Source organism: Giraffa tippelskirchi, chromosome 1 (assembly GCF_054371585.1).
Source record: "Giraffa tippelskirchi isolate mGirTip1 chromosome 1, T2T-mGirTip1v1.2.pri, whole genome shotgun sequence".
Lineage (NCBI taxonomy): Eukaryota > Metazoa > Chordata > Mammalia > Artiodactyla > Giraffidae > Giraffa > Giraffa tippelskirchi.
The window spans coordinates 84,784,123-84,856,211 of NC_137275.1; the positions used below are offsets into that span (position 1 = coordinate 84,784,123).

Sequence of the window (72,089 nt, forward strand, 5' to 3'; positions counted from 1 at the left end):
CTTGGAAGGATGTGATGTATATCTTGGGACAAACACTGACTCCCAACTCAAAAAGTCGAGTTTTGGGGAAAGCAGTTGCTTATGGAGATGAATGGCTTGGTAATGAATCAGTAGAGAAGAGGGAGGACGAGATAGCTGCCCTCCCCACTGGGAATCAGGCAGTCCCAACTATACTACCAAACTGGGACTGTAACTCAGCTAAAGGAAGATGGGATCAGAGTCATTTTGTCAGATGTATTCTTGAAGGACTCAGGCAAGCACGTGCTAAGACTTTAAAATATGCCAAATTGGCAAACATAGAACAGGAGGAGAAGGAAGCTCCTGATAAATTCCTAGACAGACTGAGAGAAGCCCTTCGCAGATTCACTGAGATTGATCCTGAAAGTAAAGGAGGAAGAGGGATCTTAAAAGATAGATTTCTCACTCAATCGGCTCCAGATATCCACCGTAAGCTATTGAAACAGGCGTATGGACCAAATCAGTCTTTAGATAATCTGTTGCAGCTGGCTCAGTCTATTATGGTAGGGAACATGAGGAAAAGAAAGGCAGAAAAAGACAAAGGAATGGGCAGAAGCCCTCATAATGGCTGTAAGAATCGTTCTTAAACAGCCTGAGAAAAATGCCCAGAGGGACCCAGGTGAAAAGGGATGGGCTTGCTATTACTGTGGAAAGGGGGGGCACCTCAAGCAGGATTGCTCTCAGGCCTCTAGGCCGCCCCCGGCTCCATGTCTGGTCTGAAAGGGACCACACTGGAGGAAAGACTGCCCCAAGAGGTGTAGGTTTCAGGGGTCAGACTCTCAAGACAATCAGGACTGAAGGTTCCTGGGAGTCCCCATACAAGCTCCCGTCCTAATTACACCTGAGGAACTGTAGGTATTAATGACTGTGGGGGGCCAATCCATCGATTTCCTTTTAGACACTGGGGCAACTTACTCTATGCTTACTGAAGCCCCTGGCCCACTTTCTTCCCGATCCGCTTCCGTAATGGGACTGTCTGGATGATCCAAGAGGTATTATTTCAGTTGTTCTGTAAGTTGTAACTGGGACTCTGTGCTATTTTCACACTAGTTTCTGATCGTGCCAGAGTTTCCCTCACCCCTTTTGGGGAGGGATATACTGAGAAAGGTCGATGCCTCTGTTTTCATGAATATGGAGACCTCCTTTTCTTTCCCTTTAATTGAACAAAATGTAAATCCTAGAGCCCAGACTCTGTCTTCAAGTCGGTTCTGCCTAGTGGCTCAGAACCTACTTGACAAACCAGTATGTTATACTCAGACATTGTTCCCCTAATCTACGTAAACGAAACTATTTGTATGGTAATCTGCCTTTCTACAAGATTGAAGTCAATCATTTTATGGCCCAGGATGACTCATCTGGTGCCAAGATTATCCCAAAATACATCTTGTGGGTGAGGGGCCTGGTGCCATTCTCTGAGTTTTAAGACATTCCTTTCTTTCATTAACAGACCACTAGTAACTATACAACATCCAGCTAAAAACTAGCAGGCGGGTATTCTTTCTGCCCCCTTCTGCTGTCTAGTCAGAAGCTTTCTCTATCTCTTTTATACTTTAATAAAACTTTATTACACAAAGGTCTGAGCAATCAAGCCTTGTCTCTGGCCCTGGATTGAATTCTTCTCCTCTGGAAGACAAGAATCCCAGCGTGTTTAGTGGTTCAGCAACAGCCTTTCACTAACAAGGATTTTTGTTTGTATAATTCATTTGGAACTTAGCACATACACTTTTTTTTGTTGTCTGCTTTGTGGGTGGAGACTACTCTCTGGATTAAATTTGAGTCAAGAAATTCAGAAATCAAAACTGTAGAGAAAACTTTTCTTTTTCTTCTTCCCTTTTTCTTCCTCCTCTTCCTCTTCAATGTAGGAGAACTGGGTTTGAATCTTTATCCAGGGCAGTTTAATGATGGTTATTTTTAGGGATTAAATTTGCTTAGATATTTTTAATCTTGAACAGCAGTATTGAGTTAAGTTGATTTCTATTCAATTCAATCATTATCAATCTTTCTTTCATGTCAATCTCTATTTCATCTTGTAGAGCTGCTATCTGTCAAAACATTTCTATAGGGGGACTGGCGTTTGTTCCAGCACTCTCCTCCTCTTCACAGCACAACAGTCAGATACCAATCTGTCAGCAAAGATGCTCACCTTCCCCAGTATTTCTTTCATTTTTTAAAATATTAGTTGATTAATTAAGCTGCATCAGGTATTAGTTGTGGCACCGGGGATATTTACTGTGTCATGCGAGATCTTTCGTTGCAGCGTGCACTCTCTAGTTGTGGTACTTGGGCTTCATAGTTGTTCTGGAGCATGTGTGATCTTATACCAGGGATTGAACCCATGTCCCCTGCATTGCAAGTTGCATTCTTAACCACTGAACCACCAGGGAGGCCCCACCATCCCTGGCATTTCTCCTCCACTCAATACCGATCAGCATTGACTGAGCACCTCCTCATTCCAGACACTCAGGTGGGTTCAGTAGAGTGACAATGATGGATAAGAGTTGGCCTCTACCTATGCCAGGAGTCAGTATGGGCAGTGGTTATAACACAGATATAGATTTGGGCATATCCTATCCTTACTATCTATGTGAACTCAGAAGTATTAACTATCTTTATCCATTTTTAATCTACAAAAAGAGGGGTGAACAAATGAGGTAATCCTTTTAAAAGGACTTATCAGGGAGACTGACAGATAGGACAACACTCAATAAACATTAGCTACAGTGCTTATACATAAAAACAAGCTTATAATCTATGGGAGGAAAGACAGACAGACGATCAAGTTTTGTATGTATCAGGCTGTCTGGGAAGTGCTGTATCATGGGTATAAACTAGTGCTTTGGAAGCAGAGAAGGAGGTGGCATTTTGAGTGGAGGGCTCAGGAAGCTTGGTAGAGGAGCCGATGTTTGAGGCAGACTTTAAATAATCTTGGAGAACAGAGAAGAATGTTCACTGGCTCATTTCTATTGCCCTTTGTTCAGTGTAAGCAGTATGTGTATGGTTTCCAGGGACTAGGACTTTGATTTTTCTTCTGTCCACGTTTGGAGGCCTCATACAATCCATCATACAGTCAGCTATTTAATTCGAGGTAGTCTGTCAGTGTGGATAAATCAACAAAAAGAACATATTTCCCTAGAATTGCTGAGGGAACTTCCGTGGTGCCTCAGACAGTAAAGAATTGCCTGCAATACAGGAGACCTGGGTTCAACCCCTGGGTTAGGAAGATCCCCTGGAAGAGGGCATGGCAACCCACTCCAGTATTCTTGCCTGGAGAATCCACATGGATAGAGGAGTCTGGCGGGCTATGGTCCATGGGGTCGCAAAGATTCTGACAAGACTGAGCAACTGAACACAGCACAGTTTGTCAATGTAGATAAATCAACAAAAATAACACATTTCCCTAGAATCACTAAGGGAATAATTTCATGACTAGTTCTTCGCCATGTCAATAAGCTTTAATTATGTACTTGCTGAGAAAAGACTGAGGACTGAGGAACGTTCATCCACCAGAGAGGCATGGGTGGTCATACAATTTCAAGTTGCATCCAGTTTGGAAGGGTCTGAAGGAAAGAAGAAAGTCCAGATCTTGTGTTTGGCATACAAGATCCTTCCTAATCTGATGCTAGCTTTCTCATCCACCTTACCCCTTCCTACTCTCCAATATCTCACCTATGTTCTTTATAAAGCTTTTATTATTGTACCCCAAACAGAAACCCATTCCTCATTTAACCCTTGCCCATCATTTTCCTTATTATTTTTTCTGTCCTCTTGGTCCATTTCAAGTGAAAGTCACTCAGTCATGTCTGACTCTTTGTGACCCCATGGACTATATCCCTTCAGACTCTTCTGTCCGTGGGGATTCTCCAGGCAAGGATACTGGAATGGGTTGCCATGCCCTCCTCCAGGGGATCTTCCCAACCCAGGGATCGAATCCAGGTCTCCTACATTGCAGGTGGTTTCTTTACCAACTGAGCCACCATGGAAACCATTCAAATCCTACCCAAATCTTGAGACTGAGGTCAAAGGGGCCTTCTACGAAAATATGTTAGCTCCGTTTCATAGCCATCTTATCAGCACCAGCAGTACGCTTGTGTCATATTGGACACATTTTTTGTTTTGAACTTTTAATTTTGTATTGGGGTATAGCTGATTAACACAGGTTCGATCCCTGGTTCAGGAAGATCCCCTAGAGAAGGAAATAGCAACTCATGCCTATATTCTTGCCTGGAGAATCCCATGGACAGTGGAGCCAGGCAGGCTACAATCCACACGGTCACAAAGAGTTGGTCAAAGAGATTGAAATGACTTAGCATGCATAGTCAATTAACAATATTGTGATAATTTTAGGTGAACATCTAAGGGACTCAGCCATACATATGCATGTATCCATTCTCCCCCAAACCCTGTTCCTATCTAGGATGCCACATAAGAGCAGAGCTCCTGTGCTATACAGGGGACTCTTTTTTTTTTTTTTTCTGTTGCTTTCCATATTTGATATAGAGATCAATTACTCATTCTACTGGAAATTTCTGATCTGGGGCCTTCTTAAATTTCATTTAAGTTCTCAATAACATTTAGTAGCATGTATGCAATAGGTGTTCAATAAATACTTATAGAGCTCTTGTGCTTATTTACCTTAGAGCAAGCTTGTGCTAACCATGAGGTATCCAAGGAAGTCACTACTACCTGGCCTTAGACATTTCCCAGTGTGAACTTTGTAGGTTAGCAATACTATTAAATGCTTACATGACTGAAAAGGCCTACATTCTGCTCTTTAATGCTAAACCCTCTGTCTGGGAAGGCCAGTTTTTCTTCTGTCAAACTCTTCTGCCCCTTTTTGGATTGGGTAATTTTTTTTTTTTTAGTTGTATGAGCTCTTTGTATTTTGGAATAAGCCCTTCTTGGCTGTATCATTTGCAAATATTTTCTCCTAGTCAGTGGGCTTTTTATTTTGTTATGGTTTCCTTTGCTGTCCAAAAGACTATAAGTTTGATTAGGTCCCATTTGTTTATTTTTGGTTTTTGTCTTGGGAGGCTAAAGAAAGAAAACATTGACATGATTTGTGTCAGAAAATGTTTCACCTACATTATATTTTAGGAGTTTGTGGGGTCTGGGGGCGGTCCTAAGATGGCAGAGGGATAGGACGGGGAGACCACTTTCTCTGCCACAAATTCATCAAAAGAACGTTTGAACGCTGAGCAAATTCCACAAAACAACTTCTGAATGCCGGCAGAGGACATCAGGCACCCAGAAAGGCAGCCCATTGTCTTCGAAAGGAAGTAAGAAAAAATATAAAAAATAAAAAGAAAGACAAAAGAGGTAGGGACAGAGATCCATCCGGGAAGGGAGTCTTAAAAAAGAGAGAAGTTTCCAAACACCAGGAAACACACTCACCTGCGAGTCTGTGGCGAGCCTTGGAACCTCAGAGGGCAACACAGCCAGGAGTTAAAATAAATAAATAATTAAAACCCACAGATTATGTGCCTAACAGCAACTCCCAGCGGAGAAGCAGTGCAGACACTCACATCCGCCACTAGCAAGTGGGGACTGGACAGGAAGCCACGGGCTGCATTGCTTAGGGTAAGGATTGGGCATGAATGGCCCAAGGGCAATCTGAGGGAACTAACTAGAGATACCAACCCAGTCTGTGGGATAGCTATCCTGCAAAAAGTCCTAACCTAAGACACCACCACGCCCGCTCACAGAACAAAGGACTGAGCAGAGCTAGTTGGCTGTGGACCGGCCCATCCCCTGCCAGAGACAGGCAGGCGAGGGGAGCCAGAGCTAGAAGGGGGCAATCACGGCCCCAGAGAGGCATCATCTACCAAACTGCAAGAAGGCTTCGTTGCTAACCAAGACTCCCTGGGATTCTGGACGGTCGACATCTGCCGGCAGGGTTGCAGCCAGAGATCAGCTCCTCAGAAGAGACACACGGCACACATGAGAAGGTACGCTGGTTGTACACCCAGCAAACCGAATGCCTGACTCCAGGGAACATTAATCGATAGGAGCTCATCACACGCCTCCATACCTACACTGAAACCAAGCACCACCCGAGGGCCAACAAGTTCCAGAGAAAGACATACCATGCAAATTCTCCAGCAATACAGGGACATAGACCTGAGCTTCAATATACAGGCTGCCCAAAATCACACCAAACCCATTGACATCTCAAAACTCATTACTGGACACTTCATTGCACTCCAGAGAGAAGAAATCCAGCTCCACCACCAGAACACTGACACAAGTTTCCCTAACCAGGAAACCTTGACAGGCCACCTGTTCAACCCCACCCACAGCGAGGAACCTCCACAATAAAGAGGAAACACAAACTGCCAGAATACGGAAAAGCCACCCCAAACACAGCAATATAAGCAAGATGTAAAGGCAGAGAAATACCCAGCACGTAAAACAACAGGATAAATGCCCACCAAACCAAACAAAAGAGGAAGAGATAGGGAATCTACCTGATAAGGAATTCCAAATAATGATAGTGAAAATGATCAAAAATCTTGAAAATAAAATGGAGTTACAGATAAATAGCCTGAAGACAAGGATCGAGAAGATGCAAGAAATGTTTAACAAGGACCTAGAAGAAATAAAAGAGTCAATATATCATGAATAATGCAATAAATGAGATCAAAAACACTCTGGAGGGAACCCACAGTAGAATAACGGAGGCACAAGATAGGATAAGTGAGGTGGAAGATATAATGATAGAAACAAATGAAACAGGGAGGAAAAAAGAATTAAAATAAATGAGGACAACCTCAGAGACCTCTGGGACAATGTTAAATGTCCCAACATTCGAATCATAGGAGTCCCAGAAAAAGAAGACTAAAAGAAAGACCATGAGAAAATACTTGAGGAGATAATAATTGAAAACGTCCCTAAAATGGGGAAGGAAATAATCATCCAAGTCCAAGAGACTCAGAGAGTCCCAAACAGGATAAAGCCAAGGCGAAACACCCCAAGACACATATCAATCAAGTGAACAAAGATCAAACACAAAGAACAAATATTAAAAGCAGCAAGGGAAAAACAAAGAACACACAAGTGGATTCCCATAAGGATAACAGCTGATCTTTCAATAGAAATTCTTCAGGCCAGAAGGGAATGGCAAGACATACTTAAAGTGATGAAAGAAAAAACCCTACAGCCCAGATTACTGTACCCAGCAAGGATCTCATTCAAATATGAAGGAGAAATCAAAAGCTTTACAGACAAGCAAAAGCTGAGAGAATTCAGCACCACCAAACCAGCTCTCCAACAAATGCTAAAGGATCTTCTCTAGACAGGAAACACAGAAAGGGTGTATAAACTCAAACCCAAAACAATAAAGTAAATGGCAAAGGGATCATACTTATCAATAGTTACCTTAAATGTAAATGGGTTCAATGCCCCAATCAAAAGACAAAGACTAGCTGAATGGATAAAAAAAACAAGACCCCTATGTATGTTGTCTACAAGAGACCCACCTCGGAACAAGCAGTTTGTGGGGACTTGTCTTATATCTAGATGGCCTTTAAGCCATTTTGAGTTTATTTTTGTGTATGGTGTGAAGATGTGCATGCAGCTTTCCAGCTTTGCCGACACCACTTGCTGAAGAGACTGTCTTTCCCCATTGTATATTCTTGCCTCCTTTCTCAAAGATTAATTGTGTGTGGATTTATTTCTGGGCTCTCTGTTCTGTATGTCTATTTTTGTACCAATACCATGCTATTTTGATTACTGTAGCCTTATAGTATTGTCTGAAGTCTGGAAGGGTTATGCCTCCTGCTTTGCTCTTTTTCCTCAGAATTGCTTTGGTAATTCTGGCTCTTTTTATGAGTCCAAATAAATTTTAGTATTATTTGTTCTATTTCTGTGAAAAATGTCATGGGTAGTTTAATAGAGATCACATTTAATTTGTAGACTGCTTTGGGAAGTATGGTCATTTTAACAACATTAATTCTTCCATTCCAAGAGCATAGGATAGTTTTCCACTTCTTTGAATCATCTTTAATTTCCTTTGTTGATGTTTTGTAGTTCTCAGCATATAATTCTTTCATCTCCCTTGGTGAGGTTTATTCCTAAATATTTTATTTTTGGGGGTGCAATTTTAAAAGACTGCTTACATTCCTTTCTGATATTTCATTGTTAGCATAAAGAAATACAACTGATTTCTGTATGTTGATTGTGTATCCTGCTACCTTGCTGAGTTTGTCAGTTTTAGTAGTTTTTGTGTGCAGTCTTTAGGGATTTCTATATATATTATTATGTCATTTGCTGATGATAACAATTTTACCTCTTCTTTACTAATTCAAATACCTTTTAGATCTTTTTCTTGTCTGATTGCTGTGGCTAGGACTTCCAATACTATGTTGAAGAGAAGTGGTGAAAGTAAGCATCCTTGTCTTGTTCCAGATTTTAGCAGGAAGGCTTTCAGCTTTTCACTGTTGAGTATTGTATTGGCTGTGGGTTTGTCATAAATAAATTTTATTATGTTGAGATATGTTCCATCTACCCACTTTCATAATGGTTTTTATCATGAATGGATGTTTAGTTTCATCAAATGCTTTTTTCTGTATCTATTGAGATGACCATGTGGTTTTTGTCCTTTTTTTGTTTATGTAGTGTATCACATTGATTTATTGCATATGTTGAGCCATTTTTGTGACCCTGGGATGAATTCAACTTGGTCATGGTGTATGACCTTACTTATGTGTTATTGGATTTGGTTGCTAATATTTTGTTGAGAATTTTTGCAACTATATTCATCAAAGATATTGGCCTGTAGTTTTCTTTTTGGTAGTTTCTTTGTCTAGTTTTAGTATCAGAGTGATGGTGGCTTTGTAGAATGTCTTTGGGAATATTCCTTCCTCTTTAATCTTTTGGAAGAGTTTGAGAAGGATTGGTATAAATTCCTCTTTGACATTTGGTAGAATTTCCCAGGGACGTTATCAGGTCCTGGACTTTAGTTTGTAGGGAGTTTTAAAATTACAATCTTATTTCACGTCTACTGATTAGGCTGTTCAAATTACCTATTTCTTCTTTATTTAGTTTTGGTGGGCTGTTTGTTTCTAGGAGGTTATCCATTTCTTTGAGATTGCCAAATTTGTTAACATATAATTGTTATAATTGTTCATAATAGTCTCTTATGATTTTTTTGTATTTCTAGGTTATCTATTATTATTTCTCCTCTTTGTTTCTTATTTTGTTTAATTGGGCCTTCTCTTTCTTAATCTTGGTGAGCCTGGCCAGAGGTTTGTCAATTTTTTTTACTCTTTCAAAGAACCAGTTCTTGGTTTTATTGATTATTTCTATTTTTAAAAATCTCTATTTTATTTATTTATTACCTCTCTGACCTTTCGTATCTCCTTCTTTCTGCTGACTTTAGTTTTTGTTTGTTCTTTTTTTCTAATTCCTTTAGGTACTGGGTTAGGTTGTTTATTTGAGACTCTTCTTGTTTGTTTTAAAGACACCTGAATCAATATGAATGTCTTTCTAAGAACTGCTTTTGCTGCATTCTGTAGATTTTCTGTGATGGTGTTTTCACTGTCATTTGCCTCAAGGTATACTTTAATTTCTTCTTTGAGTTCATCTTTGACCCATTGATTTTTTTTTTTTTTTAGTCTCCATGTAATTGTTTTTCTCATTTCTTTTTCTGTGTTTGATTTTCTATGGCATGTAGTTTCATGCGATTGTGGTCAGAAAAGATGCTTGCAATAATTTCTATACTCTTAAATTTGTCAAGGTCTGTTTCGTGCCCTAGTATGTGCTTAATACTAGAGAATGTTCCATATGCACTTGAAAAGAATCTATATCTGGCAAGAGCTGGTACTTTGAGGAGATAAGCAAAATTGACAAACCTTTAGCTAGACTTAACAAGAAAACAAGAGAGGGCTGAAATAAATAAAATAATAAATAAAAGGGGAGAAGTTACAGCCAATACGATAGAATGCAAAGGATAATGAGAGACTACTAGGAATACTCATATATCAACCAAATTATCAACCTAGGAGAAATGGGTAAATTTTGGGAAACATACTATCTCCCAGAACTAAATCAGGAAGAAATAGAAAATCTGATTACTAGTAAAGAGGTTGAATCAATAATCACAAGCCTCCTGGAGTCTGGGGAGAATGGATACATGTATATGTATGGTTGAGCACCTTTGCTGTCTACCTGAAACTATCACAGCATTGTTGATTGGCTATACTACAATATAAAATAAAAAGTTAAAAAAAACTGATGAGGAGGGAACACTTTCAAGCTCATTTTATGAGACCAACATTACCCTGATACCAAAACCAGATAAAGACACTACAAGGAGAAAAAAGAATACAGGCCAATATCCCTGATGAAAAAAATACAAAAATTCTCAACAGAATATTAGCAAACTGAATTGAATTGTACATTAAAAAAATCATATACTGTGAAAAAAGAAATAATCACAAACCTCCTTATGAGAAAAATCCAGGACCAGACAACTACATTGATGAATTCTACCAAACATTCAAGCATTAATGCCAATCCTTCTCAAGCTATCCCTAAAAATAGAAGGGAACATTTCCAAGATAATTTTATAAAGCCAGCATCACTCTGATGCCAAAGTCAGGCAAGGATACCACAAGAAAAGGGAATTACAGGCCAATATCCCTGGTAAACATAGATGCAAAAATCCTCAGCAAAATATTTGTAAAGTGAATTCAACAATATATAAAAGGATCTCTGGAGGAGGAAATGGCAACCCACTCCAGTACTCTTGCCTGGAAAATCCCATGGACGGAGGAGCCCGGTAGGATACAGTCCATGGGGTCTCAAAGAGTCGGACATGACTGAGAGACTTCACTTCACTTCATAAAAGGATCATATACCACAATCAAATAAAATTTATTCCAGAGGTGCAAGGATGGTTCAACATTCAAAAATCAATCAATGCAACATACTACATTAACAAAATGAAAGATAAAAATTATATAAACATCTTAATAGATGCAGAAAAAGCATTTGATAAAATTCAACATCTATTTATGATAAAAAAAACTTTCAACAGAATGGGTATAGAGGGAACGTACCTCAATAAAGGCCACAAATGACAAACCCAGTGACACAATACTCAGCAGTGAAAATCTGAAAACATTTCCTTGGAGATCAGAAACAGGACAAAGATGCCCACACCTGCCACTTTTATTCAACATAGTATTGGAATACCTAGCCAGAGCAATTAGGCAAGAAAAAGAAAATTCTTCTAAATTATAAAGGGAGAAGTAAAACTGTCACTATTTGCAAATGAAATGATAGTCTATAGAGAAAACCCTAATGACTCCATCATAAAACTGTTAAAATAAATACAGTAAAGTTGCAGGATATAAAATCAATATACCTAAATCTGTTACATTTACATACTGTTACAGTGAACTAACAGAAAGAAAAATAAAACAGTATCCTTTACCTGAAACCATAAAACTAAAAGAAAACATAGGCAGTAATCTCCTTGACATTGAACTTGGTGATGATTTGTATGTGTGTGTTTGACACCAAAAGCAAAAGTAATAAAATTAAAAATAAACAAGTGGGACTACATCAAACTAAAAACCCTCCACAACAAAGAGACTAATAATAAGATGAAAAAACAACTTGCTGTATGGAAGGAAATATTTGCAAATCTATCTAATGAGGCTTTAGTATCCAACTAAAGATATAAAGAACTCATACAACTCAATAGCAGAAAACCAAACAACTGGGTTAAAAATGTTCAGAGAACCTAAAGAAACATTTTTCCAAAGAAGATATTCAAATGCGCAACAGACACATGAAAAGGTGCTTGATATTACTAATCATTAGGTAAATGCAAATCAAAACCACAGTAAGATATCACCTCATACTTGTTAGAATGACTATTGTCAAAAAGACAAGAAATAAAAGAGCAAGTTTGAAATCCAGCTTTCAAAAAACTAAGATCATCACATCTGGTCCTTTCATTTCATGGCAGATAGATGGGGAAAAAATGGAAACAGTGACAGACTTTATTTTCTTGGGCTCCAAAATCATGGTGGAGAGTGACTGCAGTCATAAAATTAAAAGATTCTTGCTCATTGGAAGAAAAGCTATGACATATCTAGACAGTGTGTTAAAAAGTAGAGACATCACTTTGCTGATAAAATTCTATATAGTCAAAGCTATGGTTTTTCCAGTAGTCATGTACAGATATGAGAGTTGGACCATAAAGAAGGCTGAGCTCCAAAGAACTGATGCTTTTGAATTGTGGTACTGGAGAAGACTCTAGGGAGTCCTTGGACAGCAAGGAGATTAAACCAATCAACCCTAAAGGAAATTAACCCTGAAGAGTCATTGGAAGGACTGATACTGAAGCTGAAGCTCTAATACTTTTGACACCTGATGCAAAGAGCCGACTCATTGGAAAAGACCTTGAAGCTGGGAAAAATTGAGGGCTGGAAGAGAAGAGGAAAACAGAGGATGGCATCACCAACTCAATGGACATGAGTTTGAGCAAGCTCTTGGAGATGGTGAAGGACAGGGAAGACTGGCATGCTGCAGTCCTTGGGATTGGAAAGAGTCAGACACAATTGAGTGACTGAACAACAACAGCAAAAACAAGTATTGGCAAGGATATGGAGAAAAAGGAGTGCTTGTACAATGTTGGTGGGAATGTAGAAACTGATGTAGCCACTATGAAAATAGTATGGAGGTTCTTCAAAAATTTAAAATAGAGCTATCATATGATCCAGTAATTCTACTTCTAGGTATTTAGCTGAAGAAAACAAAAGCACTAACTGGAAAAGATACATCCACCTACATGTTCATTGCAGTACTATTTATATTATTAATAGGCAAGCATAGAAAAAACCTAAGTGTCCAGATGAATGGATAATATATGTATATATAGTGGAATTTTATTCAGCTATAAAGAAACTATAAAGAAGAATGAATACTTGCCACTTGTGACAACATGGATGGACCACAAGGACGTTAACCTAGGTGAAATAAGTCAGACAGGGAAAGGCAGATACTAAATAGTCTCCTTATTGCCAAATTCAGACTTCAATTGAAGAAAGTGGGGAAAACCACTAGACCACTCAGGTATGACCTAAATCAAATCCTTTATGATTATACACTGGAAGTGACAAATAGATTCAAGGGATTAGATCTGATAGAGTGCCTGAGAACTATGGATGGAGGTTCGTGACATTGTATAGGAGGAAGTGATCAAGACTATCCACAAGAAAAAGAAATACAAAAAGGAAAAATGGTTGTCTGAGGAAACCTTACAAATAGCTGAGAAAAGAAGAGAAGCTAAAGGCAAAGGAGAAGAGGAAAGATATACCCATTGGAATGCAGAGTTGCAAAGAGGAGCAAGGAGAGATAAGAAAGCCTTCCTCGGTGATCAATGCAAAGAAATAGAGGAAAAAAAAATAGAATGGGAAGACTAGAGATCCCTTCAAGAAAATTAGAGATACCAAGGGAACATTTCATGCAAAGATGAGCACAACAAAGGACAGAATGGTATGGACCTAACAGAAGCAGAAGATATTAAGAAGAGGTGGCAAGAACACACAGAAGAACTATACAAAAAAACCTTCATGACCCAGATAACCATAATGGTGTGATCATTCACCTAGAGCCAGACATCCTGGAATGTGAAGTCAAGTGGTCCTTAGGAAGCATCACTACAAGCAAGGCTAGTGGAGGTTATGGAATCCAGTTGAGCTATTTCAAATCCTGAAAGATGATGCTGTGAAAGTGCTGCACTCAATATACCAGCAAATTTGGAAAACTCAGCAGTGGCCAAAGGCCTGAAAAAGGTCAGTTTTCATTTCAATCCCAAAGAAGGGCAATGCCAAAGAATGTTTAAACTACCACACAATTTGCACTCATCACACATACTAGCAAAGTAATGCTCAAAATTCTCCAAGTCAGGCTTCAACAGTCTGTGAACCATGAACTTCCAGATGTTCAAGCTGGATTTAGAAAAGGCAGAAGGACCAGAGATCAAATTGCTAACATCTGCTGGATCATTGAAAAAGCAAGAGGTTTCCAGAAAAAACATCTACTTCTGCTTTATTGATCATGCTAAAGCCTTTGACTGTGTAGATCACAACAAACTGGAAAATTCTGAAAGAGATGGAAATACCAGACCACCTTACCTGCCTCTTGAGAAATCTGTATGTATGCAGGTCAAGAAGCAGTAGTTAGAACCGGACATGGAACAACAGACTGGTTCCAAATGGGGAAAGGAGTACGTCAAGGCTGTATATTGTCTTCCTGCTTGTTTAACTTATATGCAGAGTACATCACACAAAATGCTGTGCTGGATGAAGCACAAGCCGGAATCAAGATTGCTGGGAGAAATATCGATAACCTCAGATATGCAGATGACACCACCCTTATGGCAGAAAGTGAAGAGAAACTGAAGAGCCTCCTGGTGAAAGTAAAAGAGGAGAGTGAAAAAGTTGGCTTAAAACTCAACACTCAGAAAAGGAAGATCATGGCATCCAGTCTTATCACTTCATGGCAAATAGATGGGGAAACAATGGAAACAGTGATGGACTTTGTTTTGGGGGGCTCCAATATCGCTGCAGATGGTGACTGCAGCCATGAAATTAAAAGATGTTTGCTCCTTGGAAGAAAAGCCATGACCAATCTCAACAGCATATTGAAAAGCAGAGACATTACTTTGCCTCTAAAGGTCCATCTAGTCAAAGCTATGGTTTTTCCAGTAGTCATGTATGGATGTGAGAGTTGGACCATAAAGAAAGCTGCTCCCTGAAGAATTGATGCTTTTGAATAGTGGTGTTGGAGAAAACTCTTGAGAGTCTCTTGGACTGCAAGGAGATCCAACCAGTCAATCCTAAAGGATTCAGTCCTGAATATTCATTGGAAGGACTGATGCTAAAGCTGAAACTCAATACTTTGGTCACCTGATGCAAAAAGTTGACTCACTGGAAAAGATCCTGATGCTGGAAAGGATTGAAGGCAGGAGAAGGGGACAACATAGGATGAGATGATTGGATGGTATCACCAACTTGATGGACATGAGTTTGAGCAAGCTCCGGGAGACAGTGAAGAACAGGGAAGCCTGGGTGTGCTGCAGTCCATGAGGTCATAGAGAGTTGGACACGACTGAGCAACTGAACTGACTGAAATAGTCTCACTTGTATATGGAAATTGGAAAAACTAAACACAAATATATAAAGAAGAGAATGTTTACCATGGGTGGAGGTTGGGGGTGGGTGAAATAGGTGTAAAGGGTAAAAACTACAAGCTTTCATTTAAAAATATCCTAAGGATGTAATATACAGCATGGAGAATATAGCTGATAATATTGTAATGCATTTTTGAAAGTTGCTAGGAGAATAAACCATAAAGGTACTCATCACAAGTAAAAAATCGATGACAAAAGAAATATTTAGTCCTCAAGCTATTTCCCAATCTCTCTCTCACCCATTCTGAAATTTGGAATTAGCTAGGAAACACTCATTATTTAAATTTAGAATGTACTAAATTTCTCTTTGCTTCAAAGTTGTAGTTATAACCCTTTAAGGCAATTAGACATCTCCCAAACACTGTAAATTATTGGTTTATTGGTGAATAGTAGTCTTTATATATCATTTTTAGGTAAGAATTGTCTGATGATTTCCAACTTGTTCATAATAAATCTACTAAGTTTTTTGCTGACATGGCAAATACTTCAAAGAGCAAGACTGGACGATGAAACCTCTCTAATTTCTTTGTTGTGAGTTATTTATTACCTTGTGAGTTATTCAGCAACCTCTGGGTTCTTTTGATGACTGTGATAGGATTATACAGATGATCTTCTGGACCTTGGATCCAAAGTGGATGAAATGAGCAGAACAAGGACACATGTATGACCATTAATTTCACCAAAATGGTGTTTGGCCTTGAGTAAGTATAGTGCTCTCATTCTAGTTTTATTCTTGCCACATGAGTTGGTTTCTCTTCCTATGCAGTGCCCCATTTCCTGAACATTGCTGGCTATTTAACAGATAAATATAGTTTTATATACTTCAATAAAATTGTCAATTTAACATTTTGGGGGGACTACTTAGTAGAGGTTATTTGTTCAATAATCATTTGCTAATGGAATTAAGTAGTCAGGTGTCTAAGAATATAATTATTAAATACATACTTGCTCTTACTCTACTTTAACTTCTGAGTAATTTTTGAATGCTTCTGTCAAAATTACTTTCTAATTCTAGAGTAACTTCTGTGATTTGTAAAGTAGCAGAGGATTAATTTAATTATCTTATCATATTATATAATTTAATTATATTGTTTCTTTTTATTTACTGTTTTTGGAGGAGCTAAGTCACTGTATCATTGCTATTAAACCATCAACATGAAATTACTTCTCTACAAATTTTGAAAGTTTTCTTCATTTTGACTAAGCTTTTTGTGGTTGGCTGAAAGTGAGTGCAAGCTATATATATTCATAGTTAACACTTTTTAAAGGAAACCAGCAAATGTGGAAATTCTTGATTCTAGAGTCAAAATTATCGCTGAAGGCCAGCAGGACACACTGACCATGTGTACCATTACAGCATATCACCCACTCTGTGGTTCCATTTTCTACTTTGATTTCAACGTCTCCTTCCCTGCCAATGTCAATGTGAATAAAGAGGAAGTTTTGGGTGCAGAAGGCGCCCCCAACCTCCCTCTCATACACCTCATGGAGCATTGTGCCCCTCTGTGAGAACACTGATATGCTCACCAGCCCCACTCTCCACTTGCTCTCCACAGCCTGGGAGGAAGGAACTGGATGCAGACCTCTATGCAACCAGTAGGATTTTATGCCCATTATGTGACATGAGCATTTAGAACCATCTCTTTGTCTTCAGTATCTCACATTATCAGCACCAATATAAAAGCACTGGAGCACCCATCAAAATGAGAACATAGTGTTCATGATGTTAGGACATTCTGAAAACTTAGGGACATTCTGAAAGCTCCCCTAACCCTAAATAGCTCCTTCAGTATATTTGAGAAGACAATTAAACTGTCCCCTACATTTACATGGCAGTTCATTGTTGACAAAGTCTTTTCACTAGCATCATTACATCTAATTTTCATGAAGCTGTAATCGGTTCATAATTTCTTAAAACAAAGGATAAAATGGGCTTAGAGAGGTTGAGTAATTTACTGAAGGTCACAAACAAGGGGTAGATTACTTGCTCTAAGTCTAGAGTCCTTTCTACAATATTGAAACAAGTCACATTTTTTCAAGATAGCTAAAATTCTTTACATGATTAAGCTTTCATTACACATTTAGAGATGAAGCTCAAAATGTAAATCTTCCCTAGAGAAAGTATTAACAAGTGGGTACCATAGGCTTTCACATGTTCAAAACAATTAAATATTTCAGGGTTGCAGACTTAAGTCATGGTAGTTAATAGAAAAGTTCTCGTTTGAAAATATTTTTGCAAAAATGTACATCTATATGTGTATGTACATAGAAAATCTATTGCTTTGGATGTTTGTGACATTTCTTAGTTACCCATTTTACATGCTGTGTCCGCAGCTGCTTTATGCCCATCCCTAGACTTCAGGCTGCCATATTACTTTTTAACTACCTTATGGCTCATTTTCAGTTAACTACAGTTACAATTATAATAATTAAGATCTTTTAACCAATAAACTACTTTCTTGAGTAAAAATTAGACTTTTTGGAATATGATTCTAAGAATATTTCAGTTTTCAGATTTAGTATTCAAACCTCACATTTATCACATGTACTATGAAACTGTAGTATAAAAACACTTCCCTTCACCTTAAACATGTGTGATATTTACCTAAAAAAATTTCCTGCATTTAGAATTTCTGGACCTTCTCCACTTATAAATCAGAGTGTATTCTTTTGCAAACTATAGTTTTTACTGTAGGGTTTTGCTATATTTCCTAAAGAGGAAAATATAGACAGTGGAAGTACAGGTAGAAGATTTTGAATACATACCCCATCATGTTTATGTTGAGGGCAAGTATAATGAGGTCCTTCTCAAAGACTAAGGCTAAAAGACTAAGGGTGGCAAAGACACAAAAAGCACAAGAAGTAAAAAAAAATACTATTCCTCAGTCTGAAAGATGACATGATTCAACATGAGTAGAATGATTAAGAAGGAGACTTTATTAGACTCACTTACACATACAATTGTTTATCTAGTTCTCACTTAAATTTTAAAAATTTGCTTGAAAAATGATTTCATATTAATTTTCATTTCTTTTGGAAAACTCCCATGTGCAATTTATTGGTAGTACCTCTGAAGAACAGAATTATTGATGATGTTTGGCTAATATTTCAGATGATAGAGGAGGCAGAAGACTGCTACTAGTGAAGGTGTGTGTATGGTCTCAAAATGTCAGGATGGTACGGACACTGCAACAGAAAATAAGAGACAGAAATTGTTTTAGTGGTTAGATAATATACACTCTTCCATGTGAGAGTACAAAGAGCATTCAATTTGTCTCTTTGAAAAGCTATCTTTGTTTCCTGCTATTCCATTCCCATCCCTAATGCACTGAAGTCAAATAAAAGGTCAGCTCATCTTGTCCTGTTGTCTTTCTCCAACCTGAACCTCAATTATAACATTCTGAGTATGACTGTCATTTAGGCTTCATTATGTATTAGATTTTCAAAATATCATTTTTGAGAGTCTGCATTCCTTATATAGTAACAAACACAAAACAACAATTGATAATTACATGTAATAAGTTCATGCTATCTGTCACTCTGTAGATGCTCATCATGTATTTTATCATTTAAACCTCTACTTAAACAACACTATGTGGCAGTTCTAATATTATTTCCATTTTAGAGATGATAGATACAGAGATTTGGAGAGATCTGTACCTTACTTTAAAACATACATCTAGTGTGGGCTCCTTGGATTTAAATCCAAATAGAAACTTGCACAAATTACAAGATGATAGATAATGTGCCTAAAAGTGCTGATAATGTAATAAAGTTAAGACCGTGTTGAAATTTTAACAGAGCTTAGATAAAGAAATGCTTAAGAAGACTTAAAAGTAGAAAAAAAGTTGATTTGTGTTTGGAGAGACTTTATTCTTGGGAAGATCAGAAATGTAACATTTTACTGGAACTAATATCCTTTCTAAAAACCATCTTCTGATGGATAAATACTTTAGGAAAAGGTGATCTTTGTATCTTAAAAAATTTTAATATATATGTATATATATGTGTGTGTGTATATATATATATATGAAAAATGTATATAGATAATTTAGAAACTAAAGGACAATATAAAGAAGAAAGTAAAAATAACCTGTAATCCCACAACTTAGAAATAATCAATGTTAATATTTTCTTGAATTTTGATTATTTTTTTTCTAAACATATGTAAGTTTTTACTGCTCTGATTGAAAACTTGGAACTATATTGTATATATAAGTTCTGTATTCTCTACTCTATAACCTAAAATTACATCAGGAGAATTTCCCAACTTAATGAAATCATTTCCTTTTAAATGGCTTAATTAATTGCTAGTAATGTTTGGAATTTATTTAATTGTTTCTTTAATGTTGAACTTTTAGGATGTTTCCAATTTTTGCTATTATAAATAATAAACATGCTTAAACATATGTACATTTGCATATCTCATAATTTCTGTAGAATAGATTCTCAGAAATGTAATTGTTGGGACATAGGATCTAAGGTTTTTTTTTTGAGGTTTCTTATACATATGACCAAACTGCTTTCTAGAAAGGATGTGATCTGGTACTGTTTGGATGCTAGTTTCTTTCCTTCTTCAATATTTATCAGACTAAGTGTCTAGTATATGTTATGTGTATGGCTGCTTAAGAAATAGTGTTTAAAACCAAAAAACCTCATGAGAAGAAATGTGAAGTCACAGAGAAAGCAGAGACTATGGAACAAGAAGGTGGGAGTTAGGTAAAGCTGCCTGTTACTAACTGTGTCTCATTTGTAAATGCAAGTGATGAAATTCTCCTTTTTAGGTGTTTGTAAAAAGATTAATATTAGAGGTAGAAAATGGAACTGACTTGATTTTGTAAGTTTTGAAGAAAATGTAGATTTAAACATTTAAAATAGCATTTTGTACCCTTCCTCTTTGCTGTAATTTTTATGTGTGAAAAATCCTTTGTAAATGGAAAAAGAGAGTAAAAATAATAGCATTTTTGGAAAAAAGTAATATATGCATAGAAAATGATGCCTATATAGCTCCACTGACTTCCATAATGAGTTTTTGGGATGTCTGGAATGTAATTTAAATTTGTAGCTATTAATACTAATAGTCAACTATTTAAAGTGGCCAGGCAGGGACTGGGATAACTCCATGTTATATGACTATGTGTCTCTGATTCTTTTTCCTTGCAAAGCAGAGAATTCTCTTGTGAAGATGGCAGAGGGTCTGATCATTCAGATTTGCTGTGACCAACATAATTTGGCTTGAACAGAACAGGAAATGCAAAGCATTTTAGTTTCTTGCGATATGATCTTATGTGTTCTACATGCAGAGACTAAACTGGGAATGGAAAAGCCAGGCACTCCATCCTTGCCTTTCTCTCATCCTTCTACCTTTTTTTTTCTCTGTTAGTCAAACCCCACCAAAACTTAAAATCTACCTCTTTCCGGAGCGAAGCAGGTCAAATCCTTCATTTATTTTTTCAAGTGGTAAAACATGGGTAATTAATTGATCCAGTGAAAACTTCTTAGCCATGAAATCAGTCACAAGTTTGGGGACAGATTCTTTACTTTTGAAGCCTGAAAAGAAAGTGACATCAATGTTAGATTCATCCAGATATAAGAAGAGGATTAGAGACAAGACTTTCTACATAAAATTTAAATGAAAGTTTATAAAATGTCCACAGACTACTGTTGCTGAGGTTAATAAGAGAGTGTGTTTCAATATCCTTTTGAAGTGATTTGACTTTTTAAAATATCTCCCTGCCCAACAAACCAGAGCCCTTGGTTGTTAGTTCTCTTATAGAGAAATTATAGTATAGATGGTTATTCTCAAAGTCAAGAAGAAAATTTATCAGTTGTCTACATCTGGGCAGTGAGTGCAGACATAAATTGTTGCTATGGATTTCCTGGATCCTCCTAGGTATCTCAGCACATTACGCAGTCACCAGTATCAAAAGAGATGATGCCAAAGATCCTAGTCAGTTTATGGGATACCATTAAAGTGTATCTTGGGACTTTTTGGGTGCATTAGTTCCACATCTAGTTGATTTGGAGCCTATAGATACAAAGGAATCTTAGTGTATTTTTAAACTACATTGCATTTTTTTTTTAATATATTTATTTATTTTAGTTGGGGGCTAATTACTTTACAATATTGTAGTGGTTTTTGCCATACATTGACATGAATCAGCCATGGGTTTACATGTGTTCCCCATCCCCTCCCTCTGGGTCATCCCATTGCCCCAGCCCTGAGCATTTGTCTCATACATTGCATTTTAAAGCCTGGCCTTGTCACTTGCAAAAGGGAAGAATTCCTGATGTTAGTAAGAATTTGGCCCTCAAGCCTAACTACATACCACCAAAAATAGCTCCTTTCCAGGTACGTCCAGTCAACAGCAACATGGGGTTCATAGAGATATTTTGGGCATTAGGAGGTACTCCTACAATGACGCTTACGCCATATGCTTCTTGACAGCACAACAAGGCAGACATCTGGAATAAAATTAATATGTAGCATCATTAAAGTGGATTCTCTGGTAGTCCCCATTTGTGATACACAGTATCATGTGCTATGGATCTAGCTAAATTGTGAGTGTGTGCCTGGAAGAGATTGGCTTTTTCTTCACTTCCCATTATTTCCTAAAGCCACTACATATGGCTTTAGAAAATGCCCAGAAAATATTTTTGAATGAAACAGAAGATGAATGAAACTGTATGTTTTATGTACTTAAGTCTTCTTTAGAAAATAATAAAGATGCAAATATCATTACACATATATAATCTGATTCTTCAAATAAAGGTAATGTTTATCATCATGTGTCCCCAGAGCAACCTGAAATGGTTAACTCATTTTTCATTTAATTATTAAGTAGATCTCTTGCACTCAGTACTTTGAACCAGGTATTTTGATGGTGAACCAGATACATGGTCAGTTACATCATCAAAATTTCTGTCTTCTCCTCTTGATGGTCTCCCTTTTTAATGGATCCATATTTCTACTGCCCATTTCTAATGGGAACTTTTTTCCTAATTTGTGTACATTTACCCTAAAGACCATCCCCAAGAAAAAAATGCAAAAAGGCAAAATGGCTGTCTGAGGAGGCCTTACAAATAGCTGTGAAAAGAAGGGAAGTGAAAAGCAAAGGAGAAAAGGAAAGATATAAGCATCTGAATGCAGAGTTCCAGAGCAAGGAGAGATAAGAAAGCCTTCCTCGGTGATCAATGCAAATAAATAGAGGAAAACAATAGAATGGAAAAGACTAGAGATCTCTTCAAGAAAATTAGAGATACCAAGGTAAAATTTCATGCAAAGATGGGCTCAATAAAGAGAAGAAATAGTATGGACCTAACAGAAGCAGAAGATATTAAGAAGAGGTGGCAAGAATACACAGAAGAACTGTACAAAGAAAATCTTCATGACCCAGATAATCACGATGGTGTGATCACTCACCTAGAGCCAGACATCCTGGAATGTGAAGTCAAGTGGGTCTTAGGAAGCATCACTATGAACAAAGCTAGTGGAGGTGATGGAATTTCAGTTGAGCTGTTTCAAATCCTAAAAGATGATGCTGTGAAAGTGCTGCACTAAAGATGTCAGCAAATTTGGAAAACTCAGGAGTGGCCAAAGGACTGCAAAAGGTCAGTTTTCATTCCAATCCCAAAGAAAGGCAATAACAAAGAATGCTCAAACTACCGCACAATTGCTCTCATCTCATTTGCTAGTAAAGTAATGCTCAAAATTCTCCAAGCCAGGCTTCAGCAATACATGAACCATGAACTTCCAGATGTTCAAGCTGGTTTTAGAAAAGGCAGAGGAACCAGAGATCAAATTGCCAACATCCGCTGGATCATCAAAAAAGCAAGAGAGTTCCAGAAAAACATCTATTTCTGCTTTATTGATTATGACAAAGCCTTTGGCAGTGTGGATCACAACAAACTGGAAAATTCTTTAAGAGATGGGAATATCAGACCACCTGACCTGCCTCTTGTGAAACCTGTATGCAGGTCAGGAAGCAATGTTTGAATTGGACATGGAACAACAGACTGGTTCCAGATAGGAAAAGGAGTACGTCAAGGCTGTATATTGTCACCCTGCTTATTTAACTTATATAAAGAGTACATCATGAGAAATGCTGGGCTGGAAGAAGCCCAGGCTGGAATCAAGATCGCCGGGAGAAATATCATTAACCTCAGATATGCAGATGACATCACCCTTATGGCAGAAAGTGAAGAAGAACTAAAGAGCCTCTTGATGAAAGTGAAAGAGGAGAGTGAAAAAGTTGGCTTAAAGCTCAACATTCAGAAAACTAAGATCATGGCATCCGGTCCCATCACTTCATGGGAAATAGATGGGGAAACAGTGGAAACAGTGTCAGACTTTACTTTTTGGGGCTCCAAAATCACTGCAGATGCTGACTGCAGCCATGAAATTAAAAGACACTTACTCCTTGGAAAGAAAGTTATGACCAACTAGACAGCATATTAAAAAGCAGAGACATTATTTTGTCAATAAAGGTCCATATAGTCAAGGCTATGGTTTTTTCAGTGGTCATGTATGGATGTGAGAGTTGGACATAAAAAAAGTTGAGCACTGAAGAATTGATGCTTTTGAACTGTGGTATTTGGAGAAGACTCTTGCGAGTCCCTTGGACTGCAAGGAGATCCAATCAGTCCATCCTAAAGGAGATCAGTCCTGAGTGTTCATTGGAAGGACTGATGTTGAAGCTGAAACTCCAATACTTTGGCCACCTGATGTGAAGAGTTGAGTCATTTGAAAAGACCCTGGTGCTGGGAAAGATTGAGGGCAGGAGGAGAAGGGCATGACAGAGGATGAGATGGTTGGCTGGCATCACCGACTCAATGGATATGAGTTTGGGTAAACTCCAGGAGTTGATTTTGGACAGGGAGGCCTGATGTGCTGCGGTTCATGGGGTTGCAAAGAGTTGGACACGACTGAGCGACTGAACTGAACTGAACCCTCATTTTGTTGAAGTATGATTGACACAAATCGTTTATTTTTAGGTTGTACATCATGATTTTTTAGGGTGTATAGTGTGATGATTTAATACACATATGCCATGTGAAATGATTACCACAATTAAGTGAACACTGTCATCACCTCACACAGTTACTAGTGTTTTTTTGCAGTGAGATCATTTAAGATCTACCCTCTTAGCAAATTGGAGGTATACAAAACAGTATTGTTAACTATATTAACTAGAGTTAATAATATTATAGTAACCATGTTGTACATGGCTGTCTCCAGAACTTGCTCAGAACCAAGAGTTTGTTCTCTCTGACATCTACTCATTATTCCTCCCCTACTTCCTCCAGCCCCTGGCAACCACTGTTCTACTCAATGGTTCTAAGAATTTGATTTTTTTAGATTCCACGTATAAGAGAGATCATACAATAATTGTCTTTCTGTGTCTGGCTTATTTCACTTTGCATAATATCCTCCAGATTTTTCCAAGTTTTTGCAAATGTCAATATTTCTTTTCTATGGCTGAATAATATTCATTCATATATATACAATTCACATATGTATATTATATATATATATATATATATATATATATACACACACACACACACACACACACATACCTCACTTTCTTTATCTATTCATCCATATGGACATTTAGGTTGTTTCTATATCTTGGCTATTATGAATAATGCTGCAATGAACATGGGGATGCACATGTCTAAGATAGTGAGTTTATTTTCTTTAGATATATTCCCAGAAGTGGGATTGCTGGATCATATGATAAAAAATCTATCTTAAATCTTTTGAGGAGCATTTATACTGCTTTTCATAGTGGCTGTTTTACATTCTCACCAACAGTGCACAGAATTCCCTTTTTTCCACACCCTCTTCAACACTTGCTATTGCTTTTTTTTTGATAATAATTATTTGAACAGGTATGAGGTAATAATCTCTTTGTGATTTTGATTTGCTTTGCCTTCTGATTAATGATGTCGGGTTCAGTTCAGTTCAGTTGCTCAGTCGTTTCTGACTCTTTGCAATCCCATGGACTGCAGCATGCCAGGCTTCCCTGTCCATCACCAACTCCCAGAGCCTACTCAAACTCATGTCCATCGAGTTGATGATACCATCCAACCATCTCATCCTCTGTCATCCCCTTCTCCTCCCACCTTCAACCTTTCCCAGCATCAGGGTCTTTTCCAATGAGTCAGTTCTTTGCATCAGGTGGCCAAAGTATTGGAGTTTCAGCTTCAGCATCAATCCTTCCAATGAATACTCAGGACTGATTTCCTTTAGGATGGACTGGTTGGATCTCCTTGCAGTCCAAGAGACTCTCAAGAGTCTTCTCCACCACCACAGTTCAAAAGCATCAATTCTTCAGCACTCAGCTTTCTTTATAGTCCAACTCTCACATCCATACATGACTACTGGAAAAACCATAGCTTTAATTAGGTGGACCTTTGTTGGCAAAATAATGTCTCTGCTTTTTAATATTCTGTCTAGGTTGGTCATAGCTTTTCTTCCAAGGAGCAAGCTGTTGGCCAAAACAGCCATATAGCTGTTTGTCAAAATGGGCATGTTTTAAATGTGCTTGACCTTCTGTGAGCTTTTATTTATTAATTTTTTTTACTCTGAAACTTGAAAGCCTTTTCCCTCCAGTCAGCTTTTTAGACATGTATGTAGTAAGAAAGTTGCTTAGGAAAACACTACCGCCCTGCCCCCGGTCCCCCAGAAATATATAGTAATTGATCCTTTGATTTTGGAGTATGACACTTGGAAGATCAGAGAACTTCAGGACATGTGGTTATCAGATACTTAAAATAATCCAATTCCACAGGAGAAAATGGAGGAAAAACCATATTAAAAATGGCATAAGGAGCAAGTGACAGCCTTGGGAAGTGACAGCCTTGGACCATCAGTCATCTGTGGAATAATTGTTCCTGGTCAAGGCTGCAAAGAGCTTTACTCTTAAGATGCTGCTTCCTATTACTAACACTGCTGGGACTTACTGGAGAACCTAAAGAGAGAGATTGTTTGTGTTGGTCTCTGGGGGGTTTTTCATTAGGATTCTAGAGAATTCTGGTTAGGGGGAATGTAGCTAGAGATGTGTTCTCTGTTGCAATTGATGATATCTGTAATTATTTGAAAGTAATATCATGTATGGGGTTTCCCTGATGGTCACACAGTAAAGAAAGCCTGCAATGCAGAAGACCTGGGTTCGATCCTTGGGTTGGGAAGATCCCCTGGAGAAGGGAAATATCATGTATATTTTAAAGATGATATAAGTTTCGCACAATTGGAAATGGTACTTCCTTTTGACAACACCAGATAACATTTATTAAGAGCTTACCACTGACAGGTGGCACTTGCTAAATATGTTACATGTGTCATCTCATGTAATCCACAAACAACACTGTAAGATACATATCACTTAAAATCTTTCGGTGGGAAAACCTGTTGACCTTTTAAATTACTCAGTCGGCACACAGATTTGGATGCTTTTTATGTACCAGGCACTGTGCTGTCCGTTGTGGTAAAACGGGACATATTTTCTGTTAATAAAATGATAAGGAGTCTAAAGTTGCTCATTGGTTTTTTTTCTTTTTTTGGAAAAGTATGGTTTTTGAAAAAAAAGAATTCATTAAAACATAGAAATATTGTTAAATCATTTTTTTGTCAAGAATGTGTTGAAAAATCAAACTTGCCAACTTGAGAACAGAATTTATATTCTTTATATTTACTTGACTTTGAATTTTTGAAACTAAAAATTAAATTTATGATGGCTCAGTATAAACCCTCTTCCCTCTCTAAAAAAGACATTATACTTGTGACAGGTGTTTTTTTGGCTGATGGAATGAGATTCCTCATCATAATAAATTAAGCAACCTAGGTAACAAATAGGAGATGGAAAATCGCCATAGTTTTTAAAATATTCTTTATATATAATGTTTATATTCCGCCACATTAAAGAAGACTCTAGAATGCAGAAGCTGATGTCTTGAGACATTTCAAAGTACATACCATGGTGTCAAGCCGACCGATGACTTCAAATGAAAAATCCACACCTCCGCCACTCACTTCTTTCAGCACCTCCTCGATGGGTTTCTCATAGTCCCGAGGGTTGATGCACTCAGTGGCACCCACCTGTTTGGCCCTTGCAAATTTGTCTTTGTTGATGTCCACTGCAATGATCCTGGCTGCTCCAGCTGCTTTGCAGCCCATGATAACAGACAGGCCAACTCCTCCAAGGCCAAACACAGCACAGGTGGAGCCCTGGGTGACCTGTGTTTTCAGAAAATGTGAAAATGGATTAAGTAATGATTGTTAAGGGCTTTCCAGGTGCCTCAGTGGTAAAGAATCCACCTGCCAATGCAGGAGATGAGGGCATGTTCCCTGGGTCAGGAAGATCTCCTGGAGAAGGAAATGGCAATCCACTCCACTATTCTTGCTTGGGAAATTCCATGGACAGAGGAGCCTGGTGGGCTACAGTCCGTGGGGTAACAAAGAGTCAGACATGACTTAGCAACTAAACAACAACAACGATTGTTAGAAAGAGCCTAAATTGTATAAAGTGCCATGCTTTGCTTCTTGTCAGAAGTTACTCAAACTATGTCCAACCTTTTGTCAAAACCTCTTTTGATGTTAGCTGCCTCACACTTGAAATGAGGGGTTTGAATTAGATTAGTGTTTCTCTAATTTTCCTGGACATTAGACTACCTAGGGAGCTTTAAAAAAATCTCAATGCCCAGGTCACAGCTCATAAGCAACTAAATCAGACTCTGTGCCGGTAGGTGGAAAAAGATATGCAACCCACTCCAGTATTCTTGCCTGGAAAATCCCATGGACAGAGGAGCCTGGTGAGCTTCAGTCCATGGGATCACAGAGGGTAGGACACGACTTAGTGACTAAACAACAACAACAACTCTGCAGGTAAGACCAAGTCTCCAAGTGAATCCAGTGGGAAACCCAGGCTGGGAGCCAATGGACTGGATGACCATTGAGCTCTAGATGTTAGTGACTCCCCTCTTGAAGAAAATCTAGTGGCTCAAATCCATTGATAGCCAGCTTCAGTCCATCACACATACACAAACACAATTCTAGGGAAATTAAATAATAAATAGAAGAGAGGAGACTAAAAAATAATCCAATTGAACCCTCAATAATTAACACCTTGGTTCGATAACTTTCAGTAGTCATGACCAGTATAATGAGAGCAGAAATAAGCTGTGAAGCATAGAAGAGTTATCCCCAGCTTAAGCAAACTTAACAACAAGGGAAATTTAACAGGTAATTTTAAGATCATACAGCTTGAGACCAATGTGCTCTTAATGGGTCTTTATCCCTGCTTTAAAAAATACACAAATGAAGAATAATGCAATGAAAAGCTGGTTTATATTTTAATAATGGATGAAATTCATTATCACAAGTGCCCTTGACTTCTGCTTTGTGTGTAGGTTCAGATGATGCAGTTGCACAAGGGACTTAGTGCTAAGGTCACAGAAATTTGGAAAACATGTACTCACAATAGTTTAACTTACCTAAGGGACTGTTTAAACCTAGTCTGTTATAGTCAGACTTCACTGTGGGTAAAATGTTCCTCCTGTCCCAAGTAAACATTCTGTGGGGGTACAACACCACTTTTTTACTTTAGAAAAATATGAGGCTTGTGATTGTTATTTTAAAGTGTTGGTAAATATCTACTATGGTTTATGATTCAGCAAGAGTTTTGAGGAGGCTAGTCACAGTTGTCATATTAACTACCTGTAAGATTTTGGTCAAATGGCTTTATGTCTCTGGGTGTCAGTTCATAAAACAAAAGGATACTACTAGATTTCCAACCTTTTAGGAAGGGGAGACTTAAAAGAATTTCTCCTTAAAACCTACCGCTTCTGAAGTTTGTGTGTGTGTATGTGTTCATGCTTGTTGTGTGTGTGTAAATGCTTCATGCATCATCAAAGCTTTATTGCTTTCCTCATAGAGATACACAGAGTGGGTATGTTGGTGACCCTCAGTTTGGAGGTATATCAGGATATCAGGTCAGGCTCTGGAATCTCCTGTTGATCCTAATTTTGGGAGTAGAGGATCCACGAACTAAATGCTCCTCATAGTCAGCCCCTTCATTTCGTTTACTTTTGCTTCCTCAAAACTTAGCAGAACCTACTGTGCATGGCTCATGTAGGCACTAAATGAATGATAAAATGAACTCCTAGGTCTAAAATTTAGTAATACCATAAAGAACACATACAGAAGAATAATTATGGAAAACACCTTTACATTTTCTTAACTAATTATCAACAGCTTTTCATTTGTGATGAAGGATAAATTTTCTAGGACATGCCTTCAATTCCTTCTGAGGGTATTTTCTACTTTTAATCAACATCCTCTGTGGATGTGGAGCATAGCAATGCTATTATGATAGAAGAGGGGAAAGATTCCAATAAATCTGTGAAGAATGATCTCAGATTCCTGTGAGAAATTGCTTTGCTTTTAGCTCCTGACAGTCTGAGCATAGCTGGTCTTATCACTCATTGTTATTCCTACCTTGGCAACTTTGACTGCAGACCCATAACCAGTAGAAAATCCACAGCCAATGAGGCAGACTTTTTCCAGTGGTGAGTCTGCATGGATCTTGGCCACTGACATCTCATCCACCACCGTGTACTGGGTGAAGGTGCTGGTGCCGAAAAAGTGGTGGATTGGCTTCCCCCGGCAGGTGAACCTGCAGGTACCATCATTAAGGGTCCCCCGAGGCTCATTCAGTCTGGTCATGCAACACACAAACACAAGAGGGTATAAGATCGGAGCATAACTAACGTGCAGATTCCTTCACTGCTAAGGAGAGTAACAGATACTCACTCATGTTTCAGGCAGAGATTGGCTTCCGGGTGTTTACAAATATTGCACTTTCCACACTGGGGAACAAAGAGTGGGATGACTTTATCACCTGGGGATGAGGATAAAACAGATTTTTCTTAAATTTCTACACAGGAACTAAAGAACTTAAGTAAGAACTTAAAGCTTATGCATGTGTATTAGAGGCACTTGACTTTGAGAAGTCTCCAAGAATAGGGTCCTGTCAGCATTATGTCTTGGTCATTGCCTGTCAGTATTGTTATCGGTTTGGGTTTATATATGTTAAAGATGCCCAAAGAAAACACAAATGTGGAAAACATGATTTTTGAAAGTAGTTCCACTGTGTTGATAGTTCTCTTTTATTGTGTGCCCTTTCTCTTAGGGATTTTATGTATATGATCTCACTTAATTCTTACTAAATATTCTTAAATATTCTTAATTATTCTTACTACTAATATAAGTATAAATATTCTTACTACTAATATAAGTATAAATATGTATTTAAGTTGTGAGCAGTCTGCCATAGTTCCACTAGGTAATCTGGTAATAGTTTATAGTAATAGTAATAATATAGTAAAAATAAGAACCTCAACACCCATTTCCTGGCTTTTCAAAGTGATTATGCTTATCTCTATTATGAAATGAATCTTTCTTTTAAAAAGTTAATTCTCTTTTAAGGAAAACAAACAAAAATAGGACAAGTAAGAATTTAAGACATTCTTCTGAAAACCTCAACCCTCAATAATGAGTTAGACACTTTCTTTTAGGATAGGAACTGACTTTCAAATGATTGTAGCTGATAATTTGTGGATAATTTATTTTTACTGGTGGAGGGAGCAGGGGTGAAAAGTAGGGGTGTCATTTGTTATTAATAGATTTCTAACTAAAGGAAATAGTAAGAGCTGAAACTCAAACCAGATAACTTATTTTACTGTTTTCAGTTTATAGGTCAATTAAGTGTTTTGTAAGTAGGGAGGTCAAATCTACTAGCTAAAGTGATTTTTTAGAATTAAACATAATTTTTATTTTTAATCATCTTTACTACTTATCCAAAAGACTCAGAAAAATAACATTTAAGAGATTATATGTGATGATGGCATGGAAATCTTCTGTTTACTCACTGTTTACCTCTAAAAATATTTGTCTGTATTAATATATAATAATAGGATATAGTAAATATTCAAGAAAAATAGTACTTGGTAACCAGTCACGTTTAATCATGGTTTAAGGAAAAGTGGCCATATATTCAAAGGGGAAACCTGTGAATGGGCTCCACCTCCCACCTGAGAAGAGACTATGTTGATTCAGTCCAGAGCTCACAATCCCCACTATGTGAAGTCGGCACTGAACAGGTTCAATACAATGATTATGTTTATCTCCAATATGTCTAGACATGTTTTTTCTGTCTCATCAGTAGTTTTCTTTGGATCTGGTAGAAAACAGTGCTTGGCAACACTAACATGGGAATTAACTGGTTATAAACTCTACCCTGGCAGACACTGGGTCTCCTTCAATCCTCATGTATTCCCAGGATCTAACATGGTGCCTGACATCTAGTAGGTCCTCAAGAAATACTTGCTGAAGGAGAGAATACACTAGTGCATGGATGCATACATGCCTGAGTCAGGCTGGAAATGGGAAAAGAAAGAGACCTCTGTCCCAGCTCAGCCTTAAAGCCATCCTTTCATCTCTCATTTGCTCCAGTGTCATCATCCAGGCTACATCATCTTGGGGCCCTGAACCAAGACACATTTCCTAAGTGTGAATTCTGTACCTGGTCTTACTGTAGTCACCCCTTCTCCAACGCTTTCCACAATGCCGGCTCCCTCATGGCCTAAGACCGCAGGAAGACGTGTGACCAGAGATCCATTAACCACATGGTCATCTGAGCGACAGATTCCTGTGGCCACCATCTATAGGGTAAAGAGGGGTTGATTAGATTCAGATAAGATTATGACCCTCAGATGGACTTAACATACTCATTTTCCTGAAATTGCATTGAAGAATTTTAAAGCGTTTTGCTAATAACTCCTACTCTTCCAAATACAATTTCAATTTATACCCAAAGTTATTTAGCCTAATAATGCTCTACTTTCCTTTCATGCATTAAACAATTTGGAGTAATCTGTGAAATAATTGTTTCTGAACTATTGAAATCATATAATATGCAGTCTTTTTGATAGAAAATGCAGAGAAGAAAATAAACTTACTTAAGTGCCACCACATAATGCTAATTGATTTTAAATGATATATATTCCTTTGCATTTTTTTTTTGTTGTTGTTGTTGTTTAGTTGTTAAGTCATATCTGACTCTTGGTGATTCCATGGACTGTAGTCCACCAGGCTCCTCTGTACATGGGATTTTCCCAGACAAGATTACTGGAGTGGGTTGCCATTTTCTTCTCCAGGAGATATTCCCAATGCAAGGATCGAACCCACGTTTCCTGTTGGCAGGCAGATTCTTTACTGCTGAGCCACCACAGAAATTCTTCTTCATTTCATTAGGATTATACTGTAAATACTCTTTGGCCTCTTTTTAAAAAATTTAACAGTTTTGGTTTACAGCTTCCCTTGACAACAAATGTAATCCCATTATCTGGATGACTATATTACAAGTGCTTTAGTTACTTTCATTGTTACATTCTGAAAAATTTAAACCTAAGATTAAATAGAAATGGAAAAAAATTTTACCTTAATACGAACTTCATGGGCCTTAGGGGGTGCAACCTCCACTTCCTCAATGGAAAATGGTTTCTTGAGCTCCCACAGCACAGCTGCTTTGCATTTTATTACCTGAAAATTGAGCAGAAAGATGACACCATTTTTCCCCCAGCCTTGAATTCAGGGATTGTGCCTTTGATCTTTTTACATATACCATCTAGCCCCATGTCTGAAACTTAATATTGTTCCATGAACATGAACAACCTCTGATTTGCAAAAAGAATAATAGTGACTTTTTATAAAAATGTGTAAGGCAATAACACAAGGAAAGAGAAACAGAATTAACTATAGGGAGACATTGAGATAAAAATGGAATATATTCTTTTATGAAGAAAGATCATCATTGTTTTCCCCTCTAAAGGTTCTGTTTCCTAATGTGGTTCTGAAATTGGTTGTTTATCTAAAGCTGTTGTCTTGTCCATGAAGTTCTAAATCACTATCATATTACTACCAGATTCAGTGTCTGTTTACATGAAACTCATTTCCCCCTTGCCCAATTCTCCACTTAAGCCAAAATGATTTGACTTTAGAATTCCTAAGCCTCCCAGCCTAGAATTTCTTTCTCTATTTGCCTGCTCCTTTGATTTCTCTCTCTACTTCCTCTATGGGCTACTTGTTTGCATCACTCATTTGAAAGTTTGATTTGGCAGCTCTGTTTTGTTATATAATTTATGAATAGAGATTTCTTCCAGATTGGATTTGAGCCTAAAATTGTAGAGGTTAAAACTACACACACACATACACACACACACTTAAAAGTAGAACTGTGTTTGATTTTCTAGCTAGCATAGCTTACCTACAGATGTTCTTACAAATAAAAGTTGAGCATATATATTTAGTGCTTGGGAATGTAGCTTAAGGGTTGTCTTCACTTTTGCAAAGCTTGTGTAATTGAGAGTTTTTTCCAAAGAGAATTAACAACATACTACAAACATGGTAAAAATTCAATTGAAATTTATCTGATAATTTATTTTTACTACATATACACCAAATCCTTCCACTTTGCAGTGTTCATCATGGCCAGTGCCACAATAAATATAAGAGTACTTGGATATAATACACTAATGGTAGAGAGGTATTGAATATTGGGGTGCCAATGATGTAGCAGGCACAAGTGGCTGTGTTGGGTGAGATACGAGTTTGACTTTTAAACTTCACAGGGCAGTATTACTGAATCATTAGTCTCATTTTTCAAATGAAAAGCTTGAGGCTCAACTGACTGAATAATTGACAAAGTACTTTTCCCAAAGTTACAAAGCTGGGTGTCCGAAGAATGAATACCATTTTATCTTTCACTACTTGATGATAGTAAAAGATTAACAAAAGATAGAAGTTAGATAAAAATAACAACAATAATAGCAGTGATTAATATTTAGTGAGTTATTTCTATGTACCAGGCACTATTTTAAATGCTTTCCAGTATTAGTTTATTAAATTCTCACAACCACCTTATAAAAGTAGGTTTTATTACTCTTGTCATTTAGCATTTGAAGAAAATATAATGCCAGAAGGTTAAACATAAATGAAGTGTTATCATATAGCTGAAAGTTATTGATGTTGTACCTGAGGAGGGAGGATTGATTGCCTGTAATTTATAAATTTAATTAATTCATTTGGCCTACCGTTTTGATCTCTGAACTCTGAGTTTTGAAAAATTTAATTTTTATTTTTCTTAACTACTCTTCATTTGAAATGTAATATGCTACTGTAAATGCCAATCAGTAATGCATGAAAATAAAGTTAAAATAAGAAAACTGCCAATCGATCATCTGTATGATTTCCAACCAGTCTTATTGATATAGGCCTATTATATATATAGGCCTGATATAGGCCACGCTATATAGGCCTGCCATTATAGCTAGATATTATATTGCACAATTCACTCCTAACACAGCAAACCTACTAGAAACAATTGCACAGGCTTTTGCCATTAAGCAGTTAAACAACATGAATTGATTGTATCGAACAATCACGTGTATTGCTCTGTACCTGTAAGCACATTGAAAAAATAAACATGAATCTGTGGAAGGCTTAGAACCAAATATATCTGTTCTCAGTGTAAATAGTGGTTCAAACTGTATCAGTATTTTGTTATTTTTTTTTTTGTAAAATTACATTGGCTTTTGCATGAAGATAACATTTCTATGGGAATTCCCTAAATTGTGCCATAATAGGACCCTTTAAAATCAGAATTTGCATGTTGACTCTGATTTGTTTTATCTTTAAAAGTTTTTTGTTTTTTGATCGGAGTATAATTGTTTTACAATGTTGTATTAGTTTCTGCTGTACAACAGTGTGAATCAGCTATACATATACATATATCCTGTCCCTCTTGAATCTCCCTCTTAGTACCTGCCCCCCATCCCACTCCTTTAGGTCATCACAGAGCACTGAGCTGAGCTCCCTGTGCTATACAGCAGCTTCCCCCTAGCTGTCTGTTTTATACATGGTAGTGTATATATGTCAGTGCTACTCTCTCATTTCACCCCACTCTCTCCTTCCCCGGCTGTGTCCACAAGTCCGTTCTCAACATCTGCATCTCAATGGGTTTGCTTAGTCTTGATGATTCTAACGCTTTGAGATCAATAAAAGTTTTGTCACATTTAACTTTCCTGTATTCATAAAAAGAATGATTATGATTAAAGAGAATAACATTTACATTATGAAGAATTATATTATTTAAGTTATATTAGAAAGAATAACACATTTATATTATGATATCTTAATATAAACAAAACTTCTTGATAAAAACATTTCATTTCTAACTTTAGACTTGAAAATTACTCATGATTGGCTATAACTATTTCACACTTACTTAATATAGGAAATATAGACTTTAATAGGTATAGATGCTCTACATTCTTGTTAAAGATATTTAGGTATTGCCCTTCTCAATTGTAGTTTAATATACTTTGTATATAGAAGCATATATCCTAAGTTGTATTTCAGTATAAATTATTTCTAATTTATATATGAATTTTGTTATTCATTAAATAGTGTATCTCTGTGTATTACATGGTTGCTTCCCAGGTGGCTCAGTGGTAAAGAATCTGCCCACCAATGTAGGAGATGCAGGAGACATGGGTTCAATTTCTGGGTCGGGAAGATCCCCTGTAGAAGGAAATGACAGATCACTCCAGTATTCTTGCTTGGGAATCTCCGTGGACAGAGGAGCCTGGCAAGCTGTAGTTCATGGGGTTGCAAAAGAGTCAGACACGACTGAGTGACTAACACACAGGTTGCTGGCCTCCTGAATAAAGGAAACTTTCGAGTAGTGGCTTTCAAGCATCGAGCAGTCAAACGTGAGTATTACATTAACTAGAATAATTCTAAAAGTAAAAAAAAAAAAATGCCTTACTTTTCCTGCTGTGCTCATGTTTCTTCTTTTCCCTTCTGGCAGGAGATGTGAATTACAGACTTACAGACTCTTCCTTGTTCAAGTATGTGCAAGAGATAGATTGCACAGATTTTTATATGCCTGAATAGCCTCCTGTTCCCTACATTTGATCTGAGATCTTTAAGCCCTGCCCATTAGTTTACTCTTAGACCTAGTCAAACCAGCAATAACAGAGCACTGAACCAGCACTCAAACATTAACTTTGTTTGCAATATACTAATTTCAGATAACATCTTGACTTCATTTGTTAAATATTTTCTTATATGTATCTTTTCTTTTCTGGATTACATATTTCTCCTCTCTCAATCCCACATAGGATGTTCGAGTTCTGTTTTCCCTTTGTGTAAACTGAGCTCCGACTTCAAATCTACACAATGCAATTAGCAAGGAGGAAGAGTAAGAAAGCAGCACAAAAGGCATAGGACAGAGAGAGCTACAAGCCTGAGGGATGTGTTTGCTCCAGCACGCTCCCACTCTTCACAACAGAGAAATCAGACACCAGTCAGTGACAGCAAAAGTGGCATTTCTGCTCCATACAGTATCAATCAGAACTGACTGAGACCCTCCCTGTTTCAGATATTCAAGTGGGCACTGTGGGGTGACAGTGATGGATAAGAAATGACCTCTACCCGGCCAAGAGGCAATATGAGGCCATGGTTATAGCATGACCTTGGAGTTGAGCCGACCCTGTCCTTACTAGCTGTATGAATTGAATTTGTTATTTAACTGTCCTTGGCCTTAGTTTCCTTATCTATAAAATGAAGATGAACAGTAGTGTCACCTGGAAAGGTTGTTTGATGAACAAATGAGTTAATCTTCTTAAAGCACTTAGGGACCCTGACGAATAGGATGGCTTTTAATAAATATTAGCTACAATGATCATCCATAAAAGTAAACCCATAATCTATGGGGGAAAAAGACACAGCAAACCAAGTCAGACAATCTGTGATGTTCTATATCAGAGAGAGAGCATCCTGACTGAAGAACTCAGAGGAGGCTTTGTAGACCTTTCAGTTAGAAACTAAATAATGATCATTTTGGCAATTATTCAAGAAAACTCACTGTGAATTTCCATTGTTATTTGTTCAGTGCAGTGAGTATGAGAAAGAGAATATGAGCTTGATTTTTAATAAATCTCAAGTCTTTTACCAACAATTGGAGGATATAGTGCATTCAACTACTTAATTAGACTTAGTCTGTAACATATGTTAACAAAAAAGATATATTTCTCTAGAATTGTCAAGGGAACAACACTATTGTCTGTTGCCAACTTTACGTATGCAGATATAGAAAGCCATACTACAGCTACACTGACCATCCAGCAGAGAGGGTCGAAAGGTCCTGTCTCACTGTGGTCTTATAATCATTGACTAGACACCACTTCTACGGAATGGCTACCACACTGCTCTCACTCACCTTGACTCATAAAGGACAGCAGTGCATAAAAAGGGAGTCTGATAACTTCTCAGAGATTCTGGGTGGTATCAAAGAGCTGATATGTCTCAAGCAATTCGAAAGACTCATTGGATTGACTTGTTTATAGGATAACGGAAGGACAGGGTATTGGGAATAATGTAAATTCTTAATAAATTGTTGGTTTATTTATGAGATATAAATTTGCAGGAAGCTAAAGGCCACAATTAACTGAGCATCTACTATGTTTATAGAACTCCACTGGGAGTTTTTCATGCATTCTCACCTACAATCCTCAGAGCAATCCTACAAGGAAGATACTCTTATTATTCCCATTTTATGGATTAAATAAGAGAAGCTCAGAAATTATAGGTCCCTAAGTATCCTTTCTAGATCAGAAATATTGGCTTCAAGAACATCAAGATACTCAGGCTGATGTTAATAAGAATGAATGCATGCTAATTCCCTTCAGATGTGCTCGACTCTTTGTGACCCTATCTGTGGACCATAGCCCACCAGGCTCCTCTGTCCATGGGATTCTCCAGGCAAGTATACTGGAGTGGGTTGCCATGTCCTCCTCCAGGGGATCTTCCAAAGCCAGGGATTAAACCTGCATCTCTTACATCTCCTGCATTGGCAGGTGGGTTCTTTACCACTAGCACTGCTTGGGAAGCCCATTAATAAGAGTGTTAGGGTGTAAATATAATAGACAATCACATAAGCATCAAAGGACAAGAAGTATATGGAATATCAGGGATAACTGACTATTTCACATCTTTGATTCTCCCTCTCTCTTTGAACATAGCCTGGCCCTGGCTTCTATCTTTTAATTAAAGTCTCTCTGTTAAGCAGTTGGGTCAGGTATCATGTTAGTCTGTCTCAGCTGCTATTAATGAAACAAAAATATCATAGACTGGGTAGTTTAAACAGCAAATGTTAATTTTTTACAGTTCTGGAGGCTGAGTCCAAAGTCAAGGTGCTGGGAGATTCGGTGCCAGATGAGAGCCTACTTCCTGTTCATAGATGACCATCTTTTCACTGTGTCCTCACATAGTTTAAGGAGCAAGGGAAATCTCTAGGGCCTCTTTTATAAGAGCACTAATCTCACTCATGAGAGCTCTACCCTCCTGACCTTATCACCTCCCAAAGGCCCTGCCTCTAAATACTGGGGATTAGGTTCAAACTTATGATTTTGGGGGAATGCAAACATCAGTCTATATCAGGTGCCCAGTCATGAAATAATCAGTATAAAACAGAGGGTTGATGCTTAGCAGGTGTAGAGTTACATCATCTCTAATGGTATCATGAAGTTGGAAAGTGGCAGTGGCAGAATCCTAAGCCAGGTCTGTTCAATTCAGAAGCCTGTATTTTTCCCACTGCTTTATAAAAATAAAGCAGGGCAGAACAGGGTTTGAGTAAGATATTTATCTGTCCACAAAGGTAGCCCTCACATTACATAAGGCCTGAGAAAGATACTTTATCTAGCAAGGAGATTAGAAATCCAATTCAAATTCCTTATTTTATAGGCCAAATGACCTGGCAAAGCAATGTGGTTAATATTTACTTAAAAGATATTTGGAAAGGAAAAAGATAACAGTACTTCTCATGGTTGCATAAATAATCTAACAGCTTCAACTATTGTGGGGTTTGGCAGATAAAGAGAGAGATTAGTAATAGCCAAACATTTAAGTTGCTATGGCAATATGTTTAATCTGCTCAAATCCAATACCATAAATCAAGTATTTACTTAATATTTTACTTTGACATTGGACCCTAAGTTAGTGAAGAAGTTAAAATTATCTCTTTTTCCCCCAAATTAGAAAATATTTTGGCAACCTTGACCCCTGACCATGACCTAAAAAACATGTAGAGAATGTTTAAAATATTTATTTGTAGATCTTGCGAAAGATGTTAGAAAATAGTCTCAGAGAAGTGTTAAGGCAAAGCCATGCAGATTTTCTTGACAGTTTTCCCTGAGTTCCAAACTTGAATAATCTTAATATGTAGGTATTTTAGTGAAATATTGTGGATCAGTATGCTGAAGTGCTATGTAAATATAATTTTTGAGATGATACAGAAACAAAAATGTTAATGATTTTTGAAAAATTAAGTATGGTTGATTTACAATGTTGTGTTAATTTCAGGTATACAGCAAAGTGGCTCAGTTATACATATCTATCTATCTTTTCTTTTTCAGATTCTTTTCTCTTGTACGTTATTATAAAATACTGAGTAGAGCTCCCTGTGCTATATGGTAGGTCCTTGTTGGTTACCTACTTTATATATAGTAGTGTGTATCTACTAATCCCAAACTCCTAATTTGTCCCTTTCCCCTTTCCCCTTTGGTAACCATGTTTATTTTCTATGTCTCTGGGTCTATTTCTGTTTTGTAAATAAGTTCATTTGTATCATGTTTTTAGATTCTGCATATAACCGATATCATATAAAAACTTTAAAGTAATGCAAAATGACATGAATTCCATGCTTTCACCAATATGAAAGTATGTACCAGGGAAAGATGTGATCTATACACTGAAAACAGTTGTTTAATGGTGAAGAAGACTCTATGGTGATTTTTCACAGGCTAGTATTATTTTTATTGATTATAGCATTACATAACTAATAATAGCCAACTTTTATTGAGCGATTACTTTATTAGTGCTTCATTTACATTGTTTGGTTTAATTTTTATTAGGGCAGTATTATCATACATCACCCTTTGTAGATAGGTAACTGAAGATACTAGATTAAAAAACAGATTGAGTAAGTTTCTAAGAAGTTTTCTCCAAAGTTCTTTTTTTTTAAAAAGTGTTTATTGAGTTTGTTACAGTATTTTTTCTATTTTCTCTTTTGGTTTTTTGGCCAAGAGGCATGTGGGATCTTAGGTTCCCAACCAGGGATCAAACCCTCACCCCCAGCATTGGAAAGGGAACTCTTAACCCTCACCCCCAGCATTGGAAGGACCTCCAGCAAGTCCCCAAAGTTTTTAATAAAGAATAATAATGATAATACTAGTAGTTAACAATTATGTATGTTTTGTATATGCCAGGCACTGTTCTAAGTGCTTTATATTTACTAAAAATTCTCAAATCAATCCTATGCAGTACTGTATTCCTTTTTACAGATGAGGAAATGGAGGCCCAAAACCAAGTTCTTCAGCCAGCTTGGGGCAGAATCAGGATTTGAACAGCTCAGCTCCAAAGTCCACACTCATCTGTTTACTGCTCTAGCCCCAGGACTTAGTGAAAGTAGCAAAGGATGAAAAGAGAAATTACAACAGAAAAATTAAAGTACATGTGATAAAATCTGAAAAACTCCAGTGTTCCAGTGCGAATGAGTGGGAGAAAGTGGCTTTATTGACTAACAGGGGAAGTTTATTTGAACATGTTGAATTCTAGATAACCTTGAAATATTCTGAGAGGAATGTCCAGTTGGGAATGTAATAGGCAATATAAAATGACTCAATGTATAGATTTAAAGAGTATGCAAAGAGAGTCAAGAGAACCTCTGGTTTTCAATCTGTCATGCAAGAAACTTGGAAGTCACCACACCATCCTAACAGAAAGTAAAATGTTGAACAAACTGAGAAATCAACCCTTCATAGATCCATAAGAGAAATGAGGTCTCGGGACAGAATGGTTCCCCCCAAACTGGAGAAATCAACAGGTGAATACAAAGCATCACAAATTACTGGTGCAGCAACCTCTGCAGGAACCAGCATTGAGTAAGAAGACCTAAATTGTAACTGATGAATTGCTGAGGCTCAGTTAAAAACTGAGGGAGTTAAACAGCTCCAGGGAGGATCCAGTCGGAAGGAGACCCCCACACTTTTGTGAGTTTTGTCTCCTGGATCTTGACCAGATTCTCAGTTATTGGAGAAAAATCCCCTCCTGCTTCCTGCAGGGGTAGAAGAAGAGACTTTTTGAAATAGGCCAGTATGTTTTGTTCTTCTTAACAAGGCCTATGATCTTTCCACTAGTCATGTATCGATGTGAGACCCGGACCATAGAGAAGGCGGAGTGTCGAAGAACTGATGCTTTCGAACTCGTGCTGGAAAAGACTGTTGAGAGTCCCTTGGACAGTAAGGAGATCAAACCCATCAGTCCTAAAGGAAATAAACCCTAAATACTCATTAGAAGGACTGATGCTGAAGCTAACTTTGGTCACCTGGTGCAAAGAGCCAACTCATTGGAAATAAGTTCAATACTTTGGCCACCTGATCTGAAGAGCTGACTCATTTGAAAAGACTCTGATGCTGGAAAAGATTGAAGGCATGAGAAGGGCGACAGAGGATGAGATGAGTGGATGGCATCACCGACTCAGTGGACATGAACTTGGGCAAACTCCGGGAGACAGTGAGGCACAGGGAAGCCTGGCGTGCTGCAGTCCATGGGGTCACAAAGAGTCAACTTGGCAACTGAACAACAAGAGCAATGCCTTCCCTCAGAAGAAGCTAGTTCACCAAAGCCTAACCTTCTGGGGTTTTCATGAGAGCCTAAATTATCTGGGCAAAGGGAAACACCCAATCCCAGCCAGCTCTAGCCATCTTGTCCCACCTAAGGGGGTTGAGAGGCGGGCTGAGAAGCCCTGATGAAGTTCACGGTGCAGGGGTACAAGCTCACTGAAAGATAGTAGAACCATAGAATCCTCCCCTCTCTCACACCTCACCACTGCATTCCTATTTTCAGCAGTCCCTTTTTACCCAATGTAACATGTCCAGATATCAAGAAAAAATTACAGAGTGTACACTAAAAGCAACAGAGTAAGCCTCAAAAGCAGACTCAGATATGGCAAAGATACTGGAATTACTGGACTGGGAATTTAAAACAGCTATGATTAAGATGCTAAGCTCTCTCATGGATAAAGCAGACAGCATGCAAGAGCAGATGGACAGTATATGCAGAGAGATACCCTGTCCTTTCCTAGAGGGAAGTTGGGATGAGTGGAGCTTGGCATTAAATAGGTATAAATGTTTCGTGTTGGGACCAGCCCAACAACGAACCGACCTGAGGGAGTGGTGCCGCAGAACAATAAAGAAAACTAAGACTCAAAAATAAAGTGGGGATCAGGGGGCTGATGACATTCACAGGCAAAAGCCCAGATCCTAATCCTAGCATGCCTTTTATTGTAACATCTACTTCCTGTTCATGCTCTAGAGATATCTGTTCTTTACAATCTCAGATCGGGGATAAAGATACACAATGCACAGTCGTCAATGTCAAACCTTCAGGCATTTCATGATTTTGTTTAGCCCTTCGGCTAGTGATGCCCTTTCTCAGCAACTCCCTCAAGGCTCTTGTTATGGGAACAGTCACTAATGGTTTTCCATCAGTCACATCAGTACTTCAACATCTTGTTTTCAAGATGTCTTTCCAAGATGTACTTTTTACTGCTCCCAGCCCTTCGCCTGGGATTGGTGAGAAAGTCATTCTTATTTTTCAAAGAAGCCCTGTTAATTATAGTACAGGCCTGTGCTTAGCATATTCCCTACAGTTTTGCTCTTAATATTGATCTGTTGTCATGGTTTACACTTTCATAGTCTGCTCTGTGATGTTGGGACTGTGCCTTCGCAAATTCAATTTCCCCAATTCCCTTGATATGTAGCTTCCCTTAAGTTTCTGTCACAGAGATCTGAACACAGGAAAAGGGGGAGGAGACTTTCTTTCCAGTTGTCATTACTGTCATGCGTGTCACACAGTTGGCTCCATTGGCCAGGTACTTTTAGGCACTTGGGGCTCCAGGCTTGTTTCATGCCTCAGAGGCAGCAACATCAGCAGCAGTTGAGCAGCTCACTTGGCAGAGTGAGTGTGAGCTTTGGCTTCTGAGCAACCACTATGCTATACTGTGTCCTCAGAGGCCTAAGTCACAACCCTGGGGGGCCCTTTTGCTCAGGTTTCCGTTCTGGCTACCCTACCACATTTTTTTCACTCTCCCAGCCCTTCTGAGGCTTAATGGTCTTGGTGGCTTCAATATGCCTTTGCAGGCTTCCAACAACCCTATAACCCATTTTCTGTATTAAATCCATTTTATTTGAAATGTAGAGTTTTCTGCTTTCCTAACTGGACTCATTGTTACAGCTCTTGGCACCAGGAGTGGTTCCAGAAGCAGACCCTCAAATAAATGTTAACACCAATTGAGTTGATATCTTTTTTATGGTCTTAATTTGTTGAAACAGAAAGCACTGGGATGAGTGTGTTTAAGGGATGAGAGAAGAAAGGCGAAGATCTAGAATCATCAACAGAGAAGCCCCTAGAGATGACTAACAAGGCCCAGTTGCTCTTTCCCATGACAGACTTATACTGGCCTGACCTGCAGTGTTCTGTGAACCCTCCATGTGCCTACAAGTAGAAGTTTTCCAGAACACTTCTGTGAGAGGAGTTTGTAATTTTTTTGGTTCTGTCTCACCACAGCAAAAATTTGAAGCAATGGATGGACCAGTGTTACAGTTCAGTTTTATTTGGCAAGCAAAGGAAAACACATCCTCGAGGTGTGAGGGTGGGCCTCCACCCCCCACCCAAAAGATACAAAGAGAAGAGGGGCCTGAGGCTCAATTTTGGCTCCTCTTTTTATATGTTTTTTCTCCTCCCCTTGAGCCTGTCCTACGTAAACTGGGCTAGCCAGGAGGGCTGTTTGCTTCACCTGAGGTTCTTACTCTGGTCCTTGGACCTTCCTTTGTTCTATTTTCATGGGATTTTCCCTTCTTTGTCTTTTAGCAACCACCATTCTGGACTTCCTTTTCCTGTTCTAACTACCTAACATTCCCCCCTCAGGAGATGGGAGGCCCAATTCTTTGGGAATAAGGGCATCAAGGTCTCTCTGGCTACTTCCTGCTGAACTGGGGTGGTGAGGGGAATTGGGCCTCCCCTTCTTCTTGCTAGTCTCAAGCCTCAGAGTCCTTATAGTGGTGTCCATCTAAGGGTGAGTGATATTTTCTGTGGTCAGTTGTAGTTTTGCATATCCTTGTCGAACTGGCACTGTATGTTATGGCTTGTTGACAGGTGTACTGAGTGTTCTCTTCTGTTTTCTTCCACGCTTTACTTGTGAGTAGTGAATCCAAGAGTCGTGTCCTGGTACTTTGACTGCTGTGGGGGTAGAAAGTATTACAGGGGAGGGGCCCTTCCATGTGGGCTGGAGTTGAGCCTTTGGGGACCCATCTTTCCAGACTTTAGAGTCCCTGGAGCATATAGTCATGACTCTTTAGAATCTTTTGGGTCCTGGTTGACATCCCACAAGCGTATATCTTGTTTGAATTACCCAATGGCCATGGTGTAAGACCAGAGGGTCTGAGCCTCTGGATCTAGGAAGAGGCCATTGACATAAACAAAAGGTCTCCCATATAGCATCTCACAAGGACTAAGACCAACCTGTTCCTTAGGGGCAATAAGGGTGCGGAGGAGAGCTAATGGTAAAGCCTCCTTCCATCCTAGGGAAATCTCCTGGGTTATCTTTTTTATCAGTGATTTTAAGAATGGGTTGGCTCTCTCTACTTTTCCTGAAGACTGAGGTCACCAGGCACAATGGAGGTAATAAGTAATGCCCAAGGCTTTAGAGACCCCTTGGGTGACCTTAGAAGTAAATAATGTCCCATTGTCACTTTGTAATGACCTGGGCAGACCAAATCTCAGAATGATTTCATGGAGCAGGTTTTTTTTTTTTTTTTTTTTGCCACCTCCTCAGTCTTCTCATTCCTGGTGGAAAAGCTTTCAATCCATCCTATGAATGTATCTATCATGACTAATACGTATTTATACCCTTGAGAAACTGGCATCTGGATGAAGTCCATCTGCCAGCCCTCTCCTAGGTATGTCCCATGTCATTGGATGGGCTGGGCCAGGTGAGGTCTTTGAGCTCCTTGGGGATTGTTTAATTGGCAAGTGGGACAAGAGAAGACCACTTGCCTTATAGTCATTTGGAGGCCTGTTCCTCCGAAGGACCTTTTTAGTAATCTTTAGAGGACCTTCTTCCCTAAATGGTGGCATGTAAGGAGTTAACCAACTTCCATTGGAGGTTCCCAGACAGAAAAGGAGTCCCTCCTTTTGGAACCGCCCCATCTGATCTTCTTGAAAGCCCTCACTCTTAGCTTTAAGAGTCTCACCTTCAGTATATGAAGGAGTTTCTGGCAAATTAGTCTGTGGAACTAAAGTAGCAACCCCTATTAAATAATTGTTCTGTAATGCTGCTCTCTTAGCTGCCTGATCGGCTGCTTGGTACCTTCATGCCACTTCCATGCTCCATTTTTGGTGTCCTTTACAATGGGAGACTGAAACCTCAGTGGGCAGATGGACTGCCTCCAAGAGCCTAAGGATTTGATCACCATATTTGATTTGGGGCACTTGGGTGCTCAAGTGGCCTCTTTCTTTCCAAATAGCAGCAAGTGCATGTAGCACCAGAAAGGCATACTTGGAGTCAGTGTAAATGGCTACTCTTTTTCCTTTTCCCAGCTCTAAAGCTCGAGTCAGGGCTATGAGCTCAGCTAACTGGACTAAAGTACCTGGTGGCAAAGGTTTAGCCTCTATGGTCTCAAAATTGGAGACTACTGCATATCCAGCTCTTCTTTTTCCATCCAAGACAAAGCTGCTTCCATCAATGTACCAAATTTCCTCAGGATTGGTCAGAGGATCCTCTGACAACCCCCCTCGGGGTTCTGTACAGTGGTCCAAAGTTTCTAGGCAAGATTGAAAGGGGAGAGAGCCCTCAGGGGTAGGCAGAGGGTGGCTGGGTTAAGAACCTCACAAGGGGATATAGCGAGGCCTGGATTTTCCATCAGCACTACTTAATATCTGAGGATCCTTTGATCAGACATCCATAAATGGCCTCTCCTATTCAGGAGTTGTTTCACTTGGTGACTGGTAAAAATAGTTATTTTTCCCCCAAGAGAGTTTTAAAGCACCTTTTATCAGGACTGCAATAGCTGCAAGATTTCAAAGGCAGGGTGAAATCTCTTCCCAATAAGGGAGTAGGACACTCAGGCACCACCAGAAACTTGTGGGAAAATATTTGTCCATCCCAGCAACATAGAAGTACTCAGATGAATCTTTTTGTAATTGTTTTTCCTGTAGCACCCAAAATGGTACAGGTTTGGGAGGAGAAATTTCCAGAGTAGAAAGTCAGGACAGAGCAGGTAACCCCTGTGTCAACCAAGAAATTCTCGGACCTACCTGCCACATCCAGTTGTACCCTTTGCTCCAACCCTGTTATGGTTATCTGTGACAGGTGGGCTGGCTGAAGTGGGCTGCTTCTGTTCTGTTGAACCCACTGTGAGGGAAGGCTTGGTGCTTGACCTCAAGGCTCTTGGGTCCCAAGGGCAGAGTGCCACCCAATGTCCCAATTGATGGCATTTGTGGCAAGCCATTTTTAGGAGACTTGTCACAGTTTGGGCACTCTTTGGCCCAATGTCCTGCCTGTCTATATATTAGGTATTTGCCTTGTGCCTTGTCCTTCAAGGAGTTGGGGTTTGCAATAGGGTTCTGGAGGGCAGCCAGCATCTGGGCATGCTTGTCTCTTCTTTTCTCCCTTTCCTGGGCCTTGGCTTCCCTCTGATGTTCTCTGTTATAAAAGGTATTGGTGGCTGTCTGAACCATCTCATCTAAAGAGGCAGCAGGGTCCTGCTGCTGTAGCTTTTGTAACTTTATCCTGATGTCTGATGCACATTGGGACAGGAATTTGTCCTTTAAAATCACCTGTCTTTCATAAGAGTTTAAGTCTAGGTTGGTAAACTTTTGGAGGGTCTCTTTCAGCCTTTCCAGAAAGGCAGTGGGGTTCTCATTGGACTCCGAAGTTATTGCTAAAACCAGGCACAGTCCCACAACTAACAGGCTTCCTTCTATTTCCATGGGTGGACTTCCTTAGGGGTGAGTCTTTCTGAAGCTTATCCTAAGCAGTAATGTTGCAACCTGAGAGCCAAGCGTCCCCGGGTCAGGATGCAGATCCCCAGGCAGGCTGAGGCATGACAGCTGCCTAGAGATCGAATCCGCAGGTAGGTTGAGGCAGGTAGGCCTCCCAAGAATCGGATCCCTGGGCAGGTTGAGGCATGTCGGCCTCCTGGGATCCCCAGACTGGTGGATCCCTGAGCACGTTCAGGCGTGATAACCTCTTAGGGACCAGATCCTTAGGCAGGTCAAGGCAGGTTGACCTCCTGGGATCCCCGGACTGGAGTTGGGCATCCCCAAGGTCTCCAGCATGACTAGTGCTGGGTAGGATTAAGGAGTTGTAACCTTTACTCATTGCTGATTTGTCAACCACAGATGGGAATAGATATCATGATGTAAAGCAATCCAAGTCTGTGTCCTGAGACTGGAAACCTGATGAAATAGCAATAAGCCATATCCTCTTATTGCTCTGAGGGAAAGCAAGTCACTGATATCCTTCCAGGTCCTCCATAAGAACAGCTTAGGGTGTTTCCAATGGTAAACGTTTCACTGTCATCAGTTCAGTTCAGTTCAGTCACTCAGTCGTGGCCAACTCTTTGAGACCCCATGGACTGCAACATACCAGGCCTCCCTGTCCATCATCAACTCCTGAAGCTTACTCAAACTCATGTGCATTGAGTTGGTGATGCCATCCAACCATCTTCTCCTCCCACCTTCAATCTTTCCCAGCATCAGGGTCTTTCCCAAGGAGTTAGTTCTTCACATCAGATGGCAAAAGTCTTGGAGTTTCAGCTTCAGCATCAGTCCTTCCAAAGAATATTCAGGAGTGATTTCGTTTACAATGGACTGGTTGAATCTCCTTGTTGTCCAAGGGACTCTCAAGAGTCTTTTCCAACACCACAGTTCAAAAGCATCAATTCTCAGCACTCAGCTTTCTTTATAGTCCAACTCTCACACCCACACATGACTACTGGAAAAACCATAGCTTTGACTAGACGGACCTTTGTTAGCAAAGTAATGTGTCTGCTTTTTAATAAGCTGTCTAGTTTGGTCATAGCTTTTCTTCCAAGGAGCAAGTGGCTTTTAATTTCATGGCTGCAGTCACCATCTGCAGTGATTTTGGAGCCCAGGAAAACAAAGTCTCACACTGTTTCCTCTGTTTCCCCATCTATTTTCCATGAAGTGATGGGACCAGATGCCATGATCTGAGTTTTTTGAGTGTTGAGTTTTAAGACAACTTTTTCACTTCCTCTTTCACTTTCAAGAGGCTCTTTAATTCTTCACTTTCTGCCATAAGGGTGGTGTTATCTGCATATCTGAGGTTATTGATATTTCTCCCAGCAATCTTCATTCCAGCTTGTGCTTCATCCAGTCCAGCGTTTCTCATGATGTACTCTTCATATAAGTTCAATAAGCAGGGTGACAATATACAGCCTTGACATACTCCTTTCCCGATTTGGAACCATTCCATTGTTCCATGTCCAGTTCTAACTATTGCTTCTTGACCTGCATACAGACTTCTCAGGAGGCAGGTAAGGTGGTCTGCTATTCCCATCGCTTGAAGAATTTTCTATAGTTTGTTATGATCCACACAGTCAAAGGCTTTGGCATAGTCAATGAAGCTGAAGTAGATGTTTTTCTGGAACTCTCTTGCTTTTTTGATGATCCAACAGATGTTGGCAATCTCATCTCTGATTCCTCTGCCTTTTCTAAATCCAGCTTGAACATGTAGAAGGTCATGGTTCATGTACTGTTGAAGTGTCATCGACCCACTGTACGTAATAACAGAAATAATGACAAAGGAGTGGGTTATCTGGTCCTGTCAGGGGCATTAAGGGTATTTTAATAATAAGCAGGGTGGAGTGATATTGCCTACAAGGGGGCAGGGTCCTGGTTGTAGGAGTTAGTAAATGGCTTAAGAACAAATTGATAAGAGGGAACAGACCAGATGTTCCATAAAAGTGGAGTGGAGATTTGATCTGGGGGTATGTTTGTAACTTTAGGAGAAGGATGGCAAGGGTTTGTGCCCAAACAGCCTGCAGGGCTAACTCCTGTAGTGGCAAACATCATCCCTGGAAGCCCAATTGCCCTTGAAGGAGGCCACCAATAGATGGGCTTCTAACAGGCATTGTATGCCTGTCATCTGCCCTAGCAGGTTCACTGAGAAATGCTATTGTTGCACATGTTGTAGAAAACACGGAAGATGAAGGCCTGACTATCTAGAGAGATTGGAATTTGCTTCTCTCTGAATCTGAAGAAATCTACCACTTACCTATTGCTGTGTTTCTCACTGATTTTTTTTCAATGCGACATCAAGAGCCTGAGCTTCATTACATCCTGAAACCAGGCACCATGAGTTTTGGCCGGGTTCGAGTTCCAGTTGGATACAACCAAGTGACTAAGCATAGCACAGAGTCCCTGACACATGGATTAGAGTCCCAAACTTAGCTGAATTGTTTCAAGCACAACTTTCAGAAATGAAAAGATGATGACCTGCCCAATACTTTGTGAGCAATGACATAGTTGGAGAGAGGAGCTGAAGGATGGGAGGAAAAATCAGTTGGAAAAACGTGTCAAGGAATCCCCTTCATAACCTGCCAGAAAATCTACTAAATACCTGACTTGTGCTCACAGTTTTCATTGACCTGATCCTTGGCACAAAGAAGATTAAGGACAGAAGAATCCCCACCCACTTGGGCAACAGCTACTAAGGCACAGCAAATAGTAGAGCCTTCAGGACACCCAGGGTCACCCACTGCCACTCACCTGTTTGCATGGGGTTGGAGGAAACCAGAAATGAGAGATTGTAAGGAATTAAGATTTTGCTAGACATATGTCCTTCCAGCCATAGGAGCGAGGACTTCCTACCCCAACCGGAGGTCTTCTGGAATCTGAGACTGAGCTGTGTGAGCTTTCTGCCACTTTTGTTTTTGCTGTTCCAGTTTCCAGCACTCTGTGCTTCTTGTCACTTCCACTGCACTGGGTTTTCTTTGCTTTCAGATTCCACCGTGGGAGTTTTCACTGAGTTGGGCTTCTGCTGTGCTTGGCCTCTGGCTTGCAGGGGTGACGTGTGGTAGTTTTAGCCAAACTAAATCTGAGAAATGGCACCATATATGTCAGCGGAGTTTGTAATTTCTTCAGTTCTGTCTCGCTGCAGCAAAAATTTGAAGCAACAGACAGACCAGTGTTACAGCTCAGTTTTATTTGGCAAGCAAAGGAAAATACATCCTCAAGGTGTGAGGGTGGGCCCCCACCAAAAAGATGCGAAGAGAAGAGGGGCCCAAGGCTCAATTTTGGCTCCTGTTTTTATATATTTTTTCTCCTCCCCTTGAGCCTGCCCTCTGTAAACTTGGCTAGCCAGAAGGGCTGTTTCTTTCACCGGAGATTCTCACTCCGGTCCTTGGACCTTCCTTTTTCTATTTTCATGGGCTTTTCCCTTCTTTGTCTTTTAGCCACCACCATTCTGGACTCCTTTTTCCTATTCTAACTACCTAACACTTCCAAGGTGTTGCAACTTAGTACCTTTTGAATTTTTATGTGATGCAGTAACTAAAAACAATGTTCAGCCACATATACCTATTTTTGTACATGCTATGAAATTGGTTTTAAAACATTCATTTTGGGGAGGGGGCTAAGATGGCGGAGGAATAGGACGGGGAGACCACTCTCTCCTCCACAAATTTATAGAAAGAACATCTGAACGCTGAGCAAACTTCACAAAACTACTTCTGAACGCTGGCAGAGGACGTCAGGCATCCAGAAAGACAGCACATTATCTTTGAAAGCAGATAGGAGAAATTATAAAAGATAAAAAGAGAAACTAAAGAGTTAGGGACGGAGACCCGTCCCGGGGAGGGAGTCGTAAAAGAGGAGAAATTTCCAAGCACCAGGAAACCCTCTCACCGGCGGGTTTGGGGGAAGATTTCGAATCTCAGAGGGCAGCATAACTGGGAGAAAAAATAAATAAAACCCACAGATTACGTGCCTAAAGGCAACTCCCAGCAAAGAACCCCAGACGCTCACATCCGCCACCAGCAAGTGGGGGCTGAACGGAAAGGAGCGGGCGGCACTGCTTAGGGTAAGGACTGGGCCCGAACGCCCTGAGGGCAATCTGAGGGAGCTAACGTGAGATAGTAACCTAAACTGTGGGACAGCCAGAGAGAGAAAACTATCCTGCGAAAAGCTCAAATCTAAGGCACTGCCGGCCCACTCACAGAACAAAGGACTGAGCGACACCAGAGGAGAGCTAGCCGGCTGCGGACCGCCCCATCCCCCCGCCAGACACAGCAGGCAGGCGGGGCCAGTCAGAGCCAGAAAGGGGCAAACTCGTCCCCAGAGAGGGCACCCCCTACCAAACTGCAAACAGGCTCCCAGTTTCTAAGCAAAGACTACCTGAGATCCCGGAGGGTCGCCAGCCGCCGGGAGGGTCGCAGCCAGAGACCAGCTCCCCAGAATCAACACAAAGCACACCGGGGCCAGGCGCGCCCATAAACCGAGGCGGGGACCAGGGAGGTGATAAGCCGCACCGCCCCAACAGGAGAGAGTGTGCTCGCCAAACTCCTGGCTGCCTGAGCTGCTCCGACCGGGACTGGCACAAACCGCGGGCGCAACCGAGTCTGCGCCTTTGTGGAGTACTCGGGAACCTGAACCTGAGCGGCTTAGACCTGGGAAGTGCACGCATCTCAGGGCCCACTTCCCGGACGAGTAACCTGAAGCCTGAGCAGGGTAGACAGGGAAAGCACACACACCGTGAGCGGGCGCGAACCCAGTGCGGCCGAGACACTGCGAGCTCTCCACACACACGCCAGTGATATAGGTTTGCAGTGTTCTTCCCTCCCCACAGCACGACTGAACAAGCGAACCTAAAGAGACCACCTCCGCCCCTTTGTGGCAGGGCAGAAATTAGATACTGAAGAGACCTCCAAACAGAAGCCAAATAAGCAGAGGGAAGCGCATTGGAAGTGACAAGCCAACAGATTAAAATCCCTATAGTTAACACCGACTGCACTGAAAGGGGCCTATAGATCTTGAAAAGTATAAGCAGGAACAAGGATCTGTCTGAAACGGAACAGACCTCACACTGCTCACAACAGCCCCAGAGAAAGTCCAGGATATATATTTTTACTATTATCATTTTTTGTTTTAATTTTTTTCTTTCTTTTTTCTTTAAGTCCTCTATTACACCTTTAATTTTCATTTTCATAACCCACTATTACCTTGCAAAAAAAAAACCCTATTTTTAAAGCAAACTGCATACATATATCTTATACCTTTTATGTTTTCTTTTTTTTTTTACTGTTTCTTTCCTGTTTTACTTTTTTTTACTGTTTCTTTTTTTTACTGTTTTACTGTTTTTTTTTCTTTATACACTGTTTTCTTTTTTTAATATTGTATGTTTTATAAGAGTCTAATCTCTACTCTAGATTTTTAATCTTTCTTTTACATATTTGATATCAATTTTGTACATTTAAGAACCCAATCTTTAGTACCCATTTTTACTCAGGAGTGTGATTACTGGCTTGATTACTCTCTCCCCCTATTGACGCTCTTTCTTCTCCCCCAGGGAACCTCTATCTCCCACCCTTCTCCTTCTCTTCTCAACCCAATTCTGTGAATCTCTGAGGGTGTTCTGGGTACCAGAGAACACTTCGGGAACAGAATACTGCCCAGATCTCTCTCTCCCCTCTTGATTCCTCCCTTTCTACTCATGCTCACCTCTATTACCTTCCTCCCCCCTCTCTTTGTAACTCTGTGAACTGCTCTGAGGGTTCCAGACTGTGGAGAGCACAGAGAGAAGTGCTTACTGGCTAGACTGCTCTCTCCACGTTTGAGTCCTCCTCTTCGCCTCCTGGTCACCTCAAACTCCCCCCCCCGCCCTTCACCTCTCCATGTAACTCAGTGAACCTTTCTGGGTATCCCTCACTGTGGAGAATCTTTTCACCACTAACCTAAAAGTTTTATTATTGATGCTGTATGGATGGAGAAGTCTTGAGGCTACTGCGAGAATAAGACTGAAAGCCAGGGGAAACATTAATTAATAAGAGATCATCCAATAGCCTCCACATATACACTGAAACCAAGCTCCACCCAAGAGCCAATAAGTTCCAGAGCAAGACATACCACGCAAATTCTGCAGCAACGCAGGAACATAGCCCTGAGCATCAATATACAGGCTGCCTAGAGGCACATCAAATCCATAGACATCTCAAAACTCAATACTGGACACTCCATTGCACTCTAGAGAGAAGAAATCCAGCTCCACCCACCAGAACACCGACACAAGCTCCCTCATCCAGGAAACCTTGACAAGCCACCCGTCCAACCCCACCCACAGTGAGGAACCTCCACAATAAAGAGGAATTTCAAACTACCAGAATACAGAAAGGCCATGCCTAACACAGCAATCTAAACAAGATGAAAAGGCAGAGAAATACTCAGCAAGCAAAGGAAAATGAGAAATGCCCACCAAGCCAAACAAAAGAGGAGGAGATAGGGAACCTATCTGAAAAAGAATTTAGAATAATGATAATAAAAATGATCCAAAATCTTGAAAGCAAAATGGAGTTACAGATAAATAGCCTGGAGACAAGGATTGAGAAGATGCAAGAAATGTTTATCAAGGACCTAGAAGAAATAAAAAGGAGTCAATATAGAATGAATAATGAAATAAAGGAGATAAAAGACACTCTGGAGGGAACCAACAGTAGAATAACGGAGGCAGAAGATAGGATAAGTGAGGTAGAAGATAGAACGGTGGAAATAAACGAAGCAGAGAGGAAAAAAGAAAAAAGAATCAAAAGAAATGAGGAAAACCTCCGGGACCTCTGGGACAATATGAAACGCCCCAACATTCGAATCATAGGAGTCCCAGAAGAAGAAGATAAAAGGAAAGGCCATGAAAAAATACTCGAGGAGATAATAGTTGAAAACTTCCCTAAAATGAGGAAGGAAATAGTCACAGAAGTCCAAGAAACCCAGAGAGTCCCAAACAGGATAAACCCAAGGCGAAACACCCCAAGACACATATTAATCAAATTAACAAAGATCAAACACAAAGAACAAATATTAAAAGCAGCAAGGGAAAAACAACAAATAACACACAAGGGGATCCCCATAAGGATAACAGCTGATCTTTCACTGGAAACTCTTCAGGCTAGAAGGGAATGGCAGGACATACTTCAAGTAATGAAAGAGAATAATCTACAACCCAGATTACTGCACCCAGCAAGGATCTCATTCAGATATGAAGGAGAATTCTAAAGCTTTACAGACAAGCAAGAGCTGAGGTAATTCAGCACCACCAAACCAGCTCTCCAACAAATGCTAAAGGATCTTCTCTAAACAGGAAACACAGAAAGGATGTTTAAACACGAACTCAAAACAACAAAGTAAATGGCAACGGGATCATACTTATCAATAATTACCTTAAATGTAAATGGGTTGAATGCCCCAACCAAAAGACAAAGGCTTGCTGAATGGATACAAAAACAAGACCCATATATATGCTGTCTACAAGAGACCCACCTCAAAACTAGGGACACATACAGACTGAAAGTGAAGGGATGGAAAAACATATTTCATGCAAACAGAGACCAAAAGAAAGCAGGAGTCGCAATACTCATTTCAGATAAAATAGACTTTAAAATAAAAGCTGTGAAAAGGGACAAAGAAGGACACTACATAATGATCAAAGGGTCAATCCAAGAAGAAGATGTAACAATTATAAATATATATGCACCCAACATAGGAGCACCACAATGTATAAGGCAAATACTAACAAGTATGAAAGGGGAAATTAACAATAGCACAATAATAGTGGGAGACTTTAATACTCCACTCACACATATGGATAGATCAACTAAACAGAAAATTAACAAGGAAACACAAACTTTAAATGATACAATAGACAAATCAGACTTAACTGATATTTACAGGACTTTCCACCCCAAAACAACCATTTTCACCTTTTTCTCAAGTGCACACGGAACTTTCTCCAGGATAGATCACATCCTGGGCCATAAATCTAGCCTTGATAACTTCCGAAAAATTGAAGTCATCCCAGCCATCTTCTCTGACCACAATGCAGTAAGATTAGACCTCAATTACAGGAGAAAAACTATTAAAAATTCCAACATATGGAGGCTAAACAACACACTTCTGAATAACCAACAAATCACAGAAGAAATCAAAAAAGAAATCAAATTATGCATAGAAATGAATGAAAATGAAAACACAACAACCCAAAACCTATGGGACACTGTAAAAGCAATGCTAAGGGGAAGGTTCATAGCAAGACAGGCGTACCTCAAGAAACAAGAAAAAAATCAAATAAATCAACTAACTCTACACCTAAAGCAACTAGAGAAGGAAGAAATGAAGAACCCCAGGGTCAGTAGAAGGAAAGAAATCTTAAAAATTAGGGCAGAAATAAATGCAAAAGAGACAAAAGAGACCGTAGCAAAAATCAACAAAACTAAAAGCTGGTTTTTCGAGAAGATAAACAAAATTGACAAGCCATTAGCCAGACTCATCAAGAAACAAAGGGAGAAGAATCAGATCAACAAAATTAGAAATGAAAATGGAGAAATCACAACAGACTCCACAGAAATACAAAGGATCATAAGAGACTACTACCAACAGCTATATGCCAATAAAATGGACAACTTGGAAGAAATGGACAAATTCTTAGAAAAGTATAACTTTCCAAAACTGAACCAGGAAGAAATAGAAGATCTTAACAGACCCATCACAAGCACGGAAATCGAAACTGTAATCAGAAATCTTCCAGCAAACAAAAGCCCAGGACCAGACGGCTTCACAGCAGAATTCTACCAAAAATTTAGAGAAGAGCTAACACCCATCCTACTCAAACTCTTCCAGAAAATTGCAGAAGATGGTAAACTTCCAAACTCATTCTATGAGGCCACCATCACCCTAATTCCAAAACCAGACAAAGATGCCACAAAAAAAGAAAACTACAGGCCAATATCACTGATGAACATAGATGCAAAAATCCTTAATAAAATTCTAGCAAACAGAATCCAACATCATATTAAAAAGATCATACATCATGACCAAGTGGGCTTTATCCCAGGAATGCAAGGTTTCTTTAACATCCGCAAATCAATCAATGTAATACACCACATTAACGAATTGAAAGATAAAAACCATATGATTATCTCGATCAATGCAGAAAAAGCCTTTGACAAAATTCAACATCCATTTATGATAAAAACCCTCCAGAAAGCAGGAATAGAAGGAACATACCTCAACATAATAAAAGCTATATATGACAAACCCACAGCAAACATTATCCTCAATGGTGAAAAATTGAAAGCATTTCCCCTAAAGTCAGGAAGAAGGCAAGGATGCCCACTTTCACCACTACTATTCGACATAGTTTTGGAAGTTTTGGCCACAGCAATCAGAGCGGAAAAAGAAATAAAAGGAATCCAGATAGGAAAAGAAGAAGTAAAACTCTCACTGTTTGCAGATGACATGATCCTCTACATAGAAAACCCTAACGATTCTACCAGAAAATTACTAGAGCTAATCAATGAATATAGTAAAGTTGCAGGATATAAAATTAACACACAGAAATCCCTTGCATTCCTATACTTCAATAATGAGAAAACAGAAACAGAAATGAAGGAAACAATACCATTCACCATTGCAACAAAAAGAATAAAATACTTAGGAATATATCTACCTAAAGAAACAAAAGACTTGTATATAGAAAACTATAAAACACTGATGAAATAAATCAAAGAGGACACAAACAGATGGAGAAATATACCGTGTTCATGGATTGGAAGAATTAATATAGCGAAAATGGGTATACTACCCAAAGCAATCTATAGATTCAATGCAATCCCTATCAAGCTACCAATGGTATTTTTCACAGAACTAGAACAAATCATTTCACAGTTTGTATGGAAATATAAGAAACCTCGAATAGCCAAAGCAATCTTGAGAAAGAAGAATGGAACTGGAGGAATCAACCTGCCTGACTTCAGGCTCTACTACAAAGCCATAGTCATCAAGACAGTATGGTATTGGCACAAAGACAGAAATATAGATCAATGGAACAAAATAGAAAGCCCAGAGATAAACCCATGCACCTATGGACACCTTATCTTCGACAAAGGAGGCAAGAATATACAATGGAGAAAAGACAATCTCTTTAACAAGTGGTGCTGGGAAAACTGGTCAACCACTTGTAAAAAAATGAAACTAGAACACTTCCTAACACCATACACAAAAATAAACTCAAAATGGATTAAAGATGTAAATGTAAGACCAGAAACTATAAAACTCCTAGAGGAAAACATAGGCAAAACACTCTCCAACATAAATCACAGCAGGATCCTCCATGACCCACCTCCCAGAATATTGGAAATAAAAGCAAAAATAAACAAATGGGACCTAATTAAAATTAAAAGCTTTTGCACAACAAAGGAAACTATAAGCAAGGTGAAAAGACAGCCTTCAGAATGGGAGAAAATAATAGCAAACGAAGCAACAGACAAACAGTTAATCTCAAAAATATACAAGCAACTCCTGCAGCTGAATGCCAGAAAAATAAACGACCCAATCAAAAAATGGGCCAAAGAACTAAACAGACATTTCTCCAAAGAAGACATACAGATGGCTAACAAACACATGAAAAGATGCTCAACATCACTCAGTATTAGAGAAATGCAAATCAAAACCACAATGAGGTACCATTTCACACCAGTCAGAATGGCTGCTATCCAAAAGTCTACAAGCAATAAATACTGGAGAGGGTGTGGAGAAAAGGGAACCCTCTTACACTGTTGGTGGGAATGAAAACTAGTACAGCCACTATGGAGAACAGTGTGGAGATTCCTTAAAAAACTGGGAATAGAACTGCCATATGACCAAGCAATCCCACTGCTGGGCATACACACCGAGGAAACCAGAATTGAAAGAGACGCGTGTACCCCAATGTTCATCGCATCACTGTTTACAATAGCCAGGACATGGAAGCAACCTAGATGTCCATCAGCAGACGAATGGATAAGGAAGCTGTGGTACATATACACAATGGAATATTACTCAGCCATTAAAAAATACATTTGAATCAGTTCTATTGAGATGGATGAAACTGGAGCCCATTAAACACAGTGAAGTAAGCCAGAAAGAAAAACACCAATACAGTATACTAATGCATATATATGGAATTTGAAAGATGGTAACGATAACCCTATATGCGAGACAGAATAAGAGACACAGATGCATAGAACAGGTTTATGGACTCTGAGGGAGAAGGTGAGGGTGTGACGTTATGGGAGAATAGCATTGAAACAGGTATATTATCATTTGTGAAACAGAACACCATTCCATGTTCGATGCATGAGACAAATGCTCAGGGCTGAGGCAATGGGATGATCCAGAAGGATGGGATGGGGAGGGAGGTGGGTGGGGGGTCCAGGAAGGGGAACACATGTAAAGCCATGGCTGATTCATGTCAGTGTATGGCAAAAACGACTACAATATTGTAAAGTAATTAGCCCCCAACTAAAATAAATAAATTTATTTAAAAAATAAAAAATAAAAAAATAAAACATTCATTTTATGCTTTATGAATTTTGAAATGTAACCAATTCTTACTGTCTTCATCATTTTTCCAGTTTTTTATTTTTATTTTACGAAAGTGATACAGGCATATACACATGCAAAAATGTTTCCTGCAAAGCCTAACCACAGCATTCACTTTACCACTTCTTCATACATTTACTCCTCCCTAGAAGCCACTGTTTTCAACTTTTGAAATTTACTATTTTATGTTTTCTCTCTGCATCTCTAAGTAGCATGCATATATTCCTAACTTGGTTTTTCTTTGGGCTTTTGTTGTTTCCATGTTGATGGATGAGAATTTGGGGCCATCATTACCACAAAAGACTATACTTCTCCCCTATTTCCCAAGCAAGTAATAGATGTTAGGGTAATTTATATTATAATGGCTATGTAAAGGCTACTTACACATGAGTCATGTAGTTTGCACTGCCTTTTTTCTTTTTGCCTGAACAGTTTTGCTTTTCCCTAGGATTAAATACTGCCTTAAAAAAACTATTTTGTTTTTGTCTTTATACTTAACTAATTCAAAGCCCAAAGAATCACCAGTTGTCTAATTCTCCGCTCAAGACATACAGATGCATCAGGTATTCCATGATTTTTGTCTTGATGGAAAGTCTCTCCTGCAGTGGTTGACTTGCTCCAGGATGGCCTGGGTGTGCTCTGAATCTGGGGTCTATCTGTTGGGTTGCTTTCTTGTGGCTGCTATGAAATTGTAGTGCATATGTGTCTGCTCAGTTGCTTCAGTCGTGTCCGACTCTTTGTGACCCTAGGGACCATAGCCCGCCAGGGTCCTCTGTCCATGGGATTCTCCAGACAAGAATACTGGAATAGGTTGCCATGCCCTCGTTTCCCTCTATTTCAGGAGCATTCAGTGACTACTAAACATATGAAGTTCTATAACATTTTCTTACATTGCTTTGTTAATGTTCTTCCCTCTCTGCCCCTTTCACTCTGCTTTATCTGTTCCTTTATTCTGAAACTCCTACTACTCAGACATTGAATGTCTTGATTTGGTACTCTAATTTTCTCTCTCCCTGCCCCTCTCCATTTGTTTGCTTTGTGTTTTCACTCCCTCTATCTTCAAATCCCCTCTTAAAATGAAGGTGAAGGTGGCAGTGTCAGGGTTTGCAGAGCATGGCACTATCCTCTTAGGGGTTGGGGGCATTTACAAGCCTAATGCTGGCACTTGGTTCTTAGTTCTAGTGGTGAGGACACAGATGGGTTGGAACAGAGCCTTAGTAATGTCATGCAGTACGGTACCAGCTCAGAGCACCCTCCTAGCTTCCAGCAATGACAAATTTGATTTCCAAGATCAAGAAATTCTATTGATTTCCTCCAAACTGTCACACTTTATATTCAAGGAACTAGGGGCCATAATTTTTTGCTTACCATCCCAGCTAGTCCCCTGTTAAGTTGTGAATGATATTTATATGATGATTGATAATGTTTATGGTTCACTTAAGACTTGTGCTACTGCTTGAACATTTATAGCTGGATAATAAAAAAATCTCAGTTTGCCAGAGACAGTTACTGTTGTCCCAGTGTTATTACTGATTGCTCACTTTTCACTTTCAGGAGTGTTCTAGTGTGACCATTGTACTTATGCCTAGATATAATTTAGGTTTAGTCAATTACAAAAGCCTCTCTTGGGATAAAGAAAACTTTCCAAGTTTCAAGAGTTAGAGGTTCATGTTAATTATTTGACCAATAGTTCCTGCAGTGGTGACCTATTTAAGTAATATTGTAAAAATTTTTAAAAAAAGGATAATGCAGAAGAACACTTCACTAATTTTTACTACTTTATGAGTCATACAACTAAGTCGGTTTAGAAAGAGCAAAGGTTAATGTAACTTAAAAAACTAGATAGACTCATAAGAAAACTACTCTCAGACGCTATGTTAGAATGCGTCAAAGTCTATATTAATTAACTACAAAATATTTAATTTTGATAGGAACTGATTATTACAAAACCTCTGTTAAATATTCACTGAAAGATCTGAAAGTCATGGTTGTGTTGAAGTATGTTATTTGTGTAAAACTTGCAATAACCTGGAAATGGGCCATTGCATGAGAATAGATAAAATTATTGAAATGAGAATGTGTGAAAAGTACAATAGTTATATTGTAGCTTTATCAAATTGGTGTGTGACTTGATTTTCTTTTTTTTAACTTACAGTCCCGAAGATGTTCTGTGTGCTGCTGGCACACACAATCCCACAAAACCAGAACTTATTTATTAGGCTAAGCTGCATGCTAAGGGGAAATTAAAAAAAAATCCTAGTTTACACATATGTGCGAGATATTATCCAGGTAGGCTATTTAACACATTAATAATTGTCAATAAATATTAAGAAATGTTCTTTTCAGTGAAAGCAAACCAGAAAAAGAACAACATCTTTCTTTTTGTTCTACCACTCACCAGAAATTGCAGGTAACCTTGGTGGTATCCAGTTACCTTAAGGTAGATCGTTGGAGTCTCAAAACAGAATTACTATTTGTTTATTCTAATGTCAAAAATAAATATCCTCCTAGATTGCTTTGTCTGGAATCTGAATTGCAGGGAAGGCAACAAAAGAATGTCAAAAAATAACTTAAGGACTATTTCTGCAGTCTAAATTCAGGCCCTGGGAAAGTAGAAGCTAAAAGAAAGCTAGAGTGAAGTCTATTCCTGTATTTATAAAAGAGAGTTAAAAGCAACTGCCCAGCTCCCACCAAAGTTCAAATAATAATAAATAGCAGGAAGGGTTTGGAGGAATCATGACCTATTTTTGTGACACACAGAACCTTCCTCTCTTATAGAGATATTCCAGGGTACACAATACTCAAGCCACTGATTATTTCCAAGTCTGAGGATTTTTAAGCCATTTTTATTTATTTATTTTATTATTTATTATGACATTAACTTTATTGATGTCAACTTTATATACAAAAAATGCACCCATTTCATGTTTACATATTGGTAGGTCTTGCCCAATTAATATTCTTCTAAATCTACCACCACAAACAAAGTATGGAAAATTTCCTAAAAAATTCCCTCATGCCCCTTTGCAGTCAGTCTACTTACACACACGCAGCTCCAGGCAACCACTAATCTTTCTCTCTTAGTATAGATTGTTTAGCTTGTTCTGTACTAGTATACAAATAAAATCAAGCCAGGACAAACTCTCACATATTTAGCTTCTTTCTTCAGCATCATGTTTTTGAGATGTAAACATGTATATATTTGTACTCTGTTCTTTTTTATTGTGAGATAGTAGCTCACTGTATGGATTTACTGGATTTGTTTATCCACCCACCAGGGTATGGACATTTCAGTTGCAATTTTGGCTAGTGTGAAAATAGCCACTATAAACACTTGTAGACAAGTGTTTTTGACGACATATGTTTTCTTTCTTTTGGATAAATATCCAGGATTGGAATTGCTATATCATATGGTGATATAGCACCATATGGTGCTATATGGTCCCTCCTCCATATGGTGGAGGGACGCCGAATTTCATAAAGAACTAGCCACACTGTTTTCCGAAGTACATTTTACATTCCCACTAACAGTGTATGTGAATTTCAATTGTTCCACATACTCATCAACACTTGCTATTGACAGTCTTTTAAATTTAAGCCAATCTAGTAAGTGCAGTGTTATTCCAATGTAGTTTAAATTTTCATATACTTCAACACTAACTTTTTGAACATTTTGTTCTTATTGACCATTTATATAATTTCTTTTGTGAATTGTTTAAATCTTTTATTTTTATTGGGCTATTTTCATCCTATTTGCTGGCAAGAGTTCTTTATATATTCTGGATACAAGTACGTTGCCAGGTATGTGCTGAGAATATTTTATTCCATTCTTTGTCTTGCATTTTTGTTTCCTTAGTGGTGTTATTCAGCTCAGTTCAGTTGCTCAGTCGTGTCCAACTCTTTGCAACCCCATGAATCGCAGCATGCCGGGCCTCCCTGTCCATCACCAACTCCCGGAGTCTACCCAAACTCATGTCCATCGAGTCGGTGATGCCATCCAGCCATCTCATTCTCTGTCGTCCCCTTCTCCTCCTGCTCCCAATCCTTCCCAGCATCAGGGTCTTTTCCGATGAGTCAACTCTTTACATGAGGTGGCCAAAGTATGGGGGTGGTGTTATTAGAGGAATATAAATTTTTAATTTCAGTAAACTCTTAGTTATTAATTTGCTCCTTTATAAGTAGTGTTTTTGTGTTCTAAGAAATATTTGCATAAGCCAATATGCAAAAATTTTTCCAATGTACTCTTCTAGAAATTATACAGTTTTACCTTTCACGTTTATGTCTATGATCCAATTTAAGTGATTTTTTTGTGTGTGTGTATAGTGGGACATAAATGTTGAGGTTTATTTGTTTTCATAAGGATAGCTACTTATTCCCTCACCATTTCTTGAAAATCTCTCCTTTTATCTGTCACATTACTTTGGCACTTTTGCTTAAACACGTGCACACACACATGGGTCTATTATTTTTGGATTCTGGAATCTCTAATATGTTCTCTGGCTATTTGTTTATTGGTGTGCTAATGCTACACTATTTTGATTGCCATAGTATTATGATAATTCCTAAGTCATCCAACTAAATTCTTGTTTTTCAAAACTGTTTTGGAGACTCTATGTCCTTTGAAATTTCATCAAAGTTTTAGAACTAGCTTGTCATAGTCTACAAAACAAGCCCACTGTGGGATTTATTGGAATTGTATTAACTCCCTAAATCAATTTGGGGTTAAATTATACCATAACAAACTTGAGTCATTTGATCCATAAACATGGTATTATCTATCCTTTTAATATCATAAATAGTATCTGACAGCAGTGTTTAGCATATTTGAGGGTATAATTCTTATATATATATGTTTTGTTCATTTTATCCCTGAGTATTTCACATATTGAATGATATGTAAATGAAATTTATTTTCCAACATTTCATTGTTACCATATTAAAATATAATTGATTTTTGTATATTGACATACTTATTCACTAACCTTGCTAAATTCACTTCCTAATTCTAGAAGCTTTTTGTGCATTCCTTAGGGTGTTTTATGACAATCATGATATCTGTTAATACAAGCAGTTTACTTCATCCTTTCTAATATTGAGGCTTTTTGTGTTTTTGGCCTTAAGAAAATTGTTTAGACCTCCAGTACAATGTTGAAATGGTGAGAATGGAATTCTTTGCCTTGGTTCCAAACATGGGCATACAGTCTTAAACTAAGTATGCTGCTAGCTTTAGATTTTTTCATAGTTTGCAGAGAGATTTTTCTTATCATGCCTGGATGTTAGATATTGTCAAAGGTTTTTCTTGCATCTGTTGAGATAGTCATATGAGTTTTATCCTTTACCCTGTTATGAATTACACTTACTCTGTGGTTAATTACATTAATATTTGTATATATATTTTTTAATTACTTCATTTATTTCTTTTTGGTTGTGCTGGGTCTTTGTTGCTGCCTGTGGGCTTTCTCTAGCTGCGATGAGTGGGGGCTACTCTTCATTGCAGTGCTTGAGCTTCTCATTGCGGTGGTTTCTCATTGTGGAGCACAAGCTCTAGGCAGGTGGGCTCAGTAGTCGTGGCTCTTGGGCTTTAAAGCACAGGATTTAGTTGCTGTGCGGCATGTGGAATCCTCCCACACCAGGGATCAAACCAGTGTCCCCTGCACTGCAAGGAAGCTTCTTCTCCAATGCACTACCAGGGAAGTTCAACATTTGTATACTAAAGCATCTTTTCCTTCCTAAGATAAATCCCACTTGATTATGACATTATCATTTTTACATATTATTGATCTGCTAATATTTTGTTAAGGATTTTTGTGCCTGTGTTTATGAACTCTAGTTTTGCTGTGAAATGTTTGTCTGGCTTAGATGTCAGAGTAATAGTGACGATAAAATGGGTCCCCTCTTCCTCTATTTTCTAAAGTTATTGAGTAAATTGTTATTCTTCCTGAATATCTCTAGTTAGAATGGAGTTTACTTTGTGGGAAGAGTTCTAGTTAAGACGCCAATTTGAAAAATAGACAGGAAAGAGGTGCAGGTTTAAGCAAAGTGCCTGAGCCCTTAATCATAACGTGAGTTTGTGAAACTTCCAAAAGTAATAGGTACTTGAAAAGAATAGAACATGAAAGTAATATTAGAAAGTAGAATTAAGCAAGAGATTATAGTTCGTTCTCTCTCTACCATAAACAAACTTTTGAACTTGTTTCCGCATGTTTACTTATTCTGTAATCTCAGAACTGCATAATTAGTGACTCTGAATTTAATGTCAACATTATATAATATTCCATAAAGAATATTGTGAATTTAAAGTTCTGTGCTTCTGATAATTTGAGCACCTCCGCTCTATAAGGTCTTTCTGACTCTAAAACTTTGTAGGAAGAAGAAAACTCTTATTTTACTTTGAGGTTTTATCACAAACATTCAATGGTTGGATGGGATCCTTTAGTTTAAATTATTTTTATATGATAAAATTGAAGGTCCTACATGAGATTATGCAATTTACTCAGGTCACGTAGAGTTTGTGAAACATATGGAAGGGGAACTCCATGCATTTCCTAATATACCTCACTAATCCAACAAAGACAAAAAAAAAACCACACACAAAAAAATGTCATCCACAGTAGAAATTCAGAAGGCCACAGTCAGAGTAGATTTCCTGTTTGTATTGAGAAGTGTAGACTTTGAGGCGCACCTCATACTTTAGCCTTTGAACCATATTTCAACTTAACAGAGGAAATAAAAATGTATTTTGTTTTACCTCTCTTCTCTCTGCTTTTTTTTCAACTTGAAATGCTGTACAGACGACTGGGAAAAGTGGCCATTCCTGAAGTATGAAGTGTTGACTTTGTCCATTATAATTATTCTACTGTCCTGGCCAGGTCCTACAACATTACTGCCTCCCTTTCTCCACCCAGGCTTTTCCATGAATGCTATGTATGAAATGAAAGAGGTCTGGAAAAGGCACATGGCACCCTTAGGTGTTTAGTGACCTAAGGACAAGAGTTGCAAGTGTGGACAGAGTGTGGGAAGAGTTCACAGAAAGGTCTAGTCCCATGCATAATATTGTTCAAATAGGAACTGCACTCTGCATGGCAGTTACATTGTTAGTCTATGTAAAATAAACTAGGAGCTAAGCACATAAATTAGCTTTAGCTACAGAATGAGGCTAAGGTAAAGGTTGGAGTCCAAGTGGTATCTGAGTGAGAGGGAAACTTATACAATAAGCTATAGGTACAAGTTTAAAGAGCTTCCCTGGTGGCTCAGCGGTGAAGAATCCGCCTGCCCATGGACAGAGGAGCCTGGTAGACTACAGTCCATAGCGTCGCAAAGAGTTGGACACGACTGAAGCAACTTAGCACGCACGCACAAGTTTAAAACGGCTTCCCAGGTGGCACTAGTGGTAAAGAACCCACCTGCCAATGCAGGAGATGCTGGAGATGCACGTTCTGTCCTTGGGTTGGGAAGATCCCCTGGAGGAAGAAATGGCAACCCACTCCAGTATTCCTGCCAGGAAAATTCAGTCATGTCCGACTCTGCTACTAACACACTTGCACACACACAAGTTTAAAACTCCCCTAAAAATGGAAGCAGTAGAGAGTAGAACTGATACTCTTGACATTAAATCAGCAACCTAAAAAACAAATTTGAGATACTCATCAAGAAACCCTAGAGTGGGTTAAAAAAACCACAAAACTTCTTAAAACAAAATGACGGTTACAAATAAAAGAATAAGTAATAGGTAATAATGATTTATTCATTTGGAGAAGGCAATGGCACCCCACTCCAGTACTCTTGCCTGGAAAATCCCATGGACGGAGGAGCCTGGTAGGCTGCAGTCCATGGGGTTGCTAGGAGTCGGACACCACTGAGCGACTTCACTTTCACTTTTCACTTTCATGAATTGGAGAAGGAAATAGCAATCCACTCCAATATTCTTGCCTGGAGAATCCCAGGGACGGGGGAGCCTGTTGGGTTGCCATCTATGGGGTTGCACAGAGTCGGACATGACTGAAGCGACTTAGCAGCAGCGGCATTCAGTTAATTTTTATTGAGCACGCTCAGTCGCTCAGCCGTGTCTGACTCTTTTGTGACCCCATGGACTGTATCCTGCCAGGCTTCTTTGTCCATGTGTTTTTCCTGGCAAGAATACTATAGTGGGTTGCCATTTCCTCCTCCAGGGTGTCTACCCAAGCCAGGGATCAAGCCCATGTCTCCTGCTTGGCAGGCAGATTCTTTACCACTGCACCACCTGGGAATATCTTTTATTGAGCATCTATTGTGTTTTAGACAAGTATTTGCCAAATTCAAACAAAGAGAAATTAAGATGGTTTCATAAATATCATATAGAGTTCAAGATGAAGAAGCATGAGACCAGATAAAGAGGATCATCTTGTATTGATAAGAGAAAAGCTGAATTATCAAGAAACATCCTGGCATTAAATAATAGTATGTTTTACAAGTTTTATTATAGAGAAAATGATAGGTGCAAACAATGAAAAATTGGAAGCGCTAATCTGCTGTAAGAAAGAGGAATGCATACAGATTGAAACACTTTATCCATGAGAATTCTTGGGCTCCAAATTACAAAATACAAATGAACAGTGACTTTAACTCCTGCTAATTAATGTGAGGTCTACAGACCAACAGCATGGGCATCACCAGGGAGTTTGTTAGAGATGAAAAATCTCAGGACCCACCCCATACCTACTGAAACAGAATCTACATTTTAACAAGGTCCCCACATGATTCAAACACATGTTACTCATTAATATTCACATATATACTTTATATGTAAAGATTTTGAGTAATAAAATAATAATTTTTATATGTGCTATATACATATAGCACATATATGTGCTATAAATAATAAAGTTATATGTGCTATGTGTACTATATACTCTGCTTACAGAGTTAACCTCTTTTTTAAACATTTATAGAAGACATGAAAAATTCATCACTAGGCTATAAACAAAATTCCTATTTGCTCCAAAGAGTAGAAATTGTGCAAATCATATAGTCTGAGAACTAGATTAAAATTTCACTATACTGATCTGAACAAAAGTCAGTCAGCCAAACAATAACAAAACTCTATAACAACAAACAAAACTCTCGTTAGCTCTTGTTTCAATGAAGCAATTAAAATTATCTTCCAATCCAAGAATGCAGTGTATTTTCCATCTCTTTGTGTTGTCTTCAATTTCTTTCATCAGTGTCTTATAGTTTTCAGAGTACAGGTCTTTTGCCCATTAGGTAGATGTATTCCTAGGTATTTTATTTTTGATGTAATGGTAAATGGGATTGTTTCCTTAATTTGTCTTTCTGATAGTCCATTGCTAGTGTATAGAAATGAAATAGATTGCTGTATATTAATCCTGCAATTTTACTGACTTCATTGATAAGCTCTAGTAGTTTTCTGGTGGTGTCTTTAGGACTTTCTGAAATGTGTAGTGTCTTTTTATCTACACACAGTGACAATTTTACTTCTGCCTTTCCAATTTGGGTTTCTTTTATTTTTTTCTTCTCTGACTTCTATAGCTAAGACTTCCAAAACTAAGTTGAATAAAGTCATGAGGGTTGGCATCCTTGTTTTATTCTTGATCTTAGAGGAAATGCTTTCAGTTTTTCACCTTTGGTATGATGTTACCTGTGAAACCCACTTGTCACATATGGCCTTTATTACATTGAGATATGTGAGATATGTTTCCTCTGCTGCTGCTGCTAAGTCGCTTCAGTCGTGTCCGACTCTTGCGACTCCATAAATGGCAGCCCACCAGGCTCCTCTGTCCACGAGATTCTCTAAGCAAGAATACTGGAGTGGGTTGCCATTTCCTTCTAGTCCCACTTTATTAAGAGTTTTTAAAATAATGAATAGATATTAAACTTTATCAAAAGCTTTTTCTGTGTCTATTGAGGTGATGATATAGTTTTATTCTCCAATTTGTTAATGTGGTGTATTGCAATGATTGATTTGTGGATACTGAAAAACCCTTGCATCCAGGATAAATCCCACTTGATCAAGTTATATGATCCTTTCAATGTATTGTTGGGTTTGGATTATGGACTTTTTAGAAAGCTACATACCAAGAAGTGTCAAATAGGCAAATATGCTTATGGGGTCGGAGTTCCAGAGAGAGACCTGGGCTGGAGATGTAGACTTGAGGGCATTAGCATGTAGCATTTGAAACCAGGGAGTGAATGAAAGCACCATCAGGGGAGGGATGATGACAAAAGTATATTAATGAATAACATTAAAACAATATTTTAAAATTAAAACAATAGGAAGTCTTTAGGTCAAGTCTTCAGTCCAATATATTAATAAGATTGATATTATAATATGTTAATAAAATTGATACCTAAGGAGTAGAAAAATTTTCTAGAAAAGGTATAAAACATCAGGATAGGACTGGTTTAAAGATCTGTGACTTTAACTGTAGAGGCAATAGTGAAGTCAGTTTGTGTGGCAAAAAACTGTAAGGCAGGAGAATTTAACAGTCACCAAGGATGATACAGGAGCCAAGATGTGATTGAATGTGTAGGTTCTTGAGTCCTAGTGACTCTTTTGTTGGAGAGGGGTCAAAAACTCTATTGGTTAACCATGAAGTTGCTATCTTTTCCTCTCTTGCCCTGCATACATTGCTTGTTTTGCTTGCCTTTCTGGTTTCCTTAAAATCCCTGTTGGTTAACAACTCATACACTCTTCCAGTGATATTTCTTTTCACCTTCCGTTTGTCACCAATCAACCCATGCCATCTTTATTCTGGGGTTTTGGGGTGAAATTGGAAGATAAGAAGGGGAAGAGCATGAAAGTAGAGCTGGTAAAGACAAGAGTAAGTCCTATTGGCTTTGCCAGAGAGCATGTATGTGTGGGATATAGTGGCCTGTGCAGGAAATGTTTAGGTTGGGAGCTGTGGTTCTCTTTCATTAAAGTTTGTAAAGAATCCCGAGTGGATGGGAAGAATCAAACATAAGAGGAAAGCATCACCTTTTCTTTAAAAAATTCAGTTCAGCCAACTCGTTGCTCAGTGGGAGACAGATGCAAAAATACCATGATGAACTAGATTCCTCAAGGAACTTAAAGCCCAGAAGATTGTGTAGGGAAAAGTTTGACAAATCTTGCATTAGAAGCATAAAAAGGAGTTATCAGATAAATCCATTCGGAGTGATTGGGAAAAGTCATGGAGATGACTTTTAACCAGGCCTCATATATTTTGACAAATGCACACATGGAGGGACTATAATTTGCAAAGGAGGAATGCCTTGAATGGGTTGGGACAATGTAGGGCATGTTTTGATTGGATGTAAAGTGTGTGAATGTGTAAAGTTTAGAGAAGAAATATTGAAACGTGTGTGTGTCTGTTAGTCACTCAGGTGCATCCAGTGCTTTGCAACCCCATGAACTGTAGCCCTCCAGGCTCCTCTGTCCATGAGATTCTCCAGGCAACAATACTGGAGTAGGTTGCTATTTCCCCCTCCAGGTGATCTTCCCGACCCAGGGATTGAACCCAAGTCTCCTGCATTGTTGGCAGATCTATTTCTGTCTGAGCCACCAGGGAAGTCCATATTGAAAAGTAATGAAGTCTAAATATGTGTTAATTCAAATACCATATTAGAGTTTGTATTTTCTTTTTCAAAGGAAGGGTGCTTTGAACATTCTCAGTGTTAAGTAAAAGGATCAAAATTGTGTTTTTAGATAATCTCCTAGCCTTGTATAAGAAGATTTTGAGGTATGTGTGTGGAGGGGAGGAAGGTAAGAGTTCTTCCAGTAGAAATAATCCGTTAGGTGTGTGTGTGTGTGTGTGTCTTTGTGTTAGTCATGTCTGACTCTCATGATCCCATGGCCTATATCCCACCAGGCTCCTCTGTCCATAGAATTTTCCAGGCAAGAATACTGGAGTGGGTAGCCATTCCCTTCTCCAGGGGATCTTCCCAACCCAGGGATTGAAGCTAGGTTTCCCACATTGCTGGCAGATTCTTTACCATTTGAGTCACCAGGGGAACCCTTTGACTAATTTTTATATTTACACCTTATTTTTTAAAAAAGTCATTAAGTCCTCAGCTTTATTACCAAAGACTTCCTTTATATAGAAAGATGTAGATATTCCAAATTAGAGCAGCAAAATTCAAATGGAAGAGACTGTGCTCAAACCCCTAATTATCAGTGCATGGTGTTATTGAGGTACAGGTAGCAGCACTTTTCTATTTCTGGTGGAAGCAATGGATGGCCAGGAAAGGGAACTAAAACTTGCTGAGTATGTTCCATGTGTCAGTCACTTTTTACAACTATCATCTCACTCAGTCCTCACAACATCATTTTAAGATAGTTTTGACTTTCTCCATTCTACAGATAAATTGGGGTTCAGATAGATGAAATAACTTTCCAGAAATCACATAGCTGGAAAAGAACCAAAGCTGAGAGTCAAACCTAAATCTGCCTGCCTGAATTATTGTTACCATCATGCTAAAAATAATAAAGTTTTCTTCAAAAGGAATTTTAAAAAATTTAAACAACAGATTGAGGAGATGGAGAAAAAGAACAAGGAGATGCAAGCATAGTTAATTCTAGATTTACAGTAATTTCCTGTGGATGTTAGTTTACAGGTGATGTGAATTTTCTCTTTAATAATCAAATACAGGGTTAGCTTTCTCACCATAGGCAGTATCGATGAAACAGGCTATTGTAGTATAAACCATTTCTTGTGAAAGAGCTGTGGAACCAGCCAAATGTTTGTCTAAGCATATAGTTTACTGCTCATCTTAGCTTGGGCTACCCTAACAAAATACAAAAGATGGGGTGGTTTAAATAACAGACATTTATTTCCCACAGTGTTGGAGGCTGGCAAGTTTAAGATCAAGGTGCTTACTGATTCGGTTCCAGCAGTGAGAGCCCTTTTCCTGACTGGCTTCTTTTGCTGTTTAGTCGCTAAGTCATTTCTGACCCCATGAACTATAGCCAACCACACTCCTCTGACCATAGGATTTCCTAGGCAAGAACACTGGAGCAGGTTGCCATTTCCTTCTCCAGGGGATCTTCCTGACTCAGGA

At 38.8% G+C, this 72,089-nt stretch overlaps 1 protein-coding gene and 1 long non-coding RNA gene across 2 annotated transcripts; one reads left to right on the forward strand and one right to left on the reverse strand.

The window, feature by feature from the left end:
* Positions 1 to 18,250: 18,250 nt before the first annotated feature.
* Positions 18,251 to 36,132, reverse strand: LOC145547380 (alcohol dehydrogenase E chain). The gene is made up of 9 exons (XM_081596815.1): positions 36,115 to 36,132; positions 32,727 to 32,828; positions 31,810 to 31,948; positions 30,039 to 30,126; positions 29,724 to 29,943; positions 27,204 to 27,464; positions 21,553 to 21,688; positions 20,635 to 20,773; positions 18,251 to 18,409 (listed from the first exon to the last, which is right to left on the reverse strand). The coding sequence occupies exons 1-9, from the start codon at positions 36,130 to 36,132 to the stop codon at positions 18,385 to 18,387; spliced, it is 1,128 nt and encodes a 375-aa protein (XP_081452941.1). The 3' UTR covers positions 18,251 to 18,384.
* A 3,631-nt stretch (positions 36,133 to 39,763) lies between these two features.
* On the forward strand, positions 39,764 to 43,699 carry LOC145547437 (uncharacterized). The gene is made up of 3 exons (XR_014083834.1): positions 39,764 to 39,820; positions 39,987 to 40,149; positions 40,691 to 43,699. It is a non-coding gene; the product is annotated as an uncharacterized LOC145547437 (long non-coding RNA).
* The last annotated feature ends 28,390 nt before the right edge of the window (positions 43,700 to 72,089 follow it).

Excerpts from the sequence above, each read along its gene's own strand:
- LOC145547380 (XM_081596815.1), bottom strand. Across the intron at positions 29,944-30,038 it reads AATCTCTGCCTGAAACATGA|ACTGAATGAGCCTCGGGGGA; the intron begins GTGAGTATCTGT and ends TTGCATGACCAG. Across the intron at positions 18,410-20,634 it reads CTGCTTCGCTCCGGAAAGAG|TGTCCGTACCATCCTGACAT; the intron begins GTAGATTTTAAG and ends TTTCTGTTGCAG.